General features: G+C 41.6%; 3 protein-coding genes across 3 annotated transcripts; 2 read left to right on the top strand and 1 right to left on the bottom strand.

The window, feature by feature from the left end:
* Nucleotides 1-7,916: 7,916 nt before the first annotated feature.
* Nucleotides 7,917-9,665, top strand: LOC134510567 (olfactory receptor 10AG1-like). Its single transcript, XM_063323861.1, has 2 exons — nt 7,917-7,970; nt 8,616-9,665. The coding sequence occupies exons 1-2, from the start codon at nt 7,917-7,919 to the stop codon at nt 9,663-9,665; spliced, it is 1,104 nt and encodes a 367-aa protein (XP_063179931.1).
* A 14,438-nt stretch (nt 9,666-24,103) lies between these two features.
* Nucleotides 24,104-29,713, top strand: AGR2 (anterior gradient 2, protein disulphide isomerase family member). Its single transcript, XM_063323896.1, has 8 exons — nt 24,104-24,234; nt 25,913-26,050; nt 26,345-26,408; nt 26,499-26,551; nt 27,542-27,615; nt 28,008-28,071; nt 28,709-28,792; nt 29,395-29,713. Exons 2-8 carry the CDS (start codon nt 25,921-25,923, stop codon nt 29,442-29,444), a joined length of 519 nt encoding a protein of 172 aa, XP_063179966.1. The 5' UTR covers nt 24,104-24,234; nt 25,913-25,920; the 3' UTR covers nt 29,445-29,713.
* Nucleotides 29,714-35,058: 5,345 nt separating this feature from the next.
* Nucleotides 35,059-51,914, bottom strand: TSPAN13 (tetraspanin 13). Its single transcript, XM_063324952.1, has 6 exons — nt 51,757-51,914; nt 39,533-39,700; nt 38,140-38,220; nt 37,168-37,281; nt 36,736-36,846; nt 35,059-35,549 (listed from the first exon to the last, which is right to left on the bottom strand). Exons 1-6 carry the CDS (start codon nt 51,817-51,819, stop codon nt 35,475-35,477), a joined length of 612 nt encoding a protein of 203 aa, XP_063181022.1. The 5' UTR covers nt 51,820-51,914; the 3' UTR covers nt 35,059-35,474.
* Between the last annotated feature and the right edge of the window lie 19,650 nt (nt 51,915-71,564).

Below are 71,564 nucleotides of genomic sequence, written 5' to 3'. Positions count from 1 at the left end.
TACATTAATTGCAAAGATGGCAGTGTCTACCATAAAAGACTGCTTTCATGGATTACCCTTGTCAGTCCAGGTATTCCATCAGCCTTTCAGTAAAAGAAGGGCTTCCTCACACATACAAATGCTGAAGAGCATAAATATGCCAAGGGATCCTATAGGATTATACAGTAGATCAGCACTTTCTCATCTCTTCTTTCCTGTTAAGTAGATACATGCACATATATGCAGCCCAAACCCAGGGATGATGTCCTTTTTGTGCTGATGGCTGTCACTCTTCACACTGAAATGTTAATACATTACTATACTAACGAGAGGGAAGCTACAAACACAGTCTAATGTCACATCAATGCAGCTCTGTAAGAGAAGGCTCAGGGGGATCTTATTAGTGTATATAAATACCTGAAGGGAGGGTGAAAAGAGGACTGAGACAGGCTCTTTTCAGCGGTGCCCAGTGACAGAACCAGAGTCAATGGGCACAAACTGAAACACGTGAGGTTCCGTCTGAACATCAGGAAACTCTTTTTAATGTGAGGGTGACCAAGCACTGGCACAGGTTGCCCAGGGAGGTGATGGCGTCTCCATCCTCGGAGATATTCAAAGTCCCCTGGACACAGACCTGGGCAACTGGCTCTAGGTGGCCCTGCTTGAGCTGGGGGTTGGACAAAGTGACCTCCTGAGATCCCTTCCATCCTCAACCATTCTGTGAAGTCAGTAGTCTGAACTCAGTGGGATTATTTGGCTGGATTTATAACTTAACTACTTTAGAGAATTATCAGCTAAAAATGTAAGTCACTACTTTCAGTGAATAGGAAACAAGACCTGCTAGTTTAACTGGCTGGAGCAAAATTGCAAAAGCAAAAAAAAGCTATATTATAAATAACAAAATTTACAGAATACAATGATCACTGCTTTCATTCTCAAACGAAAGTTAGCCTTAATATCTACAATGCAACGCATGTTACTGTAACATTTGAAGAAAATCTGGATTAATTGCCAAAGGTATTATTGATACTGGTTGAATCTGTAACCTAGAACAGTATTTTGCACTGCAGGAGGTTTCAACAGCTTTGACAAATGACTCATCCAAGCAGACAGCAGCCATTTTCCAGAAACGTCACAGACACATGAATTCCTCTGTGTCTGATGAGATCTACTTTGCAAAGTGACTAAAGGGTATTTCACCCTCTTCTTTCCCTTCTCAGATCCCCATAGGTACCAGGGTGAAATCTGTTCTCAGCCATAGCATTGAGAAATGGGACTAAATCTTTGTGATTCTTAAAGATTCAGATCCAGTCCTTTTGGTGGAGCTAGATATTCAGGTAAAACCACCCTGTGTGTTGCACACGTATTTTCTGTTCACAGCTTAGTTCAACATTCATCCTTAATTTTAGAACTGCTACTATCTTTCTGCCTTCTCCTCTTTGAGGATTATTTTGCCAGGTAATATCTCTCTTGATGGAACAGAAACTCAGATCTCAGATTAAAGTCTCATTGCTCTGGTATAAAATAAGCCTGTAGCCTGTGCAATGACAGACACAACATGATTCTTTCCCCTTTTTTCCTCTGAAATGAATGGCACGAGACACTACTCCCTCTTTTCTTCCCTTCTTGCCCGCTTGTGTGCCGCACAGCTTTATTCACAATATTAGTGGGCAGATTTGTATTCACGCTCTCTACTTCCCTCTCTTAAGAAAGAATGGGAAACCGTTCCTTTTGTTCCTTGGTTAACTGGAACTAAACCAACCAGGTTTATTTCACCTCTGCTGTTTGGGTTAGAGCTGAAGGACGAGAATAAAACACTGAAAATGGGAATGTGAGAGCAGAAGTTGTTTTACACAGAATAAATCCAGTCACAATGTAAGGACCAATAGCTAAGAGAGCCTACCTGTGTAGACTGTATGCTTTTACAGAATTTGTAACCTGTATACTCTATGTATGGATGCCAATATAAATAGGAACATAATATAGCATCACCTGTGGAAGCCCTGTTTTGTATAAAAGACTTCTCTGAGTTCTGCCTTTGCTATGAACACGACATGTTCTGGGAAGCAAACTTTATTGCCACTTGTTCACATATCCATGCCTATTTTACTGTCTGGACTTATCTGTTGTAATCAGACCAAGGGTAGTCAAACAAACGTGGACTTAACGTCAATGAGGCGAGGCACAGGAATCTGAGAACTGACAGAACAGGATCCTCCCCTATGCATCCGTCCCGGTGCAGAAAGGCGTTGCCTTTTCTAGGCAGATGGCTGATGTATTGCTCTGCAGAGCTAAAACATTTTCCCGTGTGCAAATATTTGCGCTTCACCAGAACAAAAGAAAAGCCACCATATCTTTGTGTACTATTGAGGTAAGAGACTGTGGGACACCTCAGCATTCAAAACGCAAAAGTAACTTGAACTTGCAGAATAAGACTGATATACTTTGGATTGTTTCACATGCTACATGTGTTCTTGCCAAAGGCTGACACAGAGAAATTTCCAAAGGCTGACACAGAGAAATTTCCAAATGCTGAGGTGTCCTCCACAGAATCGGCCAAGTCACTGGTCTGCTTCCTTTTCTTTCTTATTTGTACAAATGGATGCAAAGATCCACAGTAGAAGTCAGGTGGAAAGAAAAAGTCTCCATGGCCATTAAAAAGTCAAAAAATACCAATCAGAAAGGGAGGAATATTTATTCTTCCACCAGAAAAATCTCCAGAATTTGCAATCTATGTATTCATACCTTTTCCTTGCTGTTCGAGGTGCTGATGCTATTCATCACTTACCATCTCAGGTTGCTACTGTGTATTGTAAAGTAAGTGACCCACTGGTCCCACTAAAAGTGGGTCTATTTCAGCAGATAATTTTCTTTTAAGAGGTATCAGATATTTGCTGATCCCTGATCCCTTTAGAATAAGAGAAGACACACAAAAACCACTGCTTCCCATATCTTTGCATAATAAGAAAGAACTCAAATACAGCAGAATCATCCTTTAGTTCACATTGGCATATCAAACACAACGTGATAATTCCCTGTAATTCCAACTCCAGCTGTTCTTAAGTAGGTGTTCATCAAGTTACCTTTTTTAGAATTATAGAGTCATAGAATTGTCTAGGTTGGAAGGGATCTTTCAGATCATTGAGTCCAACTTGATGTAGAAATTTTTCGTAATATCTAATCTAAACCTCCCCTGGTGCAACTTGAGGCCATTTCCTCTTGTCCTCTAGCTCGTTACTTAGGAGAGGAGACCAACCTCCAACTCTCTAGAGCCTCCCTCATGTGTCTAAGTGTGACCTGTGAAAAAGAGGGAAGAAATCACATACGATAATTTTTCAAGGTTATAGTGCTCATGAGACAACACTCCTCGGGGTTTTTTTTTGATGCTTAGACTTCGTTATTGCTTCAGGAAAGAGCCTAAAAATGCTTCAGAAAGATCTACTGTGTCTGCTGTTACCTTTCTGTGCACACTGAGGATCACTCATTATTGCTTTTCACACCCTGGCTGCAACTCCCCAAGTGATTGTTTGTAAAGGGTTGGCACACATGAACCCACCCTGCTATTTAGCACCCAGCCAGCTGGGGAGAGCTGAGTTCACGGATATGTACAAACCACTGGCTTCATTGCTTACGTTCACATACAGGGAAGAGGAGAGTGACTGCCTGGAGAAGAACCTACACCCTAAGGTGAGGTGTACCGTACAGGACAGGGAGAAAAGGAGCCTTGATCTGCTCAGGTATTTTTTGCTTCAAGCAGGTGGGGCTGCGATTTTACACAGCTCTTGAGCATTTATGTGAGAGGACCGGAAGAGTGGAACAAGAGCCCGCATCTCCCAGTCCTGCACTGCTTTGCTTGGAAGACAACTCCACATAAAATATGTGTAACTGTTATCAAATGTTTTCACATCTACATGCCCACGGAGGAGCACTCTCACCCTAACTGAAAGAAATACTCCCTCGTGGCCCCAGTGGCTGTAGTTCTCATTAATTCGTATCCTCTCAACCTTGACAAAAAAAAAGACAAAAATTCCTAAATCCCACAATGAGTTCCCAAAAGGGAATTCAAAGATTCAGAGGAGCAGGTACCCTCACCCTGGAAACTCAATCTTTCCTTCCTTGGAAAAACGCCCTTTCTTATTTACTAACTAAACAAAGTAATACACCAGGAGCCACACTCCAGTGAAAATGTATTATGGGTTGTTCTGCATTCATGAACTAAAGATATGTGATGTGGAACAATTCCTTTAAATGGAAAGAAGGCTTTGGGGTTTGTTTTTTTGTTGTTTATAAACACCAAGAAACAACTTTGTTGATGTCTCACAGAGATTTTTAAATTAATAAGTATTCTTTCATACTTCTAGAAGGCAAGAGCGCAACTGTGACCCTATCTTAAGTGTTTATGTGGTATCCTCTCTGTCAACACCATCAAGCATGACTACTAGGGATACCTCAAGGCTGCCTTTCCTGACCAAATATGTTGACTACACAGATGGTGAGTGGAATTTGTACAGCCCCAGCTGTAGGGCATCTCTGGAGCACAAAGGACCAGACAGCTTAGGTATTAGGCAACACTGTTATCCACAGGCAGGTATGCTGCCCAAGGGCATGGAGTAGCATTAAAGAGACTGACAGATCCTTTGGTTATTTACCCTGAAGGGAGTCGCAGGAGCTAAGGATGCTTAGCTTTCCATATTTTATACAGAAGGAACTAAAACATAGGCACGTTAAGATCACACAAAAAGCATGTGGCAGGACAAGGAACTGAAGGTGCATTTATCCAGCTGATATGAATGAAAATAAGCACAAAGTAACTAGTGCTGACTCTTTCTGACTGTAAAATGTGTTCTATTAGTTAATTGAATTCTTCAAATTAAGGGGGAAAAGGCATTGTGCTAAGATAAATGAAAGCGAGCATCCACAATTTTGTAACCGATGCATAAACCTTAAAGCATAAAGCCTTTCCTTCCTGCACTGAAACAAATCAAAGCATACGTGTCCTTCTAGAGGATGACTCACCAAGAAAGCTAAAGAAAATTCTTCCTGTGCTGTATAGTTTCATAACATGCTCTACTGAGTCATAACAAACCCAGCAGTAACAATGTCTTTGAGAAAGAGTAAATTCCAGAAACATTTGTGGTAAACAGTTTTGAGCTATAGTGCTAGAGGTCTTATGGTAGCTACCATGTGTCCAGGTAAAGTTAAAATTAATTTAAAGAAGAAACTGTGGTTCCAAGTCTGACAATAGCAATATTGCCAGTACCAGTAAATTCTTTGGCATTACTCGGTGTGTGTACTTCAGTCATGTAGACTCAATACGTTTGTGGCAGTATGCTGATAAATCATGGAAATGTTCAAACTACAGAGTGACTATAGGGGCAAGTTGCCAAAAAGATGTCAGGCTGATAACCACATTTTGAAATAGCAAAGTTGAAAAACAAGTAAAACCTTCCATGAAAATAATTACAATAATTTAAAACAGTGTGGGGAAAAACAAACAACTTATGTGTTTATGCATAAAAATTCTGACTGTATTGGCAAAACTCACTTATGAAATCTGGAATAAAAAATATAATTCTAAGGGCATTGAGTTTATAGAAGTCTAGATTGCTTTGCATGCTGATATGGGTGTAGGGGAATTATGGGTGGCATCATTATGGCTCCCATGCCTTCTGTAGGTAACCAGCACAAACTGGGTGCCTCCCTGAAGTGCCTGTCCACTGACACACAGGGCATGGGGAACAAACAGCAGGAATTAGAGGTCCCAGTTGCCGGGCTTACTAGGAGTTTAGTGGGGGATGGAATTTGGGCCCAACAGCAGCACTTAGGCTGATGTGAACACATTTCCCCTTCTTGGCCATTATACCCCTCACATGGTACTTCATGTAAGTGAAATGCGGTTTTCCTGGTAGATAATACTGGCTCTGCTTAGATGCGGGGAAGCTACGGTAGCTGCAGTGGCTGCTGTCTTATTACTGTTCTTCTTGCTTCATTTTGACACACAATTAAACAATAATCATAATCCCTTGGTTGTTACAAGCTTATCTGAAGTCTATCAAGTAGCTAAATGCTTGTTGGTCTTGTCCAAATTAAGGGGAAAGGCTTATGTTTAAAGGCAGAGTAGCCACTACAGCTCGAGGCGGGCTACAGGAGGAGTAAAGGAATGGCACTGCATCTACCACATATGGAGCTAACTTCTGTTTAGACAACAGTGATCATCTCAGAGCAGAGCCCTGGTCTTCAGTGTGCAGCTAGTTACCAACCAAGTCTTGAAGTTTTCTTCCAGGTTTTTTTCTCTTATGCTTGCAGTATTACTCTAAAACCTGAATAACCATGTGCATAAAGTGCCTGAATTAGAACAGATGCACTGAATTCCCTATTTGTACCTGAAGGTGAGTGTACACAAGCCTATGAGGACCTATCATTCTATGTGATTTATCTACACATCAAGTGCTTTAATGCAATTTAAGTACATACTTGTAATATGTTGTCTTTCCTCTAATGGGTGGTAGTATTTTTAATTACTGATTTTATTGCCTATAAAAACATTATAAAATTACTGCATGAAACATCAAACACATTGTGTGTTTCTGCAGTTAAATTGTGGGGGCGGTTATAATTTCTTCTTATAAAAAAATTGATACAGAAAGGCTGTGTCCTCCTGGTATACATTAGCTTTGATCACTGCTTTATGCACCTCTTAGGGGAGCAAAACATCTCTCTAATTATCCACCTAGTTACCAAGGCAATTATCATGCAATGATTACAGAAAATTTTCAAACTCATCTCCTATATAAGCTAGGCTTTGTGCAACCAGAATAGAACAGCAGATAGAGATTAGCTTGTTTAATAGAAAAAGGAAAGCTTACACAGCTGAAGTCATAATTCTGGGCAAGAGTAGATGCTGAATTAAAGTATAGATTTCTTTTTTTAATTTTAGGCGCAAACTGATGTGAAGAAATGGTAACTTACATAAGCATAACTTATATAAGTAACTTACATAAGTATAGCCACAATACACATTAATTAACCTTGAAAAAATGTATTCCCTTTCTACAGCTGCTTTTTTTCTTTGTCATTTTGACAAAACCACATATACCACATGGACCTAAAATTCATCTTTATATTTCAACTCATTTTTTGGGTAAGACAGCAAGTGAGACTAGAGGTGGGCATGATAATTTAGCAACCCATGCTACTAAACCATTAGTTAATTTACTGCAAAAGACTGGATACTAAAGAACACGAGAGTGATGTATTTGTTTTAAAAAAGAGCACATGCATCTCAGTTCTCCTGGTCATTGTTACCTTGTCTGCACAATATTTGCATCTTCCCTTTATTTAAGAGGCAAAAAAAGAAATAAAGCAATGTCAAAGGTAAGACCGAATTTGGAAGACAGCAGAGGAAGAAAGGATAAGCTATTCACTAGAAGATTCTTCTGCATAGCTTAAATTATATTTTCCTAAACTTGAGCCAGAATCAAGACAGGAACTAAAACCTTGAGGCTGTCATTCTCTAGGAAAGAAGCATGAGTCAGCTGTCAGTGGCTGCCAGGGTGAGGGAAGGGCATCACACTGACAGGTATTTAAAAAAATATCATAACATATAGTCTTGTCCTACTCAACGAAAGATTCAATGACAGGGAAAAAAATTATCACCAGTTATAAAGGACAACAGTGCAAAATGTATCTTTATAGGCTGATTTCTCCATGCAGTCCATAGATGTTAAGCGCCAAAGATGCCAGCCTGAGTAATTTTAACCAGGCTTTTTCCAGCACAGATTTGCCAGGGAAGGAGCTTGGGAATCTGGCCTCCCCATTAACAGCGATTACACATTGCACTCTCTCTTATATGACCAGACCAGGCAGCTTCCTCACGTAGGCAGGTAGAGCCTATGTCTTGGCCCTTCCCAGGACAAAGAAGAAAAGGAGTTATAGGTATGACCAAAGAAAGGCCACTTGGATTAGTTGAGCTGGTAAATGAACCAACGAAGGTAAGAGTGGCAGCTTTTACAGCAAGGGGTGTTAATAAGGAAATGCTTCTCCAGCTGATTTCTCTCAAAAATGACTAAATATTACTTTATCACCAGGACAGATAACCTAAGTATTATTCATAAAGCAAAGGAATTTTCACAATCAGAAAAAGAAAATGCTATAACTAATACATTCATTTTTAGGTTAAATGATATACAATAGAGGGTTTTCTGTCACTAAAACAGCACTTTGTCTTTTTCTGTATTATAAAGTTGGCTGCACAAATGAAATAACCCAGAAATGGGCATGTATCCACGAGAGCAAACTTTTGGTCCCTGCATAGAGTTTTGATTGTTGCTCAACACTTCTTTGTCATTGTCTGGTTTATTATATTACCAATTCTATTTATCTTCATTTACCTTGAGATCCTTCTTTCTGAAGCAGCAGTGAGAACAGAAGCGAGCCAAACCCTTCACAATGCAGCTATTCACTGTGGACTCCACTAAGCGGTTGCTTAAGGTTACTCCTGTCAAGAGTGCTCGCTGTTGTTCCTACAGGGTTTGTGGGAGGTTTTGTGGGCGACAACAGCATCCTTCCCTACGCTACAGGAGGTTCACACTGTAAGCCTGCGTGTCACCACCCTGATTCTTCGCTTCCTCCTCTAGCACATCCAGCCAGGAGACAGCCAGGAAGGGCTGTCAGTGACCGTCACACCCTCCCTTTTGGGCACAGAAAGCGCAGGGCAGGTTTCCTCCCTTTTCTTTTCCTGCGTTTCGCCAAGGATCCTATGCACGGCTGGCAAACCAGCCCGAGCTCCTGTCCGCTTTCCCCCGGTCTCCTGGCATCGGCCCAGCCGGGCAAACACAGCAAGGCAGAGATGGGAGCGCAGCCGCGGCAGCAGCCTGCGCCGTGACGCCGCTCCCTTCCCAGGGGCACGGCCCAGGCAGAGCCGCAGGAGCTTAATTTCCAGAACTCATCTGTATCCTCCCCAGGTTGCTTCGCACAAAGCAGCCCATGTCCCTTCGTTCTCTTCCACAGTTGCAATAACTTCACTGAATGCACAGCAGGGCCTTGGCTGTGTTGCCCAGCTGTATTTCCTGGTTTTGCTGGGCGGCATCGAGTGCCTTCTCCTGGCTGCCATGGCCTGCGACCACTACATAGCCGTCTGTGATCCCCTGCGCTACCCCCTCATCAGGAGGAGGGGTCTCTGCATCAGACTGGTGGTGGGGTCGTGGGTGGCTGTCATACCAGTGCAAGTAGGACAGACCTACCAGGTGTTCACTTTGCCCTTCTGTGCATCCCATGACCTTCACCAGGTCTTCTGTGCTGCGCCCCCTCTGCTGGAGCTGGCCTGTGCAGACACGTTCTGTAACCAAGGGACATTGTACGCCATCATCCTGGTATTTGCAATCTTTCCCTTCTCCTTAATAGTTATTTCTTACATTAAAATTATCAGAGCAATTCTGAAAACACCTTCAGCTCTGGGCAGACACAAAGCCTTTTCCACCTGTTCCTCACACCTCTCGGTGGTGACGCTCTTCTATGGCTCGGCCACAGTCGTGTACTTAAAGCAATGGTCAAGGGATTCTGTAGACACCGACAAATACCTTGCCCTGTTTTACACAATTGTGACCCCAATGTTTAACCCTGTCATCTATAGCCTGAGGAATAAGGAAGTGAGAATTGCCTTGAAGAGACTCCTACAGACAAAGTGATACTACAGAGTATGTATCCAGCAGGGCCTCGCCCCTGGGCTGGAACTTAATGTGACCAGCTTCGGGATCAAAGGTCTTACTGAGCATTTGCAACACACAAAGAACAGGCAAACAATATGACAGGAACGATCAAGCACTCAAGAACCATTCCCTGCCATTTTATTTGATAGGATATGCTATTTCCTATGCTCTCTCAAGCCCAGAATATTACGGGGTGAAAAAAAGGCAGCATATTTATCTGCAATAATCAGTCAAGAAAGAAATAAATAGCTTGGGACAAGGTAACAACTATTTCCCCACATGAGGATATTTAGGGGCTTGGTTGAACAGGCTACCATGTGAAAAAAAAAAAACACTATATTTGTCCCAGTGCAGCAGCTTAGCACAGCTGTTTGCTCTCTCATTTCTGGGCAGGAATACAATCAGATCCCACGCCAGAGAGGAGAGGCAGCAATTTCACTTCACACCAGCCGTGCCATGGACATCACACCAGGCACTGTAGCACAGGCCTGACCACCCGTCGAAGACGGCACATCCTTTGTCAATGGGCAGATTTATTCAACTGGGCAGTCCCCCTTCCCGGGCATGGCTTATTGATTTGGAATAGATTCACCCATCAGGGAGTGGGCATTGGCTCTGCTTTGGCATTCCTTCTCCTAGGTAGTGTCACCAGTAGCAGTGCTGTTCGTGCTAAATGTTGGCTGTTGACCACAATGAAAAGACCCTCTAGATGGATAGCCCTGACATCACTCTTCACAAAACAAGCAGAAAAGCCCATGAAGCTCTTCAATTTTGCAGCAGCAAGCAGCGGTCTTAATGGATATCAAATATTTGAAATGGCCATGAAAAAAGCTTGTTTCCTTGTTCCCCAATATTAACTGAAAAAGAGACCTACTGTGTCACTGCTTCAGCGAGACCCCTTGTCCTTTCTGGAGTCAACATGTGTATAGTCATACACAGACAGATTTTAAAAAAAAATAGTAGATTTGACAGACAGACACAGCAATTTGACATTTGTACAGCAGATTTTAACAATATATGTAGATTTGCATTTATTAGAAACAGAAAAGATAATAGGAATGAAAGTAAACAAGATGTAGGACAGCTCTGAGATTTAGGACAAATTATTTAAATCTAACCAACATATAAATAATTGCTTAATACCAAAGGAAGTGCTTTGAAAGTTAAATTAGCAGCAGCTTGAGAAGCAGAAACCTTCATGGATAAATATAGCAGGAGTATATTGTATTCCTCAAACTGTTCTTGAAAACATCGAGGCAGTAAGGAATAGGGGTGCAGCCATTCACAACCTGACACGTATTCTCTCCTTCAGTAAAAGTGTTTTGAAAGGCATTTGCATGGCAGGAATTCGGAACAGATTTGCTGTCGCTTAGCAAAACATGCTGCAAGTAGAACAACATTTGCAGCAGACATATTATCTGACCTAGGTCACCTCCTGATTAAACGTATATAGATTGGAAGATTAGTCATTAAACCAAGTAGAAATACAAGCCAAGCTACAGCTTACACAGAGACACTATATCCAATTAACTTTGCAAGTGAGCTAAAAGCAGGAATTAAGAGGAAGGCAGTTCCAGGACACTCCTGCCAGCATGTCCGGTTCAGGATGCCTGAACACATGCTCCCTCCATCACGTGTGTGATTTATATTTCCACTTTCTGTGACACAGGGAGAGTGTTTCAAAACTTATTAAATCTTGACATCTCCATAACTGGGGAAGCTGAAAAAGGAAGGAAGGAATTAAAACAAATGAGGCAGGTAACAAAAAAGTTGCTGTGACACATTATCTTAAAACCAAGGGCTATAATCACACATGTATGCACCATCATGCCCCCTGGTCATTAGGGGAGCGGGCTGAGATCCCACTCCAAGCTGGTGCCTCTGTTCAAAGCCAGTCCCCAGAAACTGGCCAGGAACCAGGACATAACTGAGCATTTACACACGACCCACGGGCAGACCTCAGCTAGCTTAACCTGAAAACCATGTCTGGCAGAAGGGAAACTCTTCATACAGTCCTAGTGAGGGAAGGGGTATTCAGCAACATAATGCAGCTCACCCAAGAAGAAAGGGTAAGTTCTCCAGTGACTGAGAGAAAGGGACAGTGTAGGAATGAAGATACCTGGCTAGATATACCCATAATTATGAACTCGATGCACTCCATCTGTCAAATGTAAGATCACTGCTACCTCCCAACTAACCTCACTGCTTCATAGGTTGATTTTATTTCTTCAGTGACTAAAATATCTCATGGTATCATACCACGTAAACTACTATTTCCCACTCAAAAGAAGAAGCTTTTCCAAACATTCACGTAGCTATGCTGTGAGCTGCTGATTCACTCACTCCTGGGTGCATCTACATTGCTCTGCTCCGGTAGCTCTGGCATAGGTGACACCATCAACCTTGCAAGTACTCTGTGCTTGCCCTTGTTCATTTACATTACTTCACTTTTTGTTATTATCATAGTACAAGTTTCATAAGTGAATTGCTCTATATGAACAATTTTATATGTTTATAATTTTTGGTTATTTGATTTTCTTTTGGGAGACATAAACGGTAGAGGTTCTTTAAAGAAAAACTGGACCCAAGTTGTAGATGTCATGTTGAGATGCTCAACAAGAACTCTAGAAAGACCCAGGCTTATATCCAAAACAAACTCCTCCAGAAAGGGAAAAGCTGTAGGCACTGTGCAGTGCTAAGCATCTTACCCATCTTTAACCATGTTTAACAGAGTGTTTCTAATCAGCAAGAACATGAGTGTGACTGAGTCCTGAGAAAATTCAATAATAGTAGGCACCAGACACAAAACCAGGTTGTGGATCCAAGTGCTGAGTTCAAAATTGCTCAAATTTCAGTGATGTTTTGTTGCTGACACGAGTTGCAGGTTGAATGAATCACAACTTCAAAGATTTGAATCTTTTACTCTAATATTTTCAGAAGTCTCAGTGAACTTGAAGGAGCATTTAAATTCTCCAGTTTATTCCACAAGGCAAAATTCCACTATCACATTTTCTACCAAGAGTGGAAGATTCCTGTGAAGAGCTACTTACTTCATCTGTCATGCCACATTTTTCCCACCATCCTCTTATGACTTAACCTAGTTCATCTAACTAACCTCCCACCAGACTGTCCACCTGGTTAAATCCTTTCTAAAACACTGACTTTGTAACTGATTCAGGTTTTCACTGAAAGCATTCTTCACGCTGCCAGTTCTTACTGGATCTCTGTGAGTTACAGGCAGTGCAGACAATTCCCTGCAACGCAATTTCATTTTGGAAAGTGAAGCCAAAATAATTACTTTTTTTAAAAACAATTTTTATCTCTTTTGCATGAGAGAATTTGGAAAAGTCTTACTTTTCATTCCCAAAGAGATGTGGGGATTTTTTTCCAAAATGACTATTTGACACAACAAAAATCCTATTCTTTGATCAGGCATTCAAATATTAGGCACAAAACCATTAGTGTTTCCCAAAACACTTTAGTGATACCACTGTAAAGCTGTTATGCTTCAGACTGTAGCTTACACTATGAAGTAAGTACCAGGAAGCTTTGTTGGGATTTTTTTATTAGCAGTATTTGAAAGGTGTTTGGTTGACAGCAAATAGCTCTCTGGATCTCCAGTCTTCCCTTTCAAAAAGATTACCTAAGTCATAGTTTTGATCCCTCTGAAAAAGTTTGAATGAAATGAAATGAAAAATGCTTGAATGAAAGAGTGATCTGGATCGGACTCCACTGTTATTCTGAAGATGTACATGGTGCAGAATCTATGAAAAGGCCGTGGGGCGGGGGATGTCGTCACTAAAACAAAGAACGAGTGCTATTAGTACAGCCTCCACATATGCACTTATTTTCCAAAATACCAACGCTGGCACCTGCAGCTGATGGAGAAAAGTGTTGCCGGGTCTTTCATTAATATCTTTAACATTGACCTAGCACGAACTGGAGAATAATGCAATCTTAAATATGGAGAATGATATAACAAACAACAAAAAAATCCCAGAAATTGTAGGGTGGCGTTTTTGTTTGCATTTAGTTTTATATCCAATCCACTTCCTGTTAGTAAAGCTGCAGTAACATTCTGTGTACAACTTGGCTGCAAGCTATTGTTTAACCAGCACAATAAACCCAGCAGTAACTTTCAGCCCTCTCGGATTTGCTGAGAACTGCATTCCTGCATTAGGATGCCCTCTCCAGTACGTTCAGAATGCAATACCATCCTGCACAAAACACACAAAGAGAAAGGAAAAGGATATCCTCCTTCGTGGACAGGAGAAAAAATCTTTGCCATTTGTCTGTCATAAAATTTAAACCTCATTACTGTGATAAGCCACAGCTGCGCTCTCTCTTCCCCCCACCTCCTCCTTCCCTAATAAAACTAAAAGCAGCAAGTAGACTATTTTGATTATTAATTAAACAAAACCACTCCCAAATTGCTATGGTGCCACACAGCAGAGAGCCAACACCCAGGGCTGCTGCTGTTCGGGATTCCTGCTCGCCAGCTCTGCGAGTCGTCCTGGGCGAGACTCGCTCACCAGGCAGAATTCAGTGAAACAAAGAAAATTGGAGAGCTGCATTTTCACACAACTGGCTAAAAGGTTTTACACAATTCAGCCAAGACGAATCTTCCACTTCCAACCAAAATGTTTTATCACGCAAGATTTCTATATAAACCAATTTGTAAGGAGAGGTGAATTAATTTATTAGACCAGCTGATGCAGTCAGAAAAAGCAAGTCATGTTCAGTTTGAGATTCACTTAACTAGGGCTGACCTGTAAAAATGGAGATGTTTTCAGGCTCGAGATCCCTAGCAGACCACCACATTCCTTTACAAAAATGATCTTTTGACAAGTGGTCAAGGATGGAGCTTGGCTTTACTCTAACAATTTTTAGAAACTGTGTTAAGATAGATTTAAGAGAGTTGCACAGAGAAGTTGGGAGCTTAAGCCTCTCTGCGTGGTATGGGACGGATCACTGAATGAACTCTCAGAAAGTTTGTTTGCTCACCAAACAGGCAACAGGAAAAAAACATGGCAACATGGTGTGCTCTCATGCTCTCATGAAGACAAAGCTGTGGCTTTCCTGGAGGGATTCACCCGCTAATGGTTCACCTTGCTAATGGATTCACCTGATGGTGCTACAGAGCAAACGGGGTCATTGTGCTTTACATGAGCATTAGTGACCAGAAAGAAAACCTCATGATCGTGCAGTAAAAATAATACCCCCGGAATACTTTTTTTTCCCCTCAGTTTAAATTATCTGCAAACACAAAGCACCAGTTTCCTTTTCCCTACGCTTTTTTGAATTTAACTTTTCATCCCTTAAATGAACATCTTTAATATTTTAACGTGAACGTCTCTAAGTATCTTTAGTCTTCCAAGGCACGTGTCAGTTATCCGGAAAATACTTGTTAGACTAAACTCTTTTTTTTTTCTTCATTTCCCAAATTAGAAGGATCTAAAAAGCCCGTGAGTCATTCAGGCCTGAGCTACGCTAGCCAAATGCATGTGGCAAATGGTCCCATTGATTTCACTGGAGCACCTCAAAACATACGCAATACAATACATTTTGCAGTACAATACATTTCGCAGCACAATACATTTTCACAGTACAAGACGTTTTCCCGGCACAGGCTCTAGCAGTCCAGGCTCGTACAGAGAGATTCAAACACTACGGCAGCTCCCAGAAATCCTTACAGCCTGCAACTGAAATAGTTAAAAGGTAGAGCCACTTGCATCAGGAGTTTTATATTCCTACATTTCCTGTACTTAACAGAAGAAATGGGGTGGTTTTATTTCAAAACCAACCTGACTGCCTCAGAGAGACGGTAGGAGAGTTCCTATTATTATGGTGCACTCATGCTTCAGTTTCATTGACATAGCAGTGTCAATCACCAAAAGGATGGTCTCCTGGTTCAAGATGCAGCTTGCTACTCCTTACATCAATTCTTAGGCTTTTATGATGACTCTACTTTAATTACCCAGGTAGAATAATGTTATTTATTTTTGGGGCTGAACCACGACAGTAAGAGCAGAAAGTGGGACTGGTTCTGCATAACACCTACATGAGAGACCAAGTCAAGCAAACTTGGTGCTGATATATTGCACACATTAACCAGGAAGTTTGCAAGGATCTACAGGTTCGGCAATCTAACAGGTCGATAGAAAGAAGAAACCTGAGTATAACGAACACCTTTAATAAAACAACAATGAAGGCATCCTTAGGTGGGCCCACTCTCTGACAGACTGTCATTTACTTCTAAAAGAGGAGAGAAGAGAAAGATTTTGTAGCAGACCATGCCAGACATCTTGACTTCTAACCTGAGAGCACAGCTTCACACGTACGTAAGCATGACATTTGCAACATCCAAGTGTCCACATCAAGCATATCTAAACCTTCAAGTCATTCTTAGCTTTTAGATCACATCTCTGCCTATTCCTTTCAGGATCTTAAAATAGGAAGTATGGGGAGCTAGAACAGATGGCGGAGCCTACCAGCTATTTACAGGTTATTATTTGATCATCATATGAGACAGGTGAAAGTAACATGTATCATATAAACCTTTAATGAAAATAATAGTAATACTTATGGGCTCCCATGCCTATGGTCTGTTGGCATGTGGCACCCACATAGTTGTACGTTACTGAAGAGTATAGTGTGGATTATTTCCTTCTCTCCAGGTAACTCACATCGTCTACCTGACTGCTATTCATTAACTTAAGTTTGCTTAGCTCATTAATGAGATATTTGACATTTAAAACTTATAGTCAGAGCAGCACTGTATTGAATTAGCAACTTGGATCTCAGCACTGCTAGCCAATGCACCAAAGTAGCGGACACCAGAGCCTCACGCTAACCAAAGACAAGCACAGATGAACAATTTCCCCCATTCATCCTGTGCTGATGATTTATATCCCCTCAACCCATGCCAGAAAGCCAGTGGGTGCTACCAATTGGCCCCAGCTTGTTTCTGCCCAGCAACACCTGCAGAATGCGTCAGGCTGCTGGTCACAGGCAGCTGCATGATATGAAATAGGAGTGCAGGAACTGAAGCCCCAGCCTGCTGGCATTTGTAATGACTCGATGCATTCAACTCTGAAAACTTGGCTAATCAAAGTAGGATAGTGACAGGTCTTTCAGCTGAAAACAAGAAATGACACCTTATATCATCTTTTCCTTTCAGACTTGTTAAAAGCATGAGTGGCTCCTAACAGACAGTCACCGTTGCAACTCTAGTATGTGCAATTTAACATATATGTGACTCCTCATGAAGTTTTAAGTACACTGCTTTCAAATCATGTTCCCATCTCCATCTTTCCCACCTAATTTTATTGGCATGTAGAGATTAGACCAACTGACTTGACTATGTGGGAATTCCCTGCCTCCCAGGGAATCTCCAAGTGATACAGCTGGATACAGGGAGCAGCTGGATGCAGAAAGACCACATTGCCTAAGCTCGCTTCCATTTCAGCCGTTCTCAGCTGCCGGAATGACCTTATGGGAAGGGAGGGGAAATGACAGCTGGCTGGATCCGTCACAACTTCTGAGTCTCTGTGCTAAGCATAGCTTAAACATACCTCAGCCCTTGGACCACTATAAACTATTTGACAAGATTTGGGACAGCGTTGCTTGTGCCAGCTACAAAAAATGCAGTTTTAAAGGAGCATTGTGCATTTGAATGCTGAGATAGAGACACGTTATCTTCACGCCAGTGGCTGGAACTGGGCCAGCAGGAGAGCAGGAACACCCATCCTCCTATCAGCTCTCTGTGACGGATACTGCTTACTTAGTGTCACCACCTGTGGGAGTGTGCTTACCATTTCCAGGCCAAACAAGACTTTAAGTACACGTTGCCTTAAGTCACTCTCATTGACTTAAATAGCCAGCTACCTATTCTGACAGGGATATTACAACTGTATTTGTACAGTGTATGACCCACACGGTGGTGAAACATGAGCACCTCATAGGTAAAAGTTAATAACCATTCATTACTGTTCCAGTGATAATATCCTAATCTCGGACCACAGTATGGCATCTTTCCATTAATTTAGCTTTTATGTGGCAACAGGTCAGCTGTAGCCAAGAGTGGGACATGTCCGTCTTCAATTATAAATTCACCTCTGTACCAGTTAACTTTTCTTTTGTATATGCTACATATGTAGAATCAAAAAATAATAAAATTGTAGGATTTGGAAGGCATCTCTGGAGATTGTCTACTCCAAGATCCCTGCTCTAAGCAGGGTGACCTAGAGCAGGCTGCTCAGGCGCATATCCAGTGGGTTTTGAATATGTCCAAGAATGGACGACTTTTCTGGGCAGCCTGTTCCAGTCTTCAATTATCCTCACATCACAAAAAAGAAGATCACCGTCTTTAAAGCCCTTTGATAGACTTGTTCCAGTAAGCCCACATCTCTCCTGTACTAGGGAGCCCAGAACTGGACCCAGCGTTCCAGATGTGGCCTCACTTCCTTTGACCTGCTGACAATGCTTTGCCTAAAGCAGCCCTAGGGGCTGTTGGTCACCTTTGCCATAAGGGCACGTTATTAGCTAATGTCTGACTTGCTGTTCACCAGGAACCCCAGGTCATTTTCTGCAAAGCTGCTTTCCAGATGGTTGAATCCCAGCACGTACGGGGAGAACTTTGTGCAGAATTTTGCATCACCCTTTGTTGAAGTTCATGAAGTTCCTGTTGGCCCATTTCTCCAACCTGTCAAGGTCCCCCTGCATGCTATCACAGCCATCTGGTCTATCAAGCACTCCTCTCAACTTTGTATCTGCAGATGTGTTGAGGGTGCACTCTTTCCATCCATTAAAGAAGATGTTAAATAATATCGGTCCCTGTATTGACCCCTGGGATAAACCACTAGTGACTGGCCTCCAGCTTGTGTGTTGCCAGTCACAACCCTTTGAGCCTGGCCGTTCAGCCAGTTTTCCCTCCCTCTCACTGTCCTCTTACTTAGTCCATACTTTAGCAGTTTTCCTGTGGGGATGTTACGGGAGATGTATCTTTTCTCGTCCAAGGTCACTGCATTGTGCTATGTCACCCCATAAAGAAAGCAGCTCAGTTCCTTCACAACAGATCATCTTTGAGAAGCCACCATCATTGATGCTGCTCCTGTGCCAGCTTCCTGCACAAACACGCTCTTTAGCAAGAAACTCAGGGTAGTGTACTGGTAAGGAATTATTAGCAGTAAAATGTTATTCTTCAAAGAAATAGAGGGAAGGACTCTCATCCCTGTGAGATGGGCTACTTTTTCAGTAAGGGGGATTTAGCCAGGAGGAACATTGAAAATTCAGCAAAATTTTATACTCACACAATCAGGGAATGCAAAAAGAGGAAGAATTCTGTCTTGGGACTATTTCAGGATTTGTAGCTCTACAAAAATGTTTAAAGGTGACCTTGGTTAAGACCTTTTAAAGGTATACATCCCTAAAATTTTCTGTTATATTGGCAAATAAAAGATTATTTTAGGAGCCAGAATATCAGTGCAGCACATAATATAGGCAACCTAAAAGAAAAAACTAAGTAAAACAAATAAGGAAAAAAACAACAGAATGGCTTTATTCAATGAGAAGACAAACTAGTGGTCTATAATACGTCGTTAAGATACTGTGTTAACAAAAGGAACTATATTATGTCGATATTTGCAGACAAGAATTGTTGTGAGAAGCCTTCAGAAGCACATTTAGCAACCTGCATTAGGAACTACCTCATAGCATGAACCAGATGGAATGGGCTCCTGTGTTACTTCAAAGATCGTGTTATAAACTGTTAAATAGTTGAAAGTCAGGGACAGGATGAAGGTTACTCTTTCCATCCCCGTCCCCATGCATGATCACTGAATAACGATCACATTAAGATTCAAACTTTGTTGAAACAGAAACCTGACAGCAGACCTGTCGCTCCACCTCTCTAAGTAACCTGCGCCAGTGCTACATGATCCTCCTCATGATTTTCCTGATGTCCACTATGAACCTCCCAAGCCACAGCTCACGGTCCTCAAACTGATGGAATAGTTTGGATCCTTCATCTTTGTAGCACCCGTTCAAGTAGTTGCAGGCTGCTATTAGATAGTCCCTTATCCTCCTCTTGGACAGATTAGACAAGCCCAGACAACTTCTTGGATTTTAGTAGAAGAGGTCAGTTGTGACATTAAGCAGAAATGTAGAGTACTGCACTTGGGGCACTGGACAGTGGGTTCAGCTGGAATTTCACTGAGCAGATGTTACTACTCATTGACAAAAAATCTTAAAAAATAAAAAAACCCCACCCAAACACAATCAGTAACAAGACCCAACCATGATGGAATCCCTTATTTTTGTAAACCTTCAGGTAAGCTAGTAAGAATGAAGAGAATAAAGAGAATCCCATCCCTTACTACTTAGGGACCAATTCTGGGAGTCAGAGCTGACATCACGCCACTGATACTCACTAGAAGCCAGAGTCTAATGATCTTTGAGGTAAAGCTGAGGAAAACTGAGAGGGTCTGGGCTACAGATAACCGAACATAAATTCAAAATAGGAGCAATAAACAGAAGGAGGCACACAGAGGGATGACAGTCAGGTGGCAGCTTCAGGAGGCTCACTGACTTACATTGTGGCTCAGATACTTGCCAGAAATAGAGCCTATCATCCAAGGACCAGGGGAGACAGGTTTTATAAACAAGTTAGATTAACAGAAAGGCGTTAATTAAAAACTGTCCATGTGATACTAAGTACAAAACTAAGCTGTCCAAAACATAAAGGTCTTCCCATCATCCTCATACATTACAATACAGCAAAAATAGGAAACTGCCGGATTATAGATTTCGAGCAATACTAAAAATTGAATATTAGTTGTTCAGACAGGGGAGGAGTCATTGGCTCTAATCTTGGAGTACAGCAAATCTGGTTTTAAACACAGCTAGTTATTTCAATTAATTAAAATGCATTTACTTAAACTTAAGTACAAGAATTTCAGGCAGGAAGGCTTGATGATTGCAACGAACTTGCCCAGTTGAGAAGACTAGATAAACAGTCTTCTCCGCAGGCTGTGGCACACCCCCAGCTTCCCAGTCCTTCTCATCAAAGAATCCCTCTTTACTCATTCACTGCCTCCCTGTGGGACTGAATAAAACATTTCAAAGTGACATCTAAATGTTGCCAGGATCAGCCTTTCTCTTACCAAACACAAGCTGAGCAATTAAGTTCTACATAAGCTGAAAACCTTGAGACTCCTTGGTGTAACAGGTCATGATAGTTTCCTCGCTGTTGTGGAAAAGGACCTTAAGCAATATAAGAGCAAGTAGATTTACTATGAGCATTCAAATGACTTACTGGTTTTAAAACACACCATTCAGGAAGTCTTACAGACGTACCAGTACTTCACAGTTCAAAACAGAGTATAATATAAGAACTGGTTGCAAGATAAATCCCTGCCTGTAAAGGATGCTCTATGCTTGCATTCCAGCTTGCCAATTTCTATCACGCGGTGGTGATTTGTATTTTAAACGTGGGAAAGCATGTCTTCAGAGATATCAAAATCCTGATGGATTGGTTTTTTTTTGTTTTGAAAGCAGTGATTAAAGTGTCAGAAAGACATATTTTAAATCCTAACCGTCTCTTCTGTTATCCAATTTGAAAAATACTACCAATAAACTGCAGGTACTGCAAGTTCATTGAGTAATTCATTCAACGAAAAAGAGGAAAGTGTTAGGCTGACGTATTTTGGGAAATCATCATTCTTCAAGACAAATCATCAGATTCTTAGCAGATATTTACCTGAACTCCAGTTACCAGCTTTAAGTGTTCAGCAGTAGAAATCTGCTGAACTTTTGACTTTCCAGCTCTGTACTGAAATGCAGCTTTGTACTGAGTACAAAGTAGACAGGAGAATGGTTGAACTATCATCTTCCAACTCTCAGGAGAATGTCTGGACCACTTATAAGATACCAAGTTCTTCCTAATCTCTCCTTTCATAATACTCTCCATTTGCAAGTATTAGCAAAAGTTTCCTGAGCCGATGTGAGAAAAATCACTTTCTTGCCTAACAGACCAATGGCTAAGCTGGAAAAGTGGGGTATCTGGGGTCTGGTACCTGCTCCAGCATAAATGACTATCATACAAAAAGAAACGGTCTTGACATTAGTGACCGGGAACATCGATCACCATGCCATATCCCAATGCAGAGAGCACCTACGTATAACCTTCAAGGTAAGGATTTGAATTATTTCCGGGGGGGGAGGGGGGGAAGGGAATAGAATGGGACCTGCATCTTCCATAGGTGTCAGAGGTGTCTCAGCTCCTAAATTTTGAGGTGGAAGGCTTCTACTAAAGATGTACCAGACCTTTACAGCAAAAGAGGAAAAATCTTCTGGGATAGTCCTATTTTGTTCCTAGCTCTCCTGGGGCAATTCCTGCAGGATTTAGTCACTGAGGGAGAGAAAGTAGCCCCTGGTAAGTGGACATAAGTTAACTCAACAGCCGGGTACAGTCTCAGGACCTAAGCAGAGAGCTGTGGGAAAGGCCGAGTTCCCCTCTCTCTTCATTAGCAAGGCACAAGGATGGTTTAGAGACATGTTCAACTAGCTCCGTTGGGATCACTGGCGTTGAGCTGACAGGAAAGTCCCTGTGAGTAGCTGTATTTCAATTATTGAGTGTTTTACAGAGCAGCACAAAGCTATGTGGAAATAGGTTATGGGAAGTACATCTCCTGAAAACAGGAGAAAGCAAAGGTGCAAATTAAATGGAAATAGATCTAAGGCAGGAGCAAATGAGTGGGTGAGGGCTTAGTTTTAAAAATGCATTTTTAGACAAAACCCAATTTTTAAAAAAGCGTGTGAGTGGGAGCCTACCTGCTCATTATCTCTTCACACAACCAGAGAGCAATTAGAACTTCTGTTACAGGCTTTAAAACACCAAATGCTATTATGTGTGACCTGAGAAGATAGTCAACAAGAGTGTATTAAATTGCAATTATAAATTGCCAGAGCTGAGAACAAGGTTTTCAAAACAGGTACCTAATTTTTGACTCGTACATCTGCACTGAAGTGGATTAAGGATGTAACCTCATTGTCCAAAGTAAGCACTCACATGTCCAAATTCAGATCTTCGAAACATATTTTGGTACGTGTTTTAGAAGAAAAACTGGGTGGATGGGATTTGAAGCTAAGAAAATGCATCTCTGAGTCTTCAAGGACAAGCGCTGGAGAAGGAGCAGAGATTGATATGCAATCTCGTTCTCTCATTTAATTTATCAGGCTGTAGATGACACGAAACATACAAAAAGGGGAGCTAAAATGACTGGCCTCCCTGGGAGGTTTGTTTTCACCGTTCTAATAAGTCAAGCATTGACGCAAAGCACAGTACTACTGTACATTTGTAAGGAACAGCAATATTTTTTTTTTTGCTTGAGCGCACCATCTTGCTTCTGCACCTCCTTTTCCTAATTACTATTTATAAAATATTAAAGGAAAAAAACAAACAAAAAAACCCCAAACAAACAACAATCTTGATCCAAAGCACTACATTCTTTTCAGTATATTCATAAAAATTGGGCGCCACTAGCAGCCATCAGAGAGCACTGTGAATTTCAAACAGGAAAATCCATATCTGATGGATTTCATCTACCCAGCTGAGTAATGTTAAGTGGTCACTGCCCGTGAACATGTGATTTTAATCTCACTGAAATATATGAGGCGTGCACCAAGGAGAACATACTGTAGTTTCAATATACATTGCTGAGGATGGAGTCCATTGACCTCTGAAGAAGGACCATCTACAGCCAGTGCAACACTAGGGGTGGCCTTCAGACACCTGAAAAGGTCTCATTTTCCTAAGCGTTGTACTGCATTATATGCACATCTCAAACTAAAATGGTTGATTTTCATGGTGTAGTTAAAAATAAATGTCTACACAACTAATTAAACATGGAATTTTAAATGAAAGTTTATTTAGACCTCCACTTGTGAACACTGTTTGTTGTTACAGCTTCCAAATACATTTTTGTGGAGATCTTTACAAACTTTCTTTTGGGTTTTATTACAGTTTCCCTGTGTGGTGTTATATGTGCACGTGTACACATATATCTGTATAATGTGCATAGCTAATTATCTAATTAACATCTGAAGTTCTGACTCTTCAATTTAACTTTTTCAGAGGACTAAAAGAACAGGAACCCATATTGGTTTTCTAGCCAATCAAAAAAAGACAAATCACTCTTCAGGCAAATCAGGAGTCTTGACTTAGGCTTACTTGGACTTGGATCTTTGCCAACATTGTAAAATCACCTCTCAAAAAATGTCCCAAAAGTCTATAGAAAGATCTCTGAGCTTCAGATGCGGTGTCTGGCAGGAAACTGTAATGTTACTTAATGACAAACTTAATCCTGAATGTTTTGGTGGGGGGAAAAAAGTGGAAAGTTTAGCTCTTTGGAAGTAGTATTCAAATTCAAAGGTTGTGGGTGGAGTTGGGGTGTGTGAAGGTGCATAAATAGGCAGTAGGAAGGGCAGCATTCACACTGCAACCGGGATCACCTTCGCACCCTGGCCCGCGTCTGGGAGAGTAAACAAGGTAAGGCACCGCGCGCTCCGGCTGCTTGAGAAAGTACCTGGGGAGCTGCGAGAGCAGGATGCCGGGGGCTGGGGCAGCTGATCAATGGGAAGAAAAGGCTGCAGGCACACAGGCACAGTTCAGCACAGCTTGCTAGGAAGAAAAAAATGTGTAGAGAAATGTTGGCTTGTGCGGGCTAAAAGAGACAGGAGAGGAAGGAGTCTTTTTGGAGGGTGAAGAACTTAGCAAAATGCACATAGCCTTCCAGAGGCGAAGTTTTTAAAGAGTAGGTTTAACGTTCCTCTGTCATTGTTTTCTGCATTCTGCATCAGCAAAGGCATAAAATTTGCATGGTCTTTGATTTCCTGGTTGTCCCATACCTTTTTTTTTTTTTAGAGAAGCGTTTTTAGAGAAGCATTACTTCCGCTATACAACTCTAGCCAAAACAACTCTTGAGGCAACCCTGAAAATCCACTAATTTAACTTTATGCAATTTTCTCCCTTGCCAAGGAGACTTTTCTTAGGTCAGAAAGGCAGTCTGCTGCAAAAGTTATATTTCATGCCCTTGAAACAGTGACTCGTTGGATGTTTGAGGTCTACGGGACATCTCAGTAGGAAAGGGCACTGTACCACTGACAGAAACTCAGCTAATGCCTCCTCCTGCAGCTCCTACCCAGAAAAATGCTTCTGTTTCCCTGGACTTTCATTTTCATTGTCTGAATTTTAAAAACTGTCAGCCTGTTGTAATTTTTGCATGAATCTTTTGAATTTGCTGTATTGCTCTTGGAATATCTCAGGTCTTCCTACTGAAGCCATCACACTGGTACTCTAGTTTCTAGGAGGAAGTTTAATGAGAAAACATAGGCTCATGTTGCTAAAGTATTTTCCCCCTTCAAAGAAGCATCCCAGCTGAAACATCGAGGAAGTTCCCGTCAGACATGTCTCATTTCCATCTCCATGCCCCAGAGTCAAGCTCAGGAAAAGCCCTCTGCTTTCTGTTGCTTAAACCGGCAAACTGCATTTCAGTTCTCGCTGTCCCACACAGCAGCTCCTCCCCACTCTTTTTAGTATAGATTCTACTGGGTTTATCTTTAAGGATTAGATCATTCTTTTAAGGGGGAAGACAGGATCAGGAGCTTCAACAGCAGCATTACACTGTGCCTATGCCAATGGCTCACCGTAAAGCCTAGCTTAACATTCTGGCTTCTCATTTGAGTTACTACCGCTGCAAAACGAGGGAAGAGCTGAGATAAGTTATTTTTTCAGCAGCTGGGCTGCAAAAGTACTTGGTTATGATAACACTGGGAGATCAAGGTATACTGTGAACTTAATAGGACTTGAAAGTACTTTTGGAATTGCCAAAACTCCATTATTTTACTGAGCAAATGCAATATATGTGAATAGAAGAGACAGAAACTAACGCATACGTGCTTGAAAGGACCACGGCCCAATGGCATGAAGAGAGCAGTAGAAAGCAGCCAGGCCTTTCATGGCACTTTGCTGAGCAAACCTCCCACTTCAGGTTCCCCCAAATCCAGGCCCCTGCCTGCAGCAGTTCGTTTCAGCCCGGACTCACCCTGCTGCATACTTGTGACTTGACCTGCCGCTCTACCCCGTCCTTATCTGGTGTGTGCCCCAAAGCAGGCAGCAGCCCCGGAGGCACAACAAGTTTCTCTCAGGTTTCTCTCCTCTCTTCCAGGAGGAGCCATGGAGAAGAGTTACACCTCCATGTTCCTGCTGCTGGTGGCCATCTCCTGTGCTCTGGCAAAGGATGTGGGCAAGAAGGAGGCAAAGGAGACTACTGCTAAACCGAAACTGCCTCAGACACTCTCCAGAGGTAAAAATCAGACAATCAAACAAAGAGAAACCCACCCCAAATTTAAAAAAAAAAAAAAAAGTGTAATCAGCTAAAGTTTTGACTCCTATACTATTTTAATAAATTAATTTTCTTGCAACTCATTATGCAAGCACAATTTCTAGTATTTCCTAGCACCCCTCCCCGCTTCATTCCTGATTTAAAGCCCCCTGGCAAGCGTGGCTGTTCAAAGCCCTTTGTCGTTAGCCGCCGGCGGGACGCGAACCCGCGGACCCCGATCCCGCTTATAACGCGCCGCCCGTTCTCCCCCCGCAGGCTGGGGGGACCAGCTCATCTGGACGCAGACGTACGAGGAAGCCCTTTTCCGCTCCAAGCACAGGTACCGCGCCCCGCTCCGCGCCCCACCGCGCCCCGCTCCGCGCCCCCTAGCGCCTCCCCGGCCCCTAACGAGGACTCTTTTCTTTTCCAGCAACAAACCCCTGATGATTATCCACCACTTGGACGAGTGCCCGCACAGCCAAGGTAAATCCCTTTGCACGGAGGCAAAAAAAAAAAAAAAAAAAAATTAAAAAAATTAAAAAATCGGCTGGTTTTTGGTTTCTGGATAAATGCTGCTTTTAAAGAAAATCAGCTCACATTCTGCTTGCAGAGTAAGCCTCCGTGAAATGCTGGTTTTCACAAGCGCGTGGAGCGTTCTTCAAGTTGCCGTCCCACGTAGGTATCTTCCAATGTGCAGAAATGAGATAAAAATGGTAATTCAGAACGACGCGAGACAGGATGGGGACAGGAACAAGCCCGGGTCAGCAGGTTTTGACCTGGGACAAGTCTGGTTTTGGATCCCGTCACAACCAGCCAAAACCAACAGCAAGAGCTGCAGTAGTGAAAACCAGTCATTTATTGGAAAGGACGTATTCAGCTTTCACTTTCACTGATGATTGAGACTGAATCCGACCAGGGACTGAATCAAACCAGGCTGAAATCGAGCTCTTGCTGGACTTCTGCTCACTGGGACTGCTCTTTTCCCAGAGTTTCTGAATTTCTGTGAGGGCCCTTCTTCCTGCAAGCTGATCCATGTGGCAAGACCTTTGTGTCCATCCAGAGCTCCGGCATCTCCGGAAGGATCTTTGTACAAGCATTAAAATCCTTTCAAACATCTCAGGCTGAAGTCCGACACCTCCACACTGGATTTTCTGTGCCTTGAGAACTGTAGCCAGAAACTGCGGTATCAGACCAGGAGGTTTAAAGGGTCAAATGCCCAAATTCAGGCTTGTGCAGGCAAATTTAAGAGCTGCACTATCAGAAGGAAGGAGGGACGTTTTGTACTGTTGTACTGCAGAATATACACGAGTTGATCATCTTCCAGCGGAATGGACTTAAAAATCTTCATTTGTCCCAGTTGTAAACTGGGAATTCTCATTTTGATTCCACCAGTTTGTTTGAATTTCTTTTTCAAGGATAATATATTTCAGGGGCATATTTTTAACTTTCATTCCTGTTTTGTTTCCACTCTAGCCCTCAAGAAGGCCTTTGCTGAACACAAAGATATACAGAAATTGGCTGAAAAATTCATTCTCCTGAACCTTGTGGTAAGTTTCCCCGTTACACTTCATTAAGTGACAGCAATAAAGTTCTATTTTTAATTATGGCTTCTCTAGCTATAATTAGTTTAATAGCTGGTGTTGGCTAGGAAAATGGCCATTGCTGAAGCATGACAGATTTAGTAATAAGTCTCTTTCATCTGCAGCTATCATAAGCTCAAAATATGAGGGAATTCGAAGTTTAATAATAACATGGACTGTTGTTATCAATTTTCAACTCCAGTTGGTAAAAGACTGCATCCCAGACAGTTAATCTCTTAAACTGCAAAATATATTATTTAAGCTCTGTTTCGTAACACAAAGTACAATGAAAAAAAGAAATATTTCTGTACCATGCCCTCCTGCAGTCTTGACCGGGAACTTTATCTGTTTTCTTTAAGTATGAAACCACAGACAAGAATCTTTCTCCTGATGGCCAGTACGTCCCTCGGATTTTGTTCATAGGTGAGTACCTCCAGCACCAAAGCTGGTCTCAGATGGAAGCCCCTGCTGCGCCATGCATCTCAAATCCTCGGGCTTAGCACAGGAATTTATTCCATGAGAAATAGAAGGTTAGAAACCGTGGGTTTGTTGGATGACAATTCAAAGCAAAGCCAGCCGGGTCATTAGCTTCACAGGTCCAGCATTCCTCCCTCGTGGATTCCATGAGCAATGTAATTCCTTCCATCGTGTCATGGAAATGACCTTTATAAATCTAGGTCACGATGACCTTTTTCAGCAGACCAAAGCAACTGCCATGTTATCTCTCCCTTTATTGTTTCTTTTTTAATGACATTTGTTGCCTGAAAGTAGCCTCAGCTTATAGGGTTAATTCCGGTACTATGCAGTGGCACAGGGTGTAAAGCTGATCAACGTTGATCAGAATAAAACCCGTCCCCTTCTTAATAAACCTGCAAACACAACACTTACTTAAAATTGAAATGTCGGTGACTGTGTAGAAGAACGATTTCTTGGTTGTTGGTGGGGTCAGACTTGTCTTGCAGAAACATTTAGGAAGGAAGCAGAAGTGCAGAAAGGTTTGTTTCCTTCTGCTTGAAGGTTGGTCCTCTGCCTCCGCAACTTCTCCCATCCTTTTTTCCAGATCCTTCCCTGACTGTGAGAGCAGATATTACTGGAAGATACTCAAACCGTCTCTACGCATACGAGCCCTCTGACATTTCATTGTGTAAGTAGCATATTCTGAAATATTCTGAAAGCAGTCACATTTTTCACGCCACAAGGAGTAACACCAGGCATTAACAGACTCTCACAATCGGTGCTTGGTGAAATACAGTGAACCAGGATTAAAATTAAAGGGGACGCTAGACGTAGACTCAGTGGGGTGAAGGGAATGATGGCAGAGCCCTGGAGCCTTAAACATCCATCTGTTTGAAGAGAAAGCACACGTCCGTAGGAACTTGCATAATTTAGCAGGTCTCAGCGCAAGCGGCAGCGAGAACTCCTGCACACAAGCTCTGCCGGGCCAGGCCAGGGAATCTGCTGGGAGCAGGGAAGGGGGGTGAACCACAGCCCTCACCCCAGCACGGCTCCGGTCCCCGCCCTGCCAACAGCCCTGGGTTTGCAATAACCCACCTATTAAAATTCCAGTCAAAATTAAACAGATGACAATTCACAAAACGCTTGGAAGAGCACAGTGCATCAGAATCCATTCAGCAATAGGCATGTGAGCAAAAGCTTTAATAGCACTGAAATTTTCTCTACGGTGTTTGTAGTCACTGGCAGAGGAGGTTGCAACAAAAATAACATGTATGAATATTTCATTTCTAGTGTATTCAAATATGCAGAAAGCGCTGAAACTCATGAAGACTGAACTGTAAGGGGAAGAAGGAAGCCCTTAAATGCTCTGAAGTCTGATCTTCCATCTCTTTTCCACTCATTGAAACTGGTGAAGAGACTATTTAGAGTGATATTTAGTGATGTATAGTGCTGGTTTATATACATAAACACTACAGTTTTACATTAGCACTTTTGTACTGGGCAGCATTTTTAAAAGCTGGAGGCTTTTAATTTAAGGCGTACAGAAGAATACTGTATGATCCAACTGTAAAAATGATTTTTTTAAAAAATAAATCCATTCCAAGTGTTTCCATACAAAACGTTGCTGTGTTTTGTATTTTTTCCTCATTATTATAAAGAGTAAAATCACTGTGTTACTTGAGACCACGGCTTGCAATTTTACATCCAAGCACTTTGGAAGACAAAGGGCTGTTGTTGGTTAACCCTGGCCAGCAGCTCAGCCCCACGCCGCCGCTGCTCTCTCCCCTCCAGAGGGATGGGGGAGAGAACTGGAAGGGTAAAAGTCAGAGAACTCATAGGTGGAGATAAAGACAGTTTAATAGGTAGAGCAAAAGCTGTGCACGCAAGCAAAGCAAAACAAGGAATTCATTCACCGCTTCCCATCGGCAGGCAGGTGTTCAGCCATCTCCAGGAAAGCAGGGCTCCATCACGCGTAACGCCTACTTGGGAAGACAAACACCATAACTCTGAACATTCCCCCTTCCCCCTCCTTCCCCCAGCTTTTACGGCTGAACATGATGTCATATGATATGGGTTATCCCTTTGGTCAACTGGGGTCAGCTGTCTCAGCTGTGCCCCCTCCCAGCTTCTTGTGCCCCCCCAGCCTACTCGCTGGCAGGGCAGTGTGAGGAGCAGAAAAGGCCTCATTGCTGTGTAAGTGTCAGCAACAACTAAAACATCAGGACAGGCTGAGAGAGTTGGGGTTGTTCAGCCTGGAGAAGAGAAGGCTCCGAGGAGACCTTATAGCAGCCTTCCAGTACCTAAAGGGGGCCCACAGGAAGGATGGGGAGGGACTCTTCATCAGGGAGTGTAATGATAGGACACGGGGTAACGGCCTCAAACTGAAAGTGGGTAGATTTAGATTGGATATTAGGAAGAAATTCTTTATTGTGAGGGTGGTGAGGCACTGGAACAGGTTGCCCAGAGAAGCTGTGGATGTCCCATCCTGGAAGTGTTCAAGGCCAGGCTGGATGGGGCTTTTTGCAGCCTGGTCTAGTGGGAGGTGTCCCTGCCCATGGCCGGGGGGCTGGAACTAGATGATCTTTAAGGTCCCTTCCAACCCGAACCATTCTGTGATTCGGTGGTCACAAATCCAAAGCATAGCACCTCACAAGCTACAATGAAGAAAATTAACTCTACCCAGCCAAACTCAGTACAAGAAAGCAGCTGTTTACCTCCAGTTTCAGGAGCTAGCTAAACTCTGGATTGCTCAGCCTGCTTTATCACCATTTATTTTCTCATAGCACCAACCTATGTCGAGCTCTCATCGTTAGCCCTTTCTTTACAGTTAGCTAAGAAGCAGTGCAAAACTTTCACAGAAAAGTACTTGAGACTAGAGGATGGGATTGTTCATACAGGTTGTTTCTTTTTCTTTAAACTGGCTGTATTCTGAAGTGATCCAAGGATCACCTTATCTACCTGAAGATTATTTTTAAAGATGAAGAACTGCTTCCCTTAAAAGATTCCTGCTTACATCGCAATTCAGTAAAGCCTTGAGATGATTAATAGAAGTGATACTGTATTGACTATACAGCTGGTTTCATGATTGTGTTATGGCTTGTAAGTGTATTTACAAGCCCAAAAGGGACAGAAGTCAGAACTAATAGAAAGCCTACAGATGAACGCCACGGGAGTACAGACCATCTCAAGACTTAGGCCAACAGGAGACTTCCCCACCTCCAATATCTAAGAGCTCAGAAGCAGCACTAGTGAGAAACACTGCCCAGGACTATACCTGCACTATCTTCTCAGCTTTTTGGCAACATCAGCCATTATTACCACTACTGTTACCATTACTACTACTACCAGTCATAATAATCACAATAGAGAAGTACACTCGTGAGGGTAGGACAGGCAAGAGAAGCAAGAGCTTCAGCTCAAGGGAATTGCTCAGCAAAATTAGAAGCAAGGCACCTGCTGATACACCTTTGGCAAGGCATGTGAATCCTACCAACCAGAAAATCCCAAGTGGTACCCGGAAATGACCCCAGAGATGCAACTGAGTATGCCTTCAGCAGTTCAGTGAGACATTCCTTTTTATTGCAGCATTCTTTAATTGTAATGAGGGAATTCCTTGCTGCACAAAGGTCTTTCCTTTCCTTCCCAAGCAGAAGACGGGAAAAAAGGATGTAGCATGGGCAGAAATACTCTCTTGAAGCAGCTATCAGCCACAAAATGCAAAAAAGGTGTTTATACCACTGAGCAGAGCGACAGCACTGAGGGAGGCTGGAGCAATTGGTTACCAGAATAACCTTTATCTACTTGACTCAAAGTTGCTAGAGCTGTGTAACTGATAGAAAACAAAAGCTGCTGTCCATGCCACCACATTTTTAAAAGTCTGGTTTTATGACTCTACCGAAGTAGCATCATTTTCTTAAGCAAAGTAAACGGCATAATATAAGGCATATTCTACAAGGTTCTACTAGTCTACATGCTATAGATGCAAATACACAAGCTAGATCAGCCTGTAAGCATCAAGAAATTTTTGAATCTCAAATTCCTTTTTTGCACTCAATACTATGGCTTTATAGTTTGCTTTTCACCTCAGACAAATTTTCAAGAATCTTAATAGTTAAATGGTGAACTTAATTCTGCTCTTTTCATTCTCTTCTCTAAATAGATTATTTGGACGCATCAAGCTGAGATAGTGTTACTAAAATATATCTTTCACTTTCATGAGAAAACCTGGGAAAATAATTTCTGAAGTATATACATTCAGTAACTTGAAGTGCACAGGATGAAGAGGGTTTCCAGAATTCCACTACCATTCAGACAATCTTTAAATAATTAGGCCTAAAAATAATAATGCCAGCTAGTAACACCAGCACGTTACTCCTCAGTTATCAGCTATAGCTTTTAAAGTAATTTTTACAGGTACCAATTCAAATTACCATTCTTTAATAGTTATTTTCATATCAGAGGAGTCAGATGCTGTGCAGTGGTATCAGCATGTTAGTTAAGATCTGGATTCACTGTCTCAGACAAAGAATTATTATTTTATAGCCAGTTATTTTTATGTGGTAAAAATGTGTAGGTGTCTTGAAAGAATTCAAGACATGTTTCTACATTTTCCAGAATAACCAATTTTAAGAAAGCATTTCAATGGAACTAAGGTCAAAAGACATCTAATGTAAGCATTAAGAATGCTTCAAGTCAAACTGCTCTGTTGTTTTGCTAGTCTGCTGTTGTAAATAGCTTATAGACAATCTGGTTACAATTAAGCCCAATGCTCAAACAGTCAGATAAAAATTAAAACGCCTCCCTAGAAACCAAACAAAAACCATCTTTATATGACCAAAACTATTTTCTCAAGAGGAAAAACTTTGTTCGGCAATGAACAAAGCAAACTTCAAAGGCAAAACCCACCAAGAATAGGTATAAATAAAAAAAAATAAATGCTCTATTTCAACACATCAGAACATTTCTTGTACACTGACATGCAAGTCAGACCTCTTCTGAGGGAGGCTAATCTCTTCCCCCCCACCCCCAAACAAAGTCAGACTCAATGTGTTTTATTGCCCCCATTAAGAATCAAATTCTGAAAGTGAATCCACATCTCTGATGTGAATTTCAGGGTTTGCGGGGTTTTTTATTTTTAAATCACAATAATAAAGAGCAAAGTATTATTAATATGATAGAAAAACTTCGAACTATAAGATCCACTGATCTTTTGACTACTAAAACAAATTCACACTAAGGGCTCCAAGACATGAGCGTTTCTAAAGTAGTAACATTTTCAGTACTTTTTCAGTGATGCGTATTTACACTCCAATATCACCTACCATATCTACAAAAACAGACCCAGCCCAAGCTAAGTAAGAAAAACAATTAGGAAAAAAGTCAAAATTGAAGCAGCAAAACAATATTATTTTAAGCTTCATGCACTCTCTCCATAAGGCTTCTCCTTTAATTTATTACAGTAATGTACAAAATACAGAGCCTGTCTAGACTAGGAAAATTAACTGAAAACAGCAACGAGATGATCACCATTCTCTTGACATGTATTGAGAACGGCTGTTTAGCTGCTTGAACAGGCCAGCACTTGGGTAAAAAAAAAAAACAAAAAAAAAAAACCTGCGTGCATTTACATTATACTTCAGTAATAGTCTGAAGGCTCTTAAGATCTTTCAGTACACGAGTGGGCTCTTATACTGAGCACACAAGTATGTGCTTGAAACAGACACCAATGCTTCTCCACCTATGCAGCAGTAATTCACACACCAAACACCAGGAGATGGCGCTGACAGCAGATGTTGAACAACCAGCTACACCTGAGGAGCAGCTCTCTCCAGCAAGTTGGTATCTCTCGGCCTTCAGGTTCAACTCTTCCCCTTCGAAACCTCGAGACAATTCCTTCTTTAGGAACACTGGGCACATGAAAGTCTGAAAGTGTTCTGATGGGCATGTATTTCAACATCTTTTTGCCACAGGAGCAAGGAGGCATCTCCCTAGTAAAGGGAGACTGAATGAGAACCCACTTCTGTCTGCCCTCACTGTCTTCCTTCCCACCTGGCTCAGCTGCTGTATTCCTTGGCAGATGGCCTTAACTCTTCCCCTTTTCTTTCTGCAGAGTTGTCTTTCAGGCTACACCAGCTGCCTACCACACCAGAAGCAGCAACTGAATGAAGAAAAGGTGCACTGCAGGTCTGCAATTCAGTGTGATTAGAAACAAATGGAACATTATGCACCTTGGGTGTTTAGATGTCTGATATCCAGCTGATGTATCACTTTATTACAGTTTGGAAGAGGGACCAAGCTTTCCTTCAGCTCAGACAACACTTACTAGATGGATAATCTACTGTTCTAACTTTAATTATTTCCTTTCTTGTTTTTTTTAAAAAAACAAAAAACTACTGGAAACCATTGTTTTCTTGGTTTTACTTTTTTTTTTTTTTACACATCATTCAATATCTCATGAAATCAAGACTGTTAGCTGAACGACGGAGGAATATATACTGCTGAGTTATTACAACAATAATTTTACACCATCTGAAAAAATAGCTGTACAACAGCTTTCCAGACATCAAGTTTCTTACATTAAAGATGACAGACCACTATTGATTCTGATTTTGTGCAAATACCAAACTTCATTCACTTGTCAAAGAAAAAAAAAAGTTTCAAGTTAATCAGCTGCAGATTACATTCTTTTGGTTTTCTTCATTCATTTTCTCATTGTGAAGATACCCACTAAAAAGTAAAGAATTACTTTTATTCTCAACAAATTGCTAAAGCTACCAGAAAGCCAAAACAAACAGGGAAGGGGATGGGTGAAGACTACAGTAGTCATTAACATACACTTACGTGCACTACAGAAAATAACATCTTTATCTTCTATTTTTACCTTAACAGCAAAGTGGGAGACCATTATTAAGACAAAAAGTTGACCATAGTTCATCCTAAAGCCTAATCAAATCATACAATCCAACCATCCACCATATATTTTTATTATTTTAATGAGAAGTCATGTGAATTTTTTGTAATCAATGAATACAGCAGAAAATACTTTCAGGTTTTTTTGGACACCACAGAAGCCAGTGCTATATGACTCACTGTATAGAGTTCACCACATCGATTTATTTAAGTGATTTAACCGGCTCAGAGCAGCAGTCTGCCTCTGCCCAGACACTGAACACACCAGTCTACTTCAAGATAGAGATTCTTAGAAGAAAAATAGTGGGAAATTAAATATGAAAACTACAAATTTCTTATGGAAAATAAAGTTTTCTTTTGGTTATACGTAGAATACCTATTATGGAGAAATACCAAACTATGGAGAATCAATAGTTTGAAGCAGACAGCACAGAAAGAAGATTCAGTCCTTTATAAATTTATCAAAGAAATGCACTGGGGTTTGCACGGGGATCCTTTTGGTTCCTGTATCTATATGTCAGCCAGACTCCCAGAATCTGAAAACAAAAACCAAAGATATTATTAAGCAGAAGGTCTCCACCCCATCTTCCCATCAGTTTTACGGAATTTGTTTTAAACATAAAATCCTGACAATAAATTTTCAATACACAAGTTGAGGATATTTTACTGTTGCTAAGACTGTACAACCACACACCAGCTTTCTTAATTAGGAAAAAGAATGCACCCTCTCAGAAAGAATTCAAGAGAGAGAACAAAGCAAAAAAGCCAAAACTGTACCTGCAATGCAATGCAAAATATTTCTCATAGGCATGTCTAACATTACTCTTCCCCTCCCCAAACGATAAATATTCATAAATCTGTTTTTAGTGTAATGATAAACAAATCCTCCAAATAGTTTCATTTTACAGTTACCAGTATTTTTCTAGTACACTTTCAAATCCCGTCGTTCCCTCCAACAACCTTCCCCCCTCCCAGCAGCATCACATTTTTAGTGGAGAAATTGAGGGCAGATGTCAGAGTGATTCTGTTTAAGTTGCGGTTATCTCTCTTGTTGTTGTAATATCTACAAACCTTCTGAAAACTACACGAAGCAGCAGCAGGAGTATCTTCACATGTACTACTGTGAGGTTATGAAAGACCTGCTCAGCGTATTTTTTTGTTCACCAATCAATAAAGCAAAGTATATATGTATCACATAGATACTAAAGCAAAGAGTCAAAGATCTTTTAAACTTGATGTTTAAAATACAGTTCACTCATCATGAAACTGTACCTTTGCACTCCAGAAGGCACCAAAAAAAATCAATCCCAAAACCAAAAAACCCGAAGACTGTGTGCGTGCACAGGTGAGGGGAGGCGGGAAGAACACAGGAAAAAGGTAAAGCAATGGCACTCTTCTAATTACCTTTGGAGAACGGTAAACCTGAATAGCTAACTTGCTGCAAAACTTAAACTTCACAGCACCACATTTTAATGTGGTGTCTGGCTGCAGTTTGTAGTCCAAATAACATAAAAGTTGCAAGAAGTCCCAGTGTTGAATAATGACAAGCCCCCCTTTTGGCAGACTTAAGCAAGGTTATAGTCTGGAAAAATTTGCCATAATTAATTTGACTCCTGAGATAGTACTAAGAGTTCCTGTATAAACCACCTAAAATTAATTGCTTCACAAAACAAAGCCTTAAAAGTGGGGAAAAAACACACAATTTTCTAACCTCCTACTCACCTCTGTGAAACCGAAGAAGAGTCCTATGCCTCCAACAAATCTCAGCACCATTACAGAATGTTCTTCTATTATTGGTGCACATGGTTGACAGTGGTGACTTCTAAAACAATCCTGTAGCAGACACAAACACAGAATTGCACTCCATTTTCCAATGACTCTTTGTTGATTGAAAGCACCTAGTTATCTCTGTAAAAGACTGCCAGCCATGGACAAAACTCTAGCAGTTTTAAAAGACTCCAAAAACTCAAGTACATAAACAACAATTGAGTACAATCTTTGCAGGGTGCTGTGTGATTATGTTTCTAATAAGTTACCTAAAGAGCTTAGTATCATTGGAACAACTACCTTACACATTTCTTAAAAAACTCTGCTTTCTGCAACTATGAACGAACACAATGAAGTTGTAAGTTTTTTCACACTCAAAGAACTTACAGAGGCGCAGGTTTCATTCGGATCAAAAACTCTGAATCCACAACAATTCAAATTTCTCTCAATGTCTGTTCTCGCGCTGTTAGTGTTATTCCATCCCACCTCTAGAAGTTGACTCTAGAAGGCATAAGCAAATACACATTAGATCAATTGAAGTGGTTTTCATTTCATTGGAAAACAATACATTAGGCCAAGCTGATAATTCCCTAACTAAAACCTTCAGATCCTGAAGTCTAACAGGATAATATATTAAAGAATGACTTGAATGTTCGAACAGCCTGTCTAGCTAGTGAAATAGAAGCATCTAGCAGCAGCACATTCATGGTTATAATTAATTTTCTTCCTTTCTTTTTCCTAAACCCGGAAGAGCACTAGTAATGGGACATGCAACTAATCTTATGGGGACTGCTCAGACTTTAAACAAAAAGTGTGCTTACATATAGGAAGCTGACTATTCAGTCACTGTACCCTTGCTTGCGTCTTACACAGTCAAGAATTAAGTTTCCATACTGCATGGAATCTGGTTTTACTTTCATACTTAATGGTCACCTCGGTTCTCAACGTAGCTATGACCTTTTCACTTACACAAGAACCATACAGTGGCTTTATCATCTTTACATTATGATTGTTGTAGATTTCCTCAGCTTATCTGCAATTGCTGAACACATGAGATAGTCAAGATATCGTGCTGCTACACTTGTGACCATAAACCTACACAGGAAGCTTAAAAACAAAACAACTTTTTAAAAAAAAAAAAAGGACAGTTGAAAGCAATTTTAGAACGCAGATGTACTTCTTTCTAGCTGCCACAGCCAAGCACTGCCTAAGGTCTAGTCCTTATGCTGATTGTCTTAAAATATGCCCTCTTCATTTTGTGGAAGACTATATACATGTTTAAAAAAAATATGTGTATGTACATATATATTTATGGTATTGTGCTGTAGATTAACTGAGAAGTCAGGAAACTTTTCTTACCTGCTGTTCCTTGTTTAGTGCTAAACAGGCACAAGAGACAGAAAACTGGACAATGAAGACTAGCAAAAGAATAATCATGTACTAGAAACAGTAGTTAAGGATACACTCTCAATTTAATTTTGCTTTTATAACATATACGTTTATAACACCTAGTGGTGTTCCTTACTTCATTGGATAACAATAGGCCCTTTGAAAAAAAAAACCAAACTACAGAAGTAAATTCTGATTGGATGTAGAAAAGATGACCTAAATAGTGTTCCCAGAACTTAATGACCATATATTATCCCTTTTTGGCTACTGCTATACATAGCTGTTTTCTGGGTTAGGTGTTTCTTGCCCAGCAAGACAACATGAGCAGAAAGGTTAATAAAAGGGACTTTGAGAGAAAAAAATCTACAGCTAATTTCTCTAGCTTTAGGGACTAATGTTGTTACTTAATGACACTTCACTTAAATAAAATAGTAAAGAAGATACTTTTCTGGGTATTACATATTCAGAATTTTTTTTTCTTAAATGACATAGTCTTCTAATTAATACAAAAGGTAACTGTAAGGTAACTTTAGCCTAAATTAAAAAAAAAAAAGTGAGAGTTGCTTTTGGAACACAGCTTCACACACTTTTGGACTAATGCATCTGAAAACAGTATAAAACAAAAAGAACAAACAGGCTTTGATACTAAAGATCATGTTTTGAAAGCTGGGCACTGTCTTCACAATTTGGCTGCTGTGTTCAGAGGCAGATACTTATCTCACACAATTAAACTGTTTGCAAAGTGAAGGTCACTACCTATTCATAGACTGCAACCAGAAAAATAAGAATTTGATCTGATTAATCTTTTCTCATCCAAACAGATCAATTTTGTTATGCAAGGCAGCACCACAGGCTGCTTACACAGCATCAGTAAGCAGAAAGGGGCAGCAAAACACACTGAGAAGGCCTGTGCTCATTTCTAGACTAGACATGAAAAGAAAGTGCTTTTTGACAGCCTGTATTACCCACAATGAATTCCCCTGCCAGCTACAACCACCTTGTTATCTAGAAGTATCACCTTTCTCTACTGTTAAATATTAATAGTTTACATACTCTAGCTTGGTGTAGGGTTGAGCACACAGTAAGAGGCAGCTGTGACTCAGCAACCCACCAGAAAAAGCTCTCAAAAAATTAAAATATTTTGATTTTTAAAAAGAGGAGACCTTAATACTTCTGTAAGGGACGAAAAAAAAGGAAGCTAGACCAAAGTTAAGGGGGAAGTTTAATTTAGACTGCACTTGACCAAAATAAGATTGTGAATTTCTGTTCCTGAAGCACTTCCCACAACAGCCTCAGCTGACAGAGCAGGCTGTTTACATGACTTGAACCAAGCTGCAATCCATGTAATGCATCAGAAGGATACAAAGAACAGCAATACTTGATGATGTTTCACTGCACCAATCAATCCGACTAAGGCAATAAGGAAGAGGAAGATTCCTACTGCAATTGCCACTCCAACAACTCTGAAACTAGAGATGAGGCCAAAGCCAATTCCCCATGCCGCAATTCCAATCAGCAGCAGGCTTACCAGCTGGAGGGAAGAAAAACCAAAAAGTTAGTCTGCGTATTAAAAGAGGCTCAGCCTACATACAGCTACATTCTTTACATTAACAGTGTTATTAGAAAGGTACAATTTTTCTTTCCAGTGCAAAGAGAATCACAACCCTAAACAAACCAATCCTCCACTTCATCGCAGAGATAACTTCAGTTCCAGATGTTTTAAGGCACACATATTCTTCAACACTGTTAATGTGGAGCTGTTACAACTTAATCTGCCTACTAGTCAAGCCACATCACACTGTGATGAACTAGAGAGACCAAACTGAAGTGTGGATTATAACAGAATTGACAAATTAGCTAAAATCATTGGCATGAATTCACAGAATGGAAAAATGAAAATTCAAGATGTTTTCTGAAATACAGTGTATTTAAAGAAAATAGTATATACAGTCCACAGCTCTGAACACATAAAAAAGTGCACTTTGCCAAAACCTACTGTAATCAGGAATACAGCTGTAGTAATTAATTATCGAAACACAAAAATACTTTTTAGATCTGTATCTCAAGGACTTCACGTAGTAAAACAATAAAGGCACCCTGTCTCTGCTACATATTTCTTCAAGAAAATAGGTCTACTATGAGGTCAATCCTATTTCTATTCCCAAAACACTCTTCTGTTTCCTTCCTTTTAAAGATGGTATTCGGGGAAGGCAGACAGAATCTGTCCCAGTAATTTTACTGAAATTTATTGTTTATATGGGCAGGAAGCTCCAGCCTTTCCTGTTTCCATGCCAAAAACAGAACAAAAAAAAAAAAAACTTCAACATGCAAAGCTGCAGAGAAATTTGTAATGAGGTACAGCAGGAGGGAAGGAACAGACAAATCCAGTGCAGATGTCCAATGCGCAAGATGCCCAACACTCTCTTGTTTGAAAGAGTTAGACGTACGTGTAACATATCGCCCATTATGTTGTCTGTTAAACAACACCAATTCAACATGCAAGTTTTAATTTTTAAAAACCCTGACCTCAAAAAAATACCCAGAATTTGTATCATTACTTAAAAAAAACCAACAAGATCAAACCACAAAACAGGAAGGGTTTAGTCTAGTCCAACTACTTAGCTTTATTCAACAACAAATACAGAGTAAGCACTTACACTTGCCCACCAGCTTGCATTCAAACAAGACGTATCTCATGATGTTTTACTGCTTATCCAGATGGGTGAAATAAATAAATAAATAAAGAGTAAATTTCCAATTTATCCATTATTTCAGTATACTTACCTTAGAGCAGGGCATTTTTTTTTTAATTTTAATACCAAATATGTCTGTATATTTTTTCAACTTAAGTACCTTTTGGAAGGCTGACCTATGTAATGCTACTTCTGAAACATGGAAATCAAGAATACTGTAAAACAAGTAGTGATGTTCATCAAGATCAAAACACAGTGGGTGTTTTTTTCATGTGTTCCCACAGGAACACACCTCAAAAAGATATTTTTATCAAAAGCCAGTAATCCACAGAAGAAATTTAAGAGAGTCAGCGAGAAGCAAACGGAAGATATTTGTGATACCTACAACTCTCTCACAACGTGAAGAGACAAAAGAACACTATAAAATTCAAAGGAATTGTTCAATACCAATAGAGGTTTAGGATTAATTCACATTTGTCTTTGTTTCTCAAACAAAAAGCCTTAATCGCTATGTTCAGTTAAAACCAAAACACTGGGTCAACATGTCATGAATCTAAATTACAGATGGGGGAAGAAAAAATAAAACAAAACAAAAAGCCTTGGCTCTGCCCAGATTTTCGGAATGCATTCTGCACCAAGCTATAGACTGACTGATGTTGTTATTATGTTAAAAATTAGCCTTGCTAATTAGACAGTTAAGTGCAAGATCTACCTGTTCTGATCTATGCCTGTTCACTTTATTTCATTGTCTCATACCACTGGGAAGATTTATTTTTCCATGTAGGCATCAGAAGTGAACAGCAAAAGAAATCCCATAATCCAATTTCCAATCAGAAAGTGCTGGCTGATGTCCTATGCTCTACGTCAAGTTCTAAGCACTGAACTCACATTGCCACTACATAGCTCTTCAAAGTGTTATCTCATAAAAAAATCTCAAAGGCAATGTCAAATTTCAATTTATTTCACAAAGAAAAGCAGAAGAAACTTTCCTCCTAATGAGCAACGATTTTCCTGCCTGAGCTATGACTGCAAATGTTTATTTTTACCGATCTGCCTCCAGGATACCAAAACGAGTATTTGTTCAACTCTTTGCTCATTTCATAAGAGGTCTAAAACAATTAATGAAATTAGTTTTAAACTATCAAAATCAGAAGAAAAGACCTAAACAAAATCTGTGCCTAAAACACCTATTGGATAAATGCAGTGTGTGAGCTGCAGGGTACTGGTTACTTCTTGCTGCTGTTACTCATCTCAGCTTCCATTATTTCAGGATACGTACATGAAATTAGTGTGTATGACACTGAAAGTTATAACCATGACCCTCCTGGCCCAAAAAGCTTTTGTGGCAGAAACAGCCGCATACTGAATCTAGAACCGCTACAGTTTTCAAGAGGAAAAAAAGCCTCTCTGGCTTTTAAACCCGCTGTTGAACCCCGGATGTTCAGGAATCAGGTGACCGGCTTTGGAAAATGAAACAACATAAGATAGTTTAGTTTCTCTTTTGATCGTATTCTAGTTTTAGAGCCATCAGCCTCATTTTCAAGCTTTACCTCCATAATACCAAGGCTATATTTTCTCTCCTTTCACAAAAAAAAAGTAGTTTAAAGGAATTAGACAATGGGCATATGGAAATTCAGTATGATTACAGGTCCATGTTACTGGGCTCTGGATGGCAAACTATGTGAAAATGCCGTATCCAGACAGCCAGATACATGATTTGGATGAAAATAACTATCAGTTACTCCAATTTTGGACACTTACGATTGTAGAAAACTGATCTCGTGTTTCAAAACTGAAGTGGAGACTAGACGTTTACTAACTATTCCAGAAACAGATTTAGTACTAAGTTTCTGTCTCCTCTGCATGTTGACTGAGAGATGAAATGATGGCTAGCCCTTCATTTTAGGTTTGGATTGGACAATCCGAATGTTGAGCAATAAAACTATATATATATATAGTTTTATAGAGTCATAATGTACAAAACTAAAGTAAACGCATACTAGTACAAACAGGAAAAATAACTTAAGCTGTTTTGGGAAAGGGTTTTACAACTTTGTAAAACAATGCAAGGCTCATAGCATTAGCTGCTGTTTAGCAGCTAGAAATGACTAGTCAACAGTGTTATTCCAGTGTTTTGAAACAAAAGAACTGAGATGCAATATTTCTAAAAGTGAAGCTGCTGAGACTTTGTAGTAAAACCTACTTGAAACAAAGTTACTTAGTGGCCTTAATTACTTTCAAAATGAGTAATGTGTACATTCTAAATGTACAAGCTTCATTTACTTATAAAGAAGTCACCTGCTTCTGGTAAATAAAGGAAAAAAGACTTCCTATTGAGCTTTATTTTACTGAAACCACATCTTACAGCACTGGAACTCCCCCAAAGCAAACAGTGTCATCCTTGGAAGACTGAAGTACACGTGAAACTCCATTTTACCTACATGAGTTTACTTACATAAAGCTAGCCCCGGTTTACTCACACTTCAAATATTCGCTTGATAAATCTACCAGAAAGACATGAAATCACAGTCCAGTTTTTAGTGATTAGACTGATGTGGTTTCCCACAGTAGTCTCATTAGTAAGCTGAAGAGGTATGGGTTAGAGAAATGGCCTGGTATACCTTATGACAACAGGCTGGACTGCTGAGCTTAAAGGGTAGTAATCGATGGCTCAAGATTATACAGTATCACCAACAAACTGGGTGGTAAGACAGAATTCTCAGTATCATCCTCAGAAAATCTGTGGATGATACTAAACAAGGCAGAGCGATTGACTCTCCAAACAGAGATTCGACTCAGATGGACCTTGATAAACTTGAGGAATAAATCAACAGGAACCTCATGAAGTGCAGAATTCTGCTCTTAGGGTCCTTCAGTGGAGCCTGGGAACAGACCGGTTGAATAACAGTCTTATTGAGATAGACCTGGGGATCACGCTGGTTGCCAAGCTGAATACCAGCCAAGAGTCTGCTCTCATTGCAAACAGGGAAAGCCAAGAGGTGTGCAATCAAAGGAAACTAAATGCTGGTGAGACTGTAGCTCAAATACTGTGTCCAATTTCAAGCCCCCCAGGTTGAAACGGAATTTGAGAACCTGGAAAGAGTCACCAAAATGGCCTGGAGCCTTGAGGATGAAGTTTGAGAAGCAGGTGATGGAGCTGGGTTTTAGTCTGATAAAGAGGCAGCCTAGGGATAATGTGAAGCAACTGAAGCTGAAGGCACATTGCAAAAACAACGGAGGCAAGTTCTTCTCAGTACTGACTGACTACAAAACAAGAAGCAACAACCACAAGTAAAGGCTTGGAAGGTTCAGACTGGACATCAGCAAAAATATCTGCAAGGTGATTTTGTGCCCTACTCAGAGAGGCAATAATCTTTTTTCTTAGAGGTTTTCAAGACTCAGTAGACAAAGCCACTGCTGGCAAACAAGTGTTAGTCGTAATCCTGCTCTGAGTAGGAGCCTCGACAGATGAGCCCTAGAAGTCCCTTCTAACCAAAACTCACACACACCACAGCTAGCTCTTCCACCATGGAAATTTTGCCACTCTCCATATGAAAAAGACAGATTTAGGGACAAATTTAGCACTTCCTAAGGACTCGTTTAGCCCACCAAATAGACTACCACCAGCTCCTAAAGCCCATACCAGCAAAAAACCCTCTTACAAGCAGTAAGGTCCCTCAATAAAACAGCAATGAACGATTCCTCAAAAGTATTTACACAGCTCTCAAACTGAAGCATTCTGTCTCACAGAAAGATGCTACAAGCACACACTGTCCACAAACCAGAAAAGCAACACAGAGCTATGGGAAGTGTATGCATGTGTGGGGGCATGACAGCTAGTATTTTAAATTTAATAACCTCATTTATTATACATTATCTTCTCTCTCAATACAAACTCTAGCAATCTTATTTAAAAAGCACACACACAAACACGGGCTTAGCATAATCCAATATATAAACTCATCAATTTCAAATTAAGTGTTTACCAGAACAAACCTACAGGTAGCACAAATCCTAAGTGAAGATCAATAGTTTTCACTATGAGATTGAGTACTTTCTCTATGGAGTAAAAGGAAAAAAAAGAAATTAAGAAAATCAAGCATATTGCCAATAGACAAAATGTTACTCCAATGTCAGCATCTCTACAGGAAAGATTTTAGGGACTGTTAAGTTCAAGATCAGTGGAATGTCTCAGACTCCCCTTAAAGTGACTTCATTATATATTTTTATATATATACATATATATATATACACACACTCTTGAACTTCATAGATGTTTCAAAAGTAATCACAAGTTTGACTGTCCTGTTCTCCAGTTGACTTATTAACATGATTAAAGCATTAGTCTTTACAGTACTTGTTGGGGTTTTATTTCCCCTTACTGCTGCATAAATGACTACTTCTACAAGACAAAAAAATCTCCTAATTTGGTCTGTTCTTTAAGTTCTCCTGTGCATATAGCTGCTCATTTCCCCTCACTCCTGTACTGGAAAATGCATTTATCTTTACACTTACACCTTGTGTACTTATCCACAAGCTTATAGTCTACATTACAAAAAGAAACCAAGATAGTGACAAATGATTTAGCCAGACAAGCCACTGAGAAACAATTCAAATGCTAAACCCAATTCCGCCTTCCTTCAACGGCAAGCCACAAGCAAATCTGCTGGTTTGACTAACTAGCAACTCTTCAGCATTTCAACTAGCTTGGACTGCTTGCTAGGAAGGAAGTCATATGCAAAAGTTAGTGTTCTCACTGTTTTCTTGTAGCCTTAGCCCAAAAAGGCGCTGATAAAAACTGCATTTCAGAACTTAAATTTCAAGAAATACAGCCTCACTATTCCCAGGTAAAGAGATTACATAGCATTTATACTGGTATCAGCAAAGGAAATATTTACAGAATAGCTGTCAAGCTGGATATGGAACAGGAACTAAAACTAGAAAGATTACACACATGATGAAACACATCCTCCCTAACCTCTCTCTCCACATATAAATTCATATTCCACTTCTTTTAAGGGGGCTTTAAAGTTTAAACTTCAAATGGTATATATTTTGAAGGTAGAGATTTTCACCACCCTCCCCTTCAACTTAGCCAACCATTTCTGCAAAGCCATAGAGAATCTAGAAGACAATTCTTCTGGTTCCCTGCACTTCATCTAAAAACACCACATTAAAACAGTGGGCAGTATAGAGTGGTGCGTCTTTAACAAGCTATGACTAAGCTAAATTGATTTCCATCACAGCCGTAAGCCAGCCAACGTGTAAGCAACTTTATCACCTTACAGTACTTCTTCAGTTCTACTGAAAGCAAAGTAAAGGCTGAGCAGTAAGCAAAGCTCTGGGTACCTCCATAACATTTCTAGTAGAAAGTAGAAGTTTCTACCTGCCTTACTTAAATGAGTGATCAGTAATCTGGTTACTCAACAGCCTTGAGACACTGATGTGGAACAAGCAATTTATGAGAGGCAGCATTCCTACCTCTTATCAGGAAGGCCAGTTCTTTCTGTTTGACAGCCTAGTTCAGAGTTCTTCATGTGACAGGCCAACATTCATTTGTTCTGACCATGCAATGAGCTTCTTTCATATTAAAATGGTAGTGAGATTTAACCCCTGTTTTATACTCCCTGGTCTTTGGAAATGCAAACTTTTTGCTGTGTAGCAGGAACAACTAAATTCTGAAATGTTCACTTTTGATTGCTTGTCTGTTCATTGTTTTTTTTAAGGAAATGAAGTGTTTTCAGGAAGCCCAGTGATCCCACGGATCCTTCTTCCATACATATATCTCCCTCAACACGAAAACAACAGCAGAAAAAACACAATTAATGATTTAAGCTACAAGGCTACTACAGTGCATTCAAAAGGCTTCTCGACAATTGTGCTGGTTTTAGAGTGTCCATTTGCACTGCAGGGATGGCTGAAAGCATCAGTGGTATCAAAACATACCATGCTCCGTATAGCCTCCCCATTCTGTGCCTTGTTGCTCTCCAGTCCTTTCACTAAACACAGCCTGCCTTCGTAGCTCCAAATGCCACTATGCACTCTCCGCAAGGCGAGTGAAAAACCAAAAGCCACTCACATCTGGTCTACAGACCCAGCACATGTCTCAATTATGACCTGCTACCACAAAACACTGTCACTTTGGCTATAAACTGACACACAGTATAGCTGAGGGCATTCCCAAGCACTGGTGAAAAGTCTTAAAATACGTATCTATATTTTTGCTGTAGTCACTGTGTTCTCAAATGTGAGCATAGAAACCTTCCCAAAATGCCAAGAAAAACAAACACAAAAAATCCCCGAAGACTCAACCGACATGACCAACATTAACCTTTGCTGCCATATAGCTGGGAGTTTCCGTACCACTGTTTATTTACACGTCAAGAGTAAATAGCACAGCTTACACCACCGCCTTCAAAATGTCCTGAGAATAACGGAAACGGCTCCAACGCAACCTGCTCCACCTGCTGAGCATCCCATTAGGACAATGAGCTAAAGCGGCCCAGCACAGGCTGGTGCTGGGGCAAACTCTTGACACTGTAATCCTAGACGGTGACCACAGACCATCAGACACAGCAAACAGCAGGCTATTTATCGGTTGCTTCTTACAGCTGAAAACAAATTATACAAACCAAAATGGAATTGAACTCAGAGATCACAGGTTCATTTACCCCTGTGAGAGAAACTGGCACATGAGGCAAGAACTGTGTTTCTCTAATTTCTGTCTGCTAGTACCTGGCTCTGCGTAGCCACTACAGCAGTCCGGAATTATCCGAAAACACAGAGAACAGACACATTCCCTTTCCCTAGGAAAATCCAGATGTTCACCCAGCCTCAAACAACAGGTTTCCCCAATGCAGAGAGAAGGGAGATGGAGTTAGCAGATCTGCATGGAAGATGCAACATCATCAGCCCTCTGCATTGGGAATGCTGCAACTAAGACGAACACTATTACAGACGCTACCATGCCAAACACATGCTGTCCAAATCTGACAATTTCTGTACTCATCTTTGTATACTTCCATAACACAGGAAAAATAGATTTTGATAAAGAGGGCAGAATGCACTAATTACACTTTCAATAAATACTGCACCCAGAGAGCAACAGGCAGCAATAGAAAAAAAAAAACAAAACAAACCCTTTCAAATGCACTGCTTTGGGAAAGCACTGGATGGAAAAAACAGGACAGCCTAGAAAACAAGTTGAGAGAGCAAAGTATTATAAGAAGTAAATGATTTTGATAAAAGTACTTTCTAGTGTTAAGAGGTAACATGGATGCTCTTGTGGAATGAACTCTGCACTACTAAAAAATACACGCTTTTACTGGCAAAGCTACCATATGTTTTACTTTAAATCAAATGGCCACTCTAGGTGCAAGAAAAACTGAAAGCCCGCTTAACAAAACAAAGGCAAGATGTTTACATACTAACAACAAACAGTTCATGTTTGCAGTTGCAGCAATAATTAAGTAGCTGCTCAGGTGACAAAACCAGCACACATCATCCAAATGAACTGACTGTATTTTTTTTTTTTATAATTTAAATATTTAATCTTGTGGCCCAGCTACCAGTTCAGTCTTTCATCACAAGCTACGACTTAGGAATTTCCCTTTCCTTTCTGAGAATCTGATTTGAAATAAGATAGCAACTGTTCACACTTCAACACAATTACTCAAGACTTCCTTGGAAGGAACACTGTCTACCTAAGGAAATCCTTGTCTGGTTAAAGTGAGCAAATAATGGTGGAGCCAGCACCTAGGGTTCTCATACCTGGAAGATTAGAAGTCTTGGGTTACGTACACATCCTTCAATTTGGCTGAACTCTCTGGACAGGCATTTTAAACAGTTTGTATGGGTTTGCCATTTGATGGGAAATGTAAATATGATTGAATAAAGACAAAATTGATCAGAAACCCACAACTAGTATTTTAAAGATCTTTATATGTAGACAGTTCTTCCATGTAAGACTTCATTCCAGCAATACACGTCATTATATACACACTGAGTCAACAAATAGTCTCAATTATTTTTCTCTACTCTTCCATAAGGAACCATACTGAAGTCAGCAAGACTCAGCATAAATGCCAGAATTACTCATATAAAATAAATTTAAAAATAGAATCAGGGCCTAAGGACATTAACTTAGCCCAGAGAAGAATCAAAAGTCATCAGCAAAGTGCCATCTGAAAAGAATGTTAAGCCAGCAATTAGGTTAGTGGGTTTCTGGTTTCTCGCCTTAAACCAGTAACTGATTTATTACTGCCAGGACATATATTTTTCCTGGTTTACTACCATAAAAAAGTAAAATGAAACAGAATTTAAAAAAAAAAAAACAAAAAACCAAACACAAACAAACAAAAAAAACACAAGCTCCAATATCCTAGTCTAGGAGTGTTTTTAAAAAAAGCAGAATATAAACTGTAACCCCCAATATACAGTTCTGAGGGTTAATTCATTCCAAGCATGTGATACAGACACATCAATGCTAACTAGAAAAACATTCAAAAAGTGTTACCTATTTGACCTTATATCCCTTCTTAGCCCAACTACTCCCTTCCCACCAATGATTACTGTGAATTAACATTGTTTAAAAAGATGATGATGAAATTCTTGCTCTGGTTGTCTTCTGTATTTTTCTCCATCTGGGAAAAAATAAGCCCATCATTCATTGTGCTGTTGCAACCCAGGTCTTGTATTGTCAGGTTTTTGTCTAACCAAGGAACAGAGAAGCACACACAATTTTTCTAGATCAACTCCACCAGGCCAACTAAATACCTTAAATATTATTTCTGCAACTCAGAATTTGAAAGCCTATACTTGCCTATAATTAATAAGCAACAAGCAATAGCAATCAGATACTCTAGTTACTATAATTCAAGGAAGTCATTGCTTCCCTTTAGCAAAAAACATATGTTCTGCATCGGTCAAATGAAAGAATACCAAGCGACACCCACAAAGTAAATTCCACTCAAGGAGACATCAAAGCAAGATTAAGGTCATAGGTGCATTGTACATGTATCACAAACAGGACTACAGAGGTCCCAAAGATCAACCCACCCTTGCTGAGGCCAAATACACCCAGATGATCTACCAGACCCTGGTTACACCTGGTTAATAAATGGCCATAGGAAAAGCAACAGCATCTTCAGAAAAAACACCTGCTGTTCACACGACATCAAAATGAGATTTGTGGATGTATTATGTTACAAAGATCCAGATTGCTCTCACTCTTCTGTCACTCAAGAAGTAATAATAACAGAAAGAAGTCTTGCATTAACCTCCGTTTTATTGAAAAGAGAAAACAGAATGGGACAATCCACCTATAACCCATTTCCTGGGATGGGGCAATCCCACGAAAAGTCAGCCAAGATGATCTTTTGAGGTGCCTTCCAACCTGGGATATTCTATGATTCTAATTTTCCTTCATCGTGACAGTCTAAACTTACCCCCACTTACAGATGCTAAACAAGGCAACGCTTACCTGCTCCCCTCTATTCTGGCTGGGGGTAGCATGGGCAACCCATAGCACCACAGGGATCCTGGGTGACTTTCACAGTGGGTAGGCTGGGCTACCTAAGCATGCTTCAGAAACTTTTTCAGGGACTTACTATACTCCTTCAAGGAAGCACAGCCTCTCCTATATTAAGGTTTTTCTTCTTAATGAGGGGAATGAGGGTCACCTCATACACTCAAGAATATAATAACAAAGAACTCTGGCTTCATCACAGGCCCTTCTACATCCATACATGCTCCGTCCTGGTGATTACCATCAGGTCCAGTAACCGCCAGCTATGAGAACTGTTTGTTCTGATGAACAGCTTTAGACCTGTTTGTCCTTCTGTTTCGCCTTCAGTTGAGATCAGGCAGTGCTTTCAGAAAAGCACTGATACAACTGCCTAGAAGCACTGCCTGACCCCAATCTCAGTCTGCCAAAAGTCATCCCCAAGCACGACTGTTAACATGAAACATTAGAGGACATACTACCTCTCCAGATGTGCTGTGAGAGGAAGCCATTACACGTACTCCTGTTTCTTGCTATTTCTGTGTCATTTTAAAATAGATAATGAGTAAAAAAAACCCCACGGCTATACCACAATTGGAGATTTCATTGTTCTCTGTCGCAAATAGGTCCTCCAACTTGCACGAACAAAACCAGGCACCTGCCTGAAGATCCCCAGCAAGTCAGTTATTTCAGTTTAGCACACTACTATTATTTTTTTTTTCCCCTCACACATTTGCCCACCACCCCGAAGCAGCCTGACTTCCTAAATTCACTGGTCCACCCCAGGGCAGAGCAGGGAAGCCGGCTTACCGGGTAGCTGGGGGTCTCTCCAGCACCCCCCCCCCCTCCAGTGTGCTCTGGTCCGTACGGGCCTCGTAGGGCCCAATACACCGGCTTATTTCGGTGCTCCTCTTTGGCAGAGGAATAACAAAATAAACCCTTCCCCGGTCACCCCTGGGTTGGCGCTGCGACCTTTCCAGACGCGGAAAAACGGCACCAGCGGGCCGGGCCTCCCCTCGCCACGGGGCTAGCCCCTGCCCGGCCCGGACTGCCGGAGGGGACGCAGTGGATGAGACACCCCCAGCCCCGGCGGGCAGCGCTCGCCGCGCCACCCGCTCGGGGACCGCCCTGGATTTTGATCCCAGGGAGCCACGTCCCCGCGGTGACAAAGCCCGGCCTGACCAGTGCCACCCTCCCCACCCCCCAATCCGGAGGCCGCGACCGAGCGGCAGCGCGAGCTCGGAGCCGCCCCCCGGCCCCTCAGCACCAGCCCGCAGCGGGGAGGCAGCCTCAGGCCGGAGTGAGCCCCGCCACCTCCCTACGGTCGAACCCCCAGGGCGAGGGAGACCCCGCTGAGGCAGCCCGCGCCCCTCCCACCGCCTCGCCATGCACCGTATAGAGCAGGTTGAGGGCGCAGAGGCAGTTCTTGGAGCAGGCGAAGCCTCCGCACACCATCGCGTTGCCGTTACAGCCACAGCCACAGCCACAGCCGCCGCCGCCGCCGGGGAACCGCGCAGCAGGAGGCCGCCGCCGCCCCGCCCCACCACCGGTCGCCAGCGCGCGGGCGCGGCCGCAGCAGGTGAGCGGCGGCCGCAGCCCGCCGCCGCGCCCGCTGATTGGCTGCTCCCGGGCGCAAAGGTACAAATATGCAAATGAGAGGCGCGGGGGGTGCTGGGAGCAGTAGCGGCGCTGCCTCTCCGTTCCCTCACCCGTTATCGGCGGGCACCGCGGTGTTGCGTGTCGCCCCGTTCGGTAGGTGAAGGCGGGTGGCCTGCCAGGGCCTGGGTACCGGGGCTGTCAGTGCTGCCGGAGGAAGCCATGTGTGGCCCGCGGGTACCTATGAGAGAAGCTGGGGAGAGAGGAATTTGGCTGGGCTTTAGCAAAGGGTGGGTGGGGGAGGTTTGGTCTTTCCTCGGCCATTTTGTTGTTGAGGGAGTAAGGGGTTTCTCTGTTCCGCGATGGTACAGATCTGTAATCACTGACCTGGTGCTGTGCGTCATTGGATTTACTTTTCCAAGGCATTAAAGTATTTGGAGTACTGTTGCAGTTTTACTAGTTGTTAAACAGTATTCTTATTTTTAAAATTATTTAAAATTTATATTAATCATTGCCTTTCCTGGGTGCCCCTTCTTACACATTTATGTCTGTATATTTCCTTAGTTTGAGGGTGAAATATTTTTGCTTACAGGTAGCCGAGCAAAATCCTCCCTATCAATTTTCTACTAGTCAGTGACAAGTTTTTGTTACTAATTGGCTGGAATGGTGTCCCAGTTCACTTGGAAATCCCATCTCTGGAGTCGCTGTGGGCTTGGCTGTGCCGTATGATGCTTTATAATAAATACATCAAATCTAATAACCGCCAGATATTTCAGCGTGTACATGTGTTGCAGGATTAGTGTCCAAGATGTTTTCTTGTCTTCTTGCTGGGCTTCACAAAGAGAGGAGGAGACAGATGTTCCTCCCTTGGGCTGTCTGTAAGGGTATGTAGCACAGTAGTTTTACTCCATTGGGGTTTGGTGCCAGAGAAGAAGTTGTGATGGTCAGTTCCTAGTAAGCAGAGGAAGCTGCATCTACTTTCTGATGAATTCACAACAATTCTTAATAGGAACTTGTCATCAAAACAATTTAAGAAGGAAATTACGAAAGCATTTTGTTTTATGTAATTTGGCTGGCCTCCGTCTGCTAAGGGAAGCCGCAGCAGGCTAATAATCCTTGCCAGGAGTTAGACAGAAAGAGGCTGCACAGCAGCAGGCTTTGTCTTTGCTGGTCTGTCACTCAGATCTTTTTTCTTTTTTTAACATTTTTTTTAATGTTCTTTGATATTTTGCCAGACTTCTGTAATTAAATATAATACACATTTTTTTCTCGTGCAGTAACAGAGACTCATTGCTTTTTTACTGATGTATATCTACCTCTCAGCTGCTAGCCAGGCAACAAAATTTTCCAATATTTGTGACCACAAATTAAATCTGAATGCTCAATGGCTGCTGAAGCTTTCTGTTTGTTTGTTTCTAAACTTGACAGACACAGACTATCCCTGCTGCCGGTGCTTTGTGAAGTGACAGGATGAGTGAAAAATCTGTTGTGTTTTTTTTCCCCTTGCTAATTAAACTGACTTGATGTTGTGGCTAATTTGGCCTATTGGGAATGCAGATTTACTCACTTGAGCTACCGTTGTTAGTGGGCTGCACTTCTGATCTTTTGGGCCCAAGTCTGGCAGAGCGTAAGCCCAGTGTAAAGCCACTTGCCTCAGTGCAATTTTACCATCTGCTTTTAATTTTGTTGTAAAGACTGGTTTCAAAAATTGTTTGATGCCTACTCTATAGGAAAGAGTATCTTGAATGTATACCCTCTCCTAAACACAAGCCATCAGCATATCAAATGGTTTTTGTTGGATTTTGTTGCAAATGCTCACATATAAAGTTACTGTACCATTGTTCCCTTGATTATAGTGCTGAATTATTTAATATTATCATCCGTTGCCCTTCTTCTTAGAAGATCTTTTTCACTATTAATTATTAAAAGGTGTACCTCCACTTTCTTAATTAATGCTGGTGTTTCTTGTTAAGGGACCCAGCTCCTACAGTGCTTTGTGGGTGAGAAGTACCTACTACAGGTTTACTTCTTTAGATTCAGGTAGGCATCTAACTGACTAATGCAACTTGGTTTGAGCCCACCTCTGACCATAAACTCTAGGGCACAGTTCAGCTGGTATAAATAATCAGAGGCTTCAATTAAGTTAATAGAGCTATGACAAATGAATGTAGCTGGGGTCTAGTTCTGTTCACAAGTGATATAGAAACTTGGAATAATGTGATTTAGATTTAGAATAATACTTTTGCTGCGACAGCATTTGGCTGTGCTGACTGCTGTAATTTCTGGTAGCGGTGAGGAGTACGTCTGTGCTCGTATTCCCTGTCAGACTGCAGAACTTCACTTGCATTCTGGATAGAATTGAATTGGCTAAATTCTTTTAAATGGATCGTTACAAATTGTTAGTTATAAAAAGGCTTTCTTGCAGTTGGAGGGAAATCTTTCTTTCTTTGTAGGGAAAGCATAGATAGTGTTTAGGTCATTACTTTTTTTAAAGATTATTTAAATAGCTGTTCCAAGAGAGGATCCAAAGTATTTGTCTCCTCACCCTTTGTCTCTGTAGGGGACAAATTCTTCACTCCCATCTGTTACATGAATCCAGAGCTTCCAGACATAACCAAAAGCAGAATATGTCTTTTCCTTTTCTTCCCTCACTTTTTCTGATGCTTGTTCTCTGCTTCCTTGCACAGTCTTTGTTCTCCTGCCCTTCTTTGGTGTCTTTCAATGGCACTGCTGGCAACAGGAGGAGCTATGAACACCGTGAATTCAGTCGCTCTTTCATGGGGAACTGCGACGGGGGGCGGGGGGGGAGAGTACACAGGGCACTTGTAATGCTGCTAACGTGCACTTACAGACAGTATGAAAGTACGTAAGGAAATGCTCCTGCAAGGAGAGAGGGCAGAGAAAACTCAGAATTACTGGGGCTGGATGCCGGCACACTTCTTAGTAGTCAGAAGAGCTTCAGATGGAGCTGTTTGGGTAGTTTACTCTTCATTTCCCTGTAAAGCTCACATCAGATGGGGTCATTTGGAGGAGGTTTTCTGCATGGGGCCTTCTGCTGAAACACTGAATGCAAACTCAGCTTATAGACAAATCTCTTCTGTTTCCATGGGCTGTGATCCCACATTATTGCTGCTGGTTTATGTTATTTATTATGTGCCTGAAATATAAAGTTCTGTGTCACGTCTGAGGCACAAATTTGAAATGTGAAGGCTCGAGTATATACAAAGTTCTCTTAAAGTATATAGTCTTAAAATTAAGATAGTGTGACCTTTTTCTTACTCTTCAGTATTATAGAGTGTCTAAAATGTTGTGAGTAAAACATTCTTCGCAGAAATTGATTTCTATCGCTTCATTTTTCCCAGGTTTGCAATGAGCCATTGACAGCACTTTGAGTAGTTCGGTTCACTCTTTGTCTTGTAAAGTCATTTTCCTTCCCTTGTTGTTTGTTTAAAGTCTCTCATGCACATCAAAATTGGGGTGGGGAAGAACAGGGTTAAAAAAAGTCAGGTATTTCCAGGAGTAGGAGTGCCACTTGGAATCTCTGTACTTTGTAATTATTAAATTTAGACTTTAATTTGACTTAGTCTTCTTAAATGTATAGGTAAAATATTTGTGATAGTAGGAAAAATAAACATAATGAGTCTAATATGAACTCCATTGCAAGACAATCAGGTGTGTTAAAAGCATTGCTAATTCCATTAGGATTTTGAAGAAACATGGAACGCACCTTGCACAGTTTGCTTATCTGGCTACGTTTGTCTTGGTATTTCTGCTTGTGTTGGTGTTTTTTTAAAGTCTAGCATCAGTCTTTTTGCTTCTTTTAAGGCACTATAGGAAAACTACAGATGACAGTGTTAAAATCAGTCATTTCATACTTGTTGCTATGCTGATGCAGCATCTAGGGAATTTCTCATTTTTCTCTTATGTATGAAGAAAGGTCCTATAGGATTGTTTTTAAAGCTTACTGCATCAGCCCTAAAAAACAAGCCAAGCATCTGCTGTCTAAATTGTTTTCAAAGTATTTATTGTGTACAGTTGACATTTTTAAATGTTAGCATTGAGATGCATAGTGAATATGCACAAAGTTTCAGCTGGCCTAACTTGGAGTAAATGAAGGGCTGATCCTACCTTGGCAGCTGAGCATTAAAGCATGTTCCTGTGCATGGACCAGTAAGCATGTCTGAAGTTTGATGGTGGCTGTAGGATCTGTGTTAGGGTCAACAAAATCTGTGAAGTAAAATGTTGTTTCTGATCAACCGTGTCTTTCCCTGTAAAGTAGAGGTTCCAATGTCCAGTCATTTCTTGTGTCACTGAAAAGGGAAATCTGAGTCATCCCGGTCACCTCAACCACCTCAGTTATTCAGTCGTGTCAATCAGTCACCGTAGTTATTAGTAATGCAGCAGGTAGAATACATGGAGTCAATAAAACATACACTTTAAACGTTATCTGCAATAACAATCAAGATTTTTTAAATTTTTTTTTAAAAGCTGAATTCAGTGCAAATGTCCTGTTGGACATACCCCAGTTATTTACTGGCTTGTTTAGTAATGAGTTGGCTGTGTCATGGTGCATACACACAGTTATGAATTTCTGTCTACTTCCTGGAACAAAACCAGTTTCCTGGCAGTGCTATTGCACTCATGCCATCCCGCTCCCAACCTTAAAGAAGCCCTTTCTGGCAGCAGGTGGTGAGGAACAGCATGGGTAGGCGTAGCTGTTGCATGGGTCTTTGCTGTCTTATGGGTAGACACACAAGGTGTTGTGGTGGTGTTTCACGTTGATGATCATTACACGCCAGACATGAGGGAGACAATTCTGTCATACAGAATAAAAAGTTGCCTGTGTTGTTTTCTCTGCAGAGGAGAAAAAAAATGTACAAAACTGTTTGGGATTTTTATTTATTTATTTATTAGTGAAGCGGAGCGTTGTAGATTGAGAAAGGGAAATTAGGACAAGAAAATAGGCCATTTAAGTACAGTGGCTAGAGCAGCCCACAACTAGGTCAGAAATTAGCTCCTCCAAAAGCACAAAGAAGTAGCAAATGTTCAGTTTAATAAATCTAACAAGTGGTTATGAATGACTACTGATGAAATAATGGTTTGTTCATCTTTGCTTTTGGAAAGACAGATGCTGAGTGTATTCTTTGAGAAACTTTCCAACCAACATTAACATGGCATAAGGTTCTTGGATTAAGCCTGGAAAGTTAAGTCACTGATAGAAAACTACCTAGAAGAGAGACTCTTTTCAAGCAAAAGCAGCTACAGGCAAGCATGAAGCCATTGTTCTGGCTGGAGTGGCTGGATGTCCAGCTTCGCTTTTTAAGCCGTTCTTTATAATTCCCACGGGATCTACCATGCAGTGGGTGAAAATAACATTGGAGTGTAACAATAGCATGTCTACTTGTTAATTCAGTTAATGCCCGTGTCTTTTGAATCGTCCCATGAATAGTGCTTGCCAGACAAAAGATAGATTTGATGAAGTTTGTCCCTCTAATGTTTATAGACAGGTGAGGGGAAAAAAAAACCCAAACCAAAAAAACCCACAAAACCCCCAAAGAACTAAAATAGCACCAGGACACTGACTTTAAAGGGAAAGTGTATTTCAGAGGTCAGCCTTCTAAAAATAGTAAAAGAGGCAAATATTCATTTTATAGGTTCAGAAGCTAGTTCGTGAGATTTTCTTAAGATCTTATCTTAATTGTAAGAATCGCCTTTTAGCACGTTTCAATTCCATTTTGAATTAAGGTAGTAGAGGATTAGGATAAGGAGAGTTTGTTGCATCTGATTTGTTAAAGAAACAACTGGAGGCTGGAAATAGCAGTATAATGAAATTTTGAATGGTAGTGCATGAAAGGCTTGACCCAAAGCCTGGTCCTTGTGTTTGAGACCAGGATTTGGGGATGTCCTGGAATTGGGCTGGGTTTAGTTAAGTTTGGAAGAGAAAAAGGCAGAATCCTAGATCCAGGCAACAAAGCGGTGTAATGCTTCCTGCAGCCAAATCCAAAGTTACTTTGTGCTCTTATGTATAAAGCATTTGTGTGTGTCTCTGGAGAGGTGGATAACTGCTGGGAAGGTAGCCTCTCGGAGACAGTGTTTATCGTACCCTGTTCTCGTGGGAGGCATACTGTCACATCTGTTCTTCAGGTCTGAAATAAAACCAGCAAACTTCAACAGTAAATGTAAGTTAAGACAATAACTCCGTGATTAACAGGACATGTTAATGCCCGTGGACTAACAGTGGGGTGCAAGCAGTAGGAGAGTAAATGGTTTTCAGATTAATTGCAGTTTTTATTGGTCTTATGTCTGCTGCAGGTTCTCATTACCATTGCATCCCAAAGGTTTCCTCTTTATCAGGTTCAGGTGGAAACGATCACCACTTGGTTTTGGTTTGAAGGGAAAATGGATACCATCAGCTAAACGCCCTCCCAGGTGATTCCCTGGGAGAGTTCCAAGAAATCCTGAAGTAATCAGGCATCATATGCTAAGAAGCAGAAATCTGAAGTGTTTACAAGTACATGGAAGAACGGTAGAGGGTGGTCTGAGGAAGACCTTGTGCTGTGGGAGCAAAAGGGTGGGGAGATGCTGTGCATCACGAAGGAAGTTCGAGCACCGAGGCTCTGGTGTAAGCTGCTTAGCTAAGTGCTCCTCACCAGGTCTGTCTGTTGACTGTGTTGCTGTTCATGCTGTGCATGCGAGCTGTGTGACAAGTTGTGTTGTGCCTGTCACAGAACCATGGAGAACAGGGGTTGGAAGGGACTCCTGGAGGTTGTCTGAGCCAACCTTCTGCTCAAAGTAGAGCTGTCTGCTGAGCCAAAGCAGTTTGTTCAGTCAAGTTTTGAACATCTCTGAGGATGGAGGGCCACAACCTGTCAGGCAACTTGTTCCAGTGCTTGAGAACTCTCACTGTGAAAACTTTTCCATTATCAGAATTAAACTTGTTGCAACTTGTGGCCATTGCCTTGTTCTTTTGCTGTGTCCCTCTGAGAAGAGTTTGGCTCTGTCTTCACTCTAACTCCTTTTAGAGAATGAAAGAATGCAGTCAGATCTGGCCCCAGCCTTCTTTTATCTAGGTTAAATAAACCCAGTTCCATTGTCATTCCTACATCATTTGTTAGGAGCTAGAGCAGTCCATTTTTCCCCGTGATGTCATGAGCTGGTATTTTCCTTTGACTGCCTGCTAAATTGGGTAGAGCACTTGTGAGAGAATAGAGACATTTGTTCCAAATCAGCAATCCCCAGATCAAAGAAATTCACAAGAAGAAGAGAAAGACAGAATACCAAATTTTGGTGTATCTGTTTCTGTAAGCACAGTCAGTATGCTCAGTCTGCTCCATTAGCATGGCTTATCTGTAGTAAAGCTAGCTGCTGTGGTCCTGTGATGATCTTTCAGAAATGGACAACTTAGTTGTGAGCAAAACCTTGAAAACGTGAGTAGTACATGGCGCTCAAAATTCAGAAGGTGCATTAAAAAAAAAAAAACCAAACCAATTTGTTTCCTAATATCAAATCTTAAACCAGCTTCATTACTAATTTAGACACCTGACATACATTTTGAAGCGGTTGATTCAGTAATAATGCTCTGTGCCCGTAGCAATTCATCTTTCTTTAAAATATGTCATTAGAGCAGCCTAGCTTCTTTTCTTGCAAAGAAAAGACCTACAGCCATGAGCTGCTAGTAACATGAATGCAGTGCTTTCGAGCGTGCATGAGCAGCATATAGAGGAAGCTATGACTCTTTCCTCTAGTTAGGAAAACAACCTGCTGCTGCCAGCCAGTTCTGCGGTGTCACCACCGTCATCTGTGCACAAGCTGGGAAGCAGTTTGGTCTTTTCCTTTCAAAGCACTGAAAGAGTTTCAGGTCCTCGCATAAAAATGTAAAGCGACGTGAGTGCTCAGGAGTGCGTTCATCTAGGAGCACAGCTCTTTATTTTCCAGTAGTCTTCTGGCAAGCAGATGGCACTAATAGTGGAATAGGAACCTAGTGACTATGAAATAGAAGGAACAAACCTGGCTTGTTACCTGGCGGGTCAGATGATATTCGGAGTTTGACAGCGAAACCGTAAAGTCTCATGCTTATTCTGAATATACTGCTTTGCTCTTGAGCTATACATCTAGCTTTAGCCTGTTTGTCTTGGTGTGGAGTGCATTTCTGACTTTATGCAAGCTAAGCAATATGTAGGCTTACGCATTTAAACTTAGCTTCATATTATATCCTACAGGCTAGCTGCTTATCGAGTCTACTGTCAGTGCTTTCTTCTATCAGTGCCGAAACATCTGTACTGGGGACATTACACAAGCTGACGGTCAGATACTGATATCTGCAGTAAGTAATGAATCCCTTCCACACACAGGAATTTTCTGTCAGTTGAATTTGCTTGGTACAGTTTCCCTAAAAGAAAGATAAAGGTGATAGGGCATGGCTTATCTTTCATCAAAGTTTCTTCTCGGAGTCCCAAGACTTGCCTCTTTCTGTTGGCTGGCTTGCCAGCCTGCATTCCCAATTCAGCATTCACCCTTTTGAAGCTGGGGTTTTTCATGTTTCTAGTTAGTGCTGGTTGAGATAGCTGTCAGTCAGAAACATTTTGATATGAATTGGCCAAGTATTAATTTTGGTTTGTCCATTTTTTCTGTGCAGTTGCTTTTTTCTGTGCAGTTGCTTTTTTCTGTGCAGTTGCTTTTTTCTGTGCAGTTGCTTTTTTCTGTACAGTTTATACAGTCAAAGAGAAGAGCATTCTGCCAGTGGGCTAATACAGTTTCCATTTAATTATGTACTTTCACATGGGTCAAGAACCCTTATGCAAGGGACTAAGAGAAGCAAACAGTAAGGGACGAAGGAAGGACACAGCAGGTTTTATGCTGTTCTATTTTCTTTCCTTTTTTTTTTTTTTTAAGAAAAAGAATGAGTGAAGAATTCCAAAATGAGAGAAAATTTGTAGTTACTGTGCTTTACAGGAAGTACACCGAATTCCAAGCAAATGTAAGGGTAAATATAAACTTAATTCTGCTGAGAATTTTAAATTATGGTGAATTTTCAAGTTAAAAATAATTAGTTTACTTTTACTTCACAGTATGAGCTGGAAAGTGGTTTTGACACCATCTTGTGTTTTATTTCCACCTTCTATGTACGAGTGAGAGATGTCGTCTCTGGAAGCTGCCAGCCTGTCACCACAGGAGTGGCTTTTCTTCTAGAAGTGTATTGAAGCTTGGTGGCACAGTTTCCCTCGAGCAGCCCAAGTCATGGCAGCTCACAGTATGCTTGGTGCTGCTCGCCTTGTTGATGCCACTGAGGGACACAGGAGCTGACAAAGCAATAACTAGGACGCTGCTGAAAAACAAGGCCGCTTCAGCGGTAGCGAGCCATTTTAAATATGAACTTGTCTTTTAAAGGATCCAGCCTTAAATGAATGTGATGTACTCAAAATAAAGTGCTCTTGAAGGCTGCTTTTCTCCCAGGAGATGTTTCTTCATGTAATTTAGGTAGAGCGAGCAATCAGTCATATTAGGAACAGAGAGCTCTGGAGCACTGACCGCCTGTGAGTGCACTGCGGTGCTTTTTTGCAGCTGTTCAGTGGGATTGCTGACCTGAGTGGTAATAGATATGATGAGTGCTATTAGCTAACACAAGTGATATTATGATAGAAGGAGGCCAACAAAAGCCAGGTAGACTTTATGGCCCTCCCCCTGTCAACAGCAGGCCAGTCTTTGTTTCCACTTGCCATTCTGACTATTGATGCTAAGAAGTTTTTCTCTGAGATGACCATCAGGAGTGGAACTCAGGTCTCTCTCCGCTGCCTCTCATTGCTGTATCTGTGTTGGGGTTGAAACTCCTTCACTTCATCCCCATAAGTCTCTGCTGTCAGAACTCATGCAGTGTTTCCAGGTATCTTGATGTTTGCCTTGAGTGTCATCTGCACCTGACCCAAGGGACGGGAAGGTCACAGGTCTGACAGAAAAAAGCAGAAGATTCCTCAAAAGCATAGGGTTTACTCCAAACACAGGGTAAATCCTTAACTGCAGAAGCTGCCAAGACAGTTCTTTTAAATTGTATGCCCTATTTTATTTGACATTCCTGTGTCAAAGGCATGTGCTCTGCACTAACCAAGATATGTAGGTATCTCTGCACATGAGACAGAGAGCACATTTGATATTTTTAGTCAGTAAATGTTTTTTTTTTTCACAGTGCTTTATCAGGTCTATTTAATGTTTTAGTGAGCTGTGTGATTTCTGGTGGGGTTTTTTTTGTTGTTGTTGTTTTGGGGTTTTTTTTAATCCTCTGAAGAAGGATGTATTTCTGCACATCACTGGCTAGCCTAGCAGTGAAAGATGGCTGGTGAGAAGTGGGTCAGTACCATGATTAGAGGTTCAATACATTCTCCAAAGCTAGAAGGGGTTTCTGCTTACGATGCTGCCTCTTGGGGGAATATCTCGGCTTTCAACGTTTCTGGGGTGGAGGAAGAACCCTTGGGAATTCCAGAATATCCCTGGGTTCCTGATATTTTAAGTGAGTTCTTCTGAGAAGCTAGCATGAATTTCATTGTGGAAACAAGTTTCCAGCTTAAATGTCATCTACAGCCTGGTTCAGAGCCCCCGCACTGTTGCAGGACTTCAGCTGGCAGGTTGTTGCTTTGCTGTCTCTCATTTCTCTTTGTAGAAGGTAGTGCTTTTGTGCTTTTCCTCTAGTTTAATTTTAGGTTCCCAACCATATTATTAAAGTTGTCCCTTGTGGATTCTTCCCTTGATATGGGAAGACATTGTCCTTTTTATTTTTTTTTTAAATCTCTGAGGACTAATATTCCCAAGAAGACCAGACTTTTCCTCTGTGGTATTTTGACATTAAAAATCCAGGGTTCCTTTGCAACATCAGCACCACCATGTGTTCCTCTTCAGTCAGTTGTCCATGTATCCACTTAGAGCTTTCAGACCTCTCCCTGAACCTGTGGAGACCATTTGGAATTTAGAGTCATGACAATCAGTTGCTTTAGGACTTCTTTAGTGGATATATATTCATATGTCTCTGTCTTTTTCCATGCTGATTCTTCTTGCCTGCATCTGATTCTTGCCTTTCATCTCTCCTACTCAAGTTTAGTCATGTATTAAGGTGAATTTGCACACAGGCAGAGCATAAACAAGTGGCCATTTGCTTTCCTGGTCCTTGAAGGGAGGATTGTGCTATTCAAGTGTAAATAAATCATCCAGATGTGTGCTTGTATCATTTGAGCCCTTAATTTTGCCCTTAGAATTCTTCAGTTAGAGGAGCACCATCAGTTCCTGTTTCAGGAAGGTTTCTTTAAAAAAAAATAATAAATTGTTTCTCTTGCCATGACAGCCAGTAAGTTATAACACAAATATAATGACAGAGATGCCACATAAATCACTAAACTATAACCAGTTGTTATAAAAATATTAAAATTCTCCCACACAAACAAAACTAAGAAAACATGTAAAGGAAACTGTGAATGTGAATGTGCACAAAATGTAGTTGAAAGCTGAAATAAAATGAAAGAGAGAAAGTAATCTCTGCTGACTGTAACAGGGACCTGAGTGTGACTGGAAGAGCAGCAGCACATAAGAGAGCAGTACATATGTGCTGTTTGGTGCAGAAGTGACAGCATGTGGCCTTGATTTGTGCAGTTATTCTGAATTATCTTTCTGTCCTGTCTTTTGTATCCCATACTTCTCTCGGGACCGGTACTGAATACTCCTCTCTCTCCGTCTTTGCAGTGTTTCCTGGTGCTGGCATTTCCCCTGACAAGCTACTGGCCTATTTGGGATCTCTAGAGACTGTGTCCCTACAAATCTGGCTGCTGTGGTTATTTTAGGGCTCGACGCACGTTTCCCTGAGGAGCAGAGGAATTGTGCCAGCAGGTGTGGTTCGTGGGCTCTGCTTCCCCTGGGCCCAGCGGGGAGGCTGTGTGCAGGCTGGAGGGGCACCAAGAGCTACCAAGCTGGTGAGGGGTCTGGAGACCAGGTCATATGAGGAGAGGCTGAGGGAGCTGGGCATGTTTAGCTTGGAGAAGAGGAGGCTGAGGGGAGACCTCATTGCCCTCTACAACTGCCTGAAAGGAGGTCGTAGAGAGGTGGGTGTTGGCCTCTTCTCCCAGGTGAATAATGACAGGACCAGAAGAATGGTCTGAAGTTGTGGCAGGGGAGGTTTAGATTAGATATTAGGAAGAATGACTTTACTGAAAGAGTGGTCAGGCACTGGAACAGCCTGCCCAGGGAGGTGGTTGAGTCACCATCCCTAGAGGTGTTTAAGAAATGTCTAGATGTGGCACTTCAGGGCATGCTCTAGTGGCAGAGATTGTAGGTTGTTTGGTTGTGGGGTTTTTTTTGTTTGTTGTTTGTTTTTTGTGTGTGTATGGTTGGACTCGATGATCTCAAAGGTCCTTTCCAACCATGAAGATTCTATGATTCTGTGATTCTAAGGCGGGGGGCGGGGGGAGAAATGGCAGCTTGGTCCCAGCCCCTGGGAAAGAGGGGATCCCCCTTCCTTCCCCTTGGCAAGGAGCTGCGGGAGGTGCCGCTGCTCGGCGCTTTGGCAGCCAACAGTGTGGGAGAACAGATGGCTCTGATTGTAGGTCCAGAAGTTGAGCTGAGGGTGACAAAATGTTTAGCCAGTCTTTTTGGGGGCAAACTGTGAGGGAGAGGAAGGTGAGATGCCGTGGTAAGAGAGAGGTGGTCTGTCTGGGAGCAGAAGCCGTTTCCGTGTTGGATTTGTTGAATTATGTGTTTTTTGTGAGGGGAGAGAGAATTCAGGACGTTCTCAGCTGGGTACAGGATGAGATATCCTTTGATTAGGAACCAGCCTTAATGGTTTCTCCTAGAATGGCTTTACAGGTTCAGAGGTTTCTGCATTTGCCTCTGTCTTAAGCTCAAATCAAAATACAGGACATACAAAGTCTGTGATAGTAAGAAGAAAGATAACATTGTTTCTGTTAATCCCAGAATCCCACTGTCTCAACAAAACCACAGAAGTGTTTTTATATTCAAAAGGTGGGAAAAGTGTGATCTTCCAGGTCTGTCCATACACTGCTTCTGTCTCTTGACATAAGAGAAATTTCTGGTGGTGGAAGTATAGTCTCATCTCCAGGCTCTTTCAGAAGATGGCTTTGCATTGGCATTATCCCAAGGGCCTGGATCGTAGGGACAGAAAGAGACAGACTTGAGGCAGGGATGGGCACCCTGCCACGTGGTAAATACCATTTTTTCTGTGTCTGTGACCCTTGAGCAAAGGTGGAAAAATCTGAATATCCTATATTTGAATTTCTTTCGGTCATCATCACAGTAAAAGAAAGATTCTGTGTCATCTTTTAGCCTTTTCTTCCACTGTCATGTCCCACTTATTATACAAACTATAAATTATCTGCCTGCCCACTTCCCTTTAGAAGATCCTTCAGTATCACAGATACCATCTATTTTCTCTCGAGTGGTCTTATTGATACAAATCTAAATTTTAGAGCAGTTTTTTCTCAATTGGTTTTTATTTTTTCAAGGCTGCTGCTTCTATTTTGGACCTAGAGAAGTACTGGTGTGCTTGAAGGCTTATTGATTTTTCCCAGATAGACTAGTGGGTCTAATAACGTAGGGCTGCCTACAAACCTTATTTTGGTCATATCCTTGGATACATCAACAATACTGTTTTGTTATTTCTCCTGGCATAATTTATGGCTGTCAGCATTACGCAAATATCCCAGCAATAACTAGTAATCATATGGAGAGAGTTATGTTGGCCTGTCAGCAATGTTCCTAAACTTCATCAGGGAATAATAAACAGAAAAAATCTCAGGCAACTGATGTAGTGGAAGAGACTGCAACATAAATGCATCTTATAATTATGAAGTTGCCATGATACAACAGGGTAGGTTTAGACTGGACATAAGGAAAAAATTCTTCACAGAAAGAGTGGTCAGACACTGGAATAGGCTGCCCAGGGAGGTGGTGGCGTCACCATCCCTGAATGTGTTTAAGAGGCGTTTAAGAGACATTTAGATGATACAGTCATTTGTTCGTTCTGGATCGAATCTTTCTTTTTTATTCCTGTGTGTTCCCAAATCAGAGAAATGTGGTGTTCGCGGGTGTGTTTCTCCCTGTTAGTGCAGTTCCAGAGCACCGTGTGGTTTTCCCTGCAGTCCCGTAGGGTGAAGGCTGCTGGACGGTACGGAAGCAGACACTTGAGTCCTGTAACACCATCAGCAGAAGTGCTAGTGATGAGTGTAGGATGCAGCGGCACTCGTTAATGTTGAACTGTTAAATGAGACACTAGGACTGAGGTAATTGAGTTTCTGGCAGCCTGAAGCCATTGGAATGACAGATCCAAGTACCAAATTGTTACCTGTCAGTCTGCAGCTGTGTCACATTAGCAGTTCCAGCACTGGCCTCTTTCCTCATGCTGACTGGGAGATGATGACGGTGGATCTTGGCAGATACAGCCCACCAGCGCCTCTCCAGTGGGTAGGGAACATGTCCTCTCCGGACAAAACGGAGTCAGCTGCATGGTCCTACTCAGTGGTAGCTGAGACCAACAAAGGCATTTCTCTTTTACGTCCCTCGTGGGAGAGCCAGCAGGGAAGCAAGCACTTACTCTTCACTCTCCTTCTTGTCTGGATCACCTCAGATGGGTACTAAGGACACTGATCTCCCAGCATGGCCCTTGGTGCCCCAGGGCAGCGGGCAGCAGCGGTGAGATGAGACTCCAACCTGCATAGCTCCCACCGAAGCTCCTGAGGTCCCTTGTAGGCTCGGGACTTCTTTCTCATCGGAGAATAACGTTGGGTAAACTGGAAAGGAGAAACCCAGAAAGGGCCAAGCATCTGAAACCCCTGCTAGTGCGTGGGGTGACATGAGCTACCAGACCTCCGTGGGAGGAAGCCGCAGCCGCCGTCTTGCTGGTAATCGGATTCCTGCCAGGAAAAAATAGCAAATGAGCAGGTCATCTGGGACACCAGCACAGCCAAGGGCCAAATATAGGCTACTCACACAGCCTGGGAGAGCCCGCCTGCCTGAATCGTGTCTTCTGCAGGTGTTGGCATAACTTCAGATTTGTTTCTGTTTACATGAAGCTCTAAAGGCCCATGTGTCTGGTAAAGAGCAGGAAGTAACTTTTCCTTAAATATCATGTCACACCAAAAGCCTGGTGGAGAAGGGGAAGAAGCCAACCCTGAAGATTTTCTCCCCCCCCCCCCCCCCCCCCCCCCCAAAAAATCGAAAGATGTGGCTTTTTTTGGGAAAGATATGCTTTGTCATTTGTCCTTGTTTTGATTCTTAATAACTGGCACAGCTCAGCCAGCACTGAATGGTTGGCTGCAATTAACCTGCGTAATATCATTTGTACTTCTTTTGAGGAAGGGCTGTTTTGTCTTAGTCAGCCCACAAGCTGTACTTTAGATAATGAAAAGCTCCATTTTTTAAGTGCAAATGTGATTTTAAAGTAGTTATTTTTTTGCAGGAACGTGATGGGAACCTAAAGCAAAGCCTTTGAGATGCCAGAGGAGATCTGTAACAATTACCAGGCACTTTTCCCGCGCGTCATTCTCCTCTTCTGAAAGTGCTGTTGAGGCAAACCCAGTGAGGCTGAATCACCATGTGCCCTAAATCTGCCACCACTCTGGGGCTGAACCCGCTGGGTTCCTGAGAGTTCACGTTTTGAGGAAGGTTTTCAAAACAGAAACCAGAGTTCAGCGACCCTGCACCATTTCCGACACCGGAAGTAAGGGATTGGGCCGCGTTTTCTTGCTCTCTTTGCTTCTCCATTTATGAGACCTTGTTTAACACTTCCTTTTGCCTTTAAATGGATTGGGGCGAGGGGGGGCTTTTAAAAACTTGAGAAAATGGTTCTTTGTTATGTGAACCCTTGACTTGGGTGGCAAGTGATGATTCAAGAAACAGAAGGATTTGGGTGTTTTCAGCAAAAAAAATTCATAACTGCACAGGACTTAAGAAAACCCAAAACCTAGCTTTTGTGAAAATGATGAAAATCATGGGAGCTAGCTGATGTGAACCTAGGGAGAGTGGGAAAAGCTGAGCTCTGCTGTTGGCGAAGGAGTGTGATTGGCTTAAACGTGCTCTATTGAGCGCTGGTGTGAGCAGTACTGAGAACTTCTGTTGTCACACTGTGTAGCATAGTTCATGCTTTTCGTGTTTTACCAATTCCCTGTATCTATACTTAAGCTTTCTAACCCCTTTTGGCCTGCTGTCAGAGGCCTGGAAGACGATGATGCAAGCTGCTCACTTGTTTCTGTTTGCGTGCCCAGCTCTCCATTATATGCCGCACAACAGGCATGAAGTGGTTGGTACTTAAAAGTCCTACCCAGGAGGGTGGCTATGACTAGGCTTCCAAGGTGTTCCTACATTACAAAGTTGTTAAGAAACAGCATGTCTTGAATTATGCTTGAGATAGATAGATCTTTTCAGAGATTTTAAATAAACTTCTGTGTTGGTTTTGGCTGGGATAGAGTTAATTTTCTTCATAGTAGCTAGTATGGGGCTATGTTTTGGATTTGTGCTGAAAACAGTGTTGATAATACAGGGATGTTTTCATTACCGCTGAGCAGGGCTTACACAGAGTCAAGGCCTTTTCTGCTCCTCACACTGCCCTGCCAGCGAGTAGTCTGGGGGGGCACAAGAAGTTGGGAGGGGACACAGCCGGGAAAGCTGACCCCAGCTGACCAAAGGGGTATCCCAGACTATATGGCATCATGCTCAGTATATAAAGCTGGGGGAAGAAGGAGGAAGGGGGTACATTTGGAGTGATGGCATTTGTCTTCCTAAGTAGGCGTTACGTGTGATGGAGCCCTGCTTTCCTGGAGATGGCTGAACACCTACCTGATGATGGGAAGCAGTGAGTGAATTCCGTGTTTTGCTTTGCTTGTGTGTGCGGCTTTTGCTCAACCTATTAAACTGTCTTTATCTCAACCATGGGTTTTCTCACTTCTACTCTTTGATTCACTCCCCCATCCCTCTGGAGCGGAGTGAGCGAGCGGTGCTGTGGTGCCTAGTTGCCAGCTGGGGCTAAACCACGACAACTTCAAATCTCTTAATTTGAAAAGCTGCAGAGGTAAAATAATGCACAGCTTAGAGGTATTAAAAGGAATCTAAAATCAATTTTAATAGCTAGTTGGTCAACTGCGTGTGTTTTCTTAAAGTAGTTGCCCAGCCATTCCTCACAGCCCAGGACAGGAACAGGCTGAATCACTTGTTTGTCTGGTTGTCACCTCGGTTACTAGTACGGAGTAAGGTAAATTCCAAGCAGCAAGTGATGGCATTCAGGCTAAAATCATTATGTATGAGCGATGCTTCAAAATCCCAGTGTTCTGAATTTTCTGAACATTTTTATTAAAAATAACCTTTATAAGTAAAGCTACTAAACCGCTCAATACAACTAAAATACATTCCAAAAAGTTTTGAAGTTACAAACTAATGTATTTTCTTAGACAGAACTCTTACGGACTGAAACTGAGTTGTAGTCAAAATACTCCATGCCTCATTATCTTCCCTTTAGTGTCACACACATACCTTTTACTAGTGCAGTGACTTTCTCACACATGTACATTTTAAATAGTTTTCTTCAAAAATAATTTTACATTTTACAAAATTTTATTTCTGTTTGAAGATTTGTAAATATTTAAATATAATGCATGTCACGTGAGTTCTAAATATGTATATTTAGCAGTATTATATATTATTTCTATTGGACATACTATAGTAAACATTTTAATATTTTGTTAATAATTAAAAATAAAGTTCAAAAATAGTTTTTCATTTTTAAACCTGTTTTGACAACAGTATCAATGGACAGGGCCCTGATTAGAAGTCATTACTAGACATCAGGGTTCTTTGTTGAATGAACATAGGTATCAGTTCACCAATATCTCCTATAGTCTGAAATTTTTAAATATTAAAAGAGTAACTGGCCATTATTTTTATCAGTAACGAGTGGTTGTGTGGTTAATGTTTTAGAAAACCACTTACATTTGTAAGACTGAACAGAGAGAAGAGCTAAATCCTTAATTTTCCAATTGGTTAATAAGTAGCTAGAATTGGCAAGAACCACTTTTGTGTAAAAATCTTACTTACCTCCCCCTTTCTGCCCCCGCTGTATCCCTCCCTCTCCCAAGCGTGGTCACGGACTGGACCCCGGGACCCTGCAGAAGCTGGTTTCTCCAGGCAGCAAGTGTCAGCCTGCAGGTGCCCCAGGGACGAGCCCGGGGACTTTTCCACCTCTGCTTTTGGCCTGGGTCTGGCTGCCAGGTTTGGGATGTGCTGGCCAAGCAGGTAAGAGGGATGCCGGCGAGGAAGCTCAGCACCACGTGTCCCGGGGGTAAATCTCTATCGGCCAAACCCTGGTAAGGGTGAAAGCAGGGGTGATGCTGAAAATGCCAAAGGGGTTATCGGCTCGATGGCGGTTTGTGATCTGCAGGATTACCAGCCGCTGTGGGGTAGGAGCAGCCTTTTATAAGGCTCTGCTCGGTTAGAGACACCTGCAGTGCAATTACCTAGTAGAGGCAGTGAGAAAGAGGAACTGCATCAACACCTTTCAGATTTCTAACCAGCGCTTTAACTGAGGAGCCTGTAAAACCTAACTCACTGTGGCATCCCAAGGAAGACGTAGTCCCTCTCCTGGAGACCACCTGCATGCCACAATATTTTAACATAATATAAATGTGTCTCAGTTAATATGCCTGCATGATTTCAGAAGGGAAAGGCTGGAGTGAGGAATCACCTTCAAATTCAATAATCCTCATTTTAAAGTGCATCCTATTGCAATTCATTGCTGAGTAAGAGAGATATGTACAGTTCTGATACTTAGATTCCACTGATGTTTCAAAATTAAATGCAATATATTATGTGAAGTACCTTTTTATTTTTATAAGACAACTGACTCCAGATTCGAAGAATATATTTAGCATTAACTGTAACTTTCATTGCTCTAGCAGAGAAACTCTAATTCACAGGTTGTGTTAAAGAAATGCTTTGGGTTGGGGAGATTTTTTAACTGAAATGCAGACTCTGTGAAGGCTTCCAGGGAAGGGTACTTCACCTGGCAGGCCACATCAAAAGCTCTGCCCCGCTTCTAAACCACAGGCTTATTGCAAAGCATTGTGTGCCTTTCTACCGAAATTCAGTCTGATGCAAACCAGGTCTATTTGTATTCATACCTCTACCTAGTTCAGTTTCTGGCATATATTCAAAATGCTGGATGAAAATACACGGGTACGTGAGAAGTCCCCATCTGAACTGATCTCAAAGATTAAGTGAGGAAAATGCCTGAAAACTAGAATCAAAACCACTTACCGCCTCAGGAAAGTAGCAGGTTCTTTTGCTGGGTGTGGGCAACCTGAGGGGCTCCCGGGAGCTAAACATTAGATATATGATATGAACACAGAGGATGTTGGGAGAAGATGTTGGAGGACATAGGAGTTGTGTGACTGAAAGTTGGACAACTTCCATCAGTCCAGAATGGATCTTGTCGCCCTGCTCTCAATCACAGGTCTCAGCTTGGCCAGCAGCCCCATCCTAAAAGCACTCCTTTCTTTCCAACCCAGCAACAATAAAGGGAGCCTGGCACAACTGCGTCAGCGATGGGTGCCTGGCTTGTAGGCACCTGG

This window comes from Chroicocephalus ridibundus, chromosome 2 (genome assembly GCF_963924245.1).
Source record: "Chroicocephalus ridibundus chromosome 2, bChrRid1.1, whole genome shotgun sequence".
NCBI classification, from domain to species: domain Eukaryota; kingdom Metazoa; phylum Chordata; class Aves; order Charadriiformes; family Laridae; genus Chroicocephalus; species Chroicocephalus ridibundus.
The sequence above is the reverse complement of the archived record's forward strand: the minus strand, read 5'-3'. Positions and strand labels throughout refer to the sequence as shown.

What these genes read in the sequence shown, in the direction of transcription:
- LOC134510567 (XM_063323861.1), top strand. Translation starts at nt 7,917, where the DNA reads ATGACCAAAGAAAGGCCACTTGGATTAGTTGAGCTGGTAAATGAACCA. An exon ending in TGGTAAATGAACCAACGAAG is followed by an intron (nt 7,971 to 8,615) that starts GTAAGAGTGGCA and finishes TTCCTCCTCTAG; the next exon opens with CACATCCAGCCAGGAGACAG.
- AGR2 (XM_063323896.1), top strand. Translation starts at nt 25,921, where the DNA reads ATGGAGAAGAGTTACACCTCCATGTTCCTGCTGCTGGTGGCCATCTCC. An exon ending in GCCTCAGACACTCTCCAGAG is followed by an intron (nt 26,051 to 26,344) that starts GTAAAAATCAGA and finishes CTCCCCCCGCAG; the next exon opens with GCTGGGGGGACCAGCTCATC. An exon ending in CTTTTCCGCTCCAAGCACAG is followed by an intron (nt 26,409 to 26,498) that starts GTACCGCGCCCC and finishes TTTCTTTTCCAG; the next exon opens with CAACAAACCCCTGATGATTA.
- TSPAN13 (XM_063324952.1), bottom strand. Translation starts at nt 51,819, where the DNA reads ATGGTGTGCGGAGGCTTCGCCTGCTCCAAGAACTGCCTCTGCGCCCTC. An exon ending in CCCTCAACCTGCTCTATACG is followed by an intron (nt 39,701 to 51,756) that starts GTGCATGGCGAG and finishes TCTTCCCTCCAG; the next exon opens with CTGGTAAGCCTGCTGCTGAT. An exon ending in ATCAAGTATTGCTGTTCTTT is followed by an intron (nt 38,221 to 39,532) that starts GTATCCTTCTGA and finishes TACTGTTTCTAG; the next exon opens with TACATGATTATTCTTTTGCT.